Here is a 72,089-nt window from a genome sequence, read left to right on the forward strand (position 1 = left end):
AACACGTCGTGTCAAATTTCATTCCAATCGGATAAGAATTGCGCACTCTAGAGGCTCAAGAAGTCAAGACCCAAGATCGGTTTATATGGCAGCTATATCAAAACATGAACCGATATGGCCCATTTACAATACCAACCGACCTACACTAATAAGAAGTATTTGTGCAAAATTTCAAGCGTCTAGCTTTACTCCTTCGGACGTTAGCGTGCTTTCGACAGACAGACGGACGGACGGACGGACGGACGGACGGACGGACAGACGGACGGACATGGCTAGATCGACATAAAATTTCACGACGATCAAGAATATATATACTTTATGGGGTCTCAGACGAATATTTCGAGTAGTTACAAACAGAATGACGAAATTAGTATACCCCCCATCTTATGGTGGAGGGTATAACAAGGCAGCAGGAGCCGACGGGTTAACCTCTGAACTATTTAAGACCGGAGGCGACACGCTGATAAGGCTAGAAGAACGCATACCCGATGATTGGAACCTCAGAATACTATGTCCCGTACACAAGAAAGGAGACAAGACGAAGTGTGCCAACTACAGAGGAATAAGTCTCCTCCCCATCGCATACAAGATACTCTCGAGCATATTATGTGAAAGATTGAAACCTAAATGAAATGAGATAATTGGGCCCTATCAATGCGGTAAATCCACCTTAGACCAGATATTCAATCTGCGCCAAATCCTGAAAAAGACCCGAGAAGGACAAATCGACACCTACCATCTCTTTGTTGACTACAAAGCCGCCTTTGATACTCCCTTACGTTCAGAGGTATTTCAAGCCATGTCTGAGTTTTGTATCCCTGCAAAATTAATAAGACTCTGCAGGGTGACACTTCCTGATACGATTAGGAAAGAATCTCTCCTAACCATTTAATACCAAACAAGGTTTCCGATAAGGAGACAGCCTATTGTGTGATCTCTTTAATATTCTGCTGGAGGAGATTATACGAGATGCAGATGTGAATAGATATGGCACACTAATCACAAAAGAATACATGCTACTCGCCTATGTCGACGACATCGATATCATAGGCCAGTCACCGGAAGTAGTAACTGCTGCCTTTGAAAGATTCGAAAGAGAGTCAGTGAAAATGGGTCTGGCAGTAAATGGAGATAAGACGAAATGGATGGTTTCAACTCCCAAAAAAGCCTTGCACAACCGTGCAGATAAAGAAAATGGAGAAAGTTGGGAACCACAACTTTGAGATAGTCAGTAACTTTATGTACCTCGGCTCCGCCTTAACCGAAATGAATGACACCAGTTTTGAGACTAAGCAAAGAATAATACTGGCAAACAGATGCTACTTTGGACTAAGTAAGCAGTTTAGAAACAAGGCCACCTCTCGACAGACGAAGATTACTCTATACAAGACAGTGATACTACCCGTGCTGTTATATGGTTCTGAATCATGGGTACTTGTGAAAGCAGATGAGGCAGTGCTTGGAGTATTTGAGAGAAAGATTCTTCGTAAAATATATGGACCAGTTTGCGTTAATGGAGAATATAGGCGACGTATGAACCACGAGCTGTATGAGCTGTATGGCGACGAAAGCATAGTTACACGCATCTAAATAGAACGGTTGCGTTGGCTAGTTCATGTTGTCAGATTGGATGAAGAAGTTCCAGCAAAGAAGTCTTTTGAAGGCAAACACGGTGGTACACGCAAACCGGGAAGACCAAAAGCCCGATGGAAAGACCAAGTGATGGGAGACACCTCAAAACTTGGTGTCAGATATTTCAGAATAAGCACAGAAGATCGAGACGCTTTGAACGCTGCCCTACGTTCGGCTAGTGGAACAAACCGGGAAGACCAAAAGCCCGATGGAAAGACCAAGTGGTGGCAGACACCTCGAAACTTGGTGTGAGAGATTTTAGAACGAGCGCAGAAGATCGAGGCGCTGTTCTACGTTCGGCTAGTGGAACAAATATTCCGTCATAGCCAATTAAAGCAAAGCAAGTATAAGAGGTCCGAATATACTTCACAAACTAAGGATCAGAAAAAGCTCAAGAATTCAATTTGAAACGATATGGCAAATTACTGTCCCTAACCGAAAAAGAATTATTTATCTAAAGCTTCTAGAAAATGGCCTCGTTTGTTTGAAAGCTGCTGTGATAGGTCGGACGACAAACTAAATGACAAGATTAGTATAACTGCCACGGTGAGGATGATAGGTATAAGACTGCATAAAATTTTTCTTATTTGAGAACTGGAAATCGTTAATTTAATCAGACTATTTCAGTTCCATTTGGCCACCTCTGCTTTCCTTTGATATCTTCATCAAATAGGCACTCTCAAACACAGCCATAAATCATCCCATATGCAAAGTATGGGCGCTACTCGCTTATAGCCAGGGTTAACATTCTGCAATAATAAATGCAAGAAATAATAAAACTACCAAATGACCTATTTCTCAAAATAAGAGCTGTAACAAAAAGTAATATCTCTAAAGCAAAGACATAAGCAAAATGATGAATGATTTTTATTTTATTTCAACTTTGTTTTTTGCTGTCTACTTAGAATTTTGCAAAACTTTCTTACATAGGCAGCAAGAAGTGAGCCGTAGAAGGGCGAGTTGGTGTGAATGTTTATCAACAGCCTGGGAAAAAGGTCATTTTATGGTGGTCGTGGTGGTAGTGGTCCATTTGTTCACAGCAAAATGGAAAATTTTTCATTGTTCCAAGGCAAACAAAACGGATGCATTTCAATTTGTTAAACAATTTCATTTGTAGTTTGCATAGGTTTGTCGGTTTTTTTTCATTTAGTTTTGTTTTAAAAACTTTTGATAGTGTTAAATAAATTCATGAGAAAAATTTATAATTGAATTTTTGAGAGATGGATACAAGGCAGTGTTGGCGTAGAGCAGTGCATGATGTTAACAATACGGAGATATGTTTGGTTATATTGTTTACACTTTACCATGTGTGTGTGTGTGTTTGCGTTATTAGTCATATGTGGGAGTATACATTACAGGGGTGAATGATGAAAGGGGCTTGAAACATTGAAACTTAAAATTTTTTCAACGATTATGCTATCAGGTTAGGTAAGGTTGGAAGAGGGTGCGGATATTAATCTGCAACATGCCGACACGGACATACATCTAAGCCAGTAATTGGCTTTTTGTGCGATCTAAAACCTTACAAGACCCTGAACTGAATATTGGAGATCATAGCAGAAGTCATTGTGTAAAATTTGTGCCAAATCTAGTAAGAATGGCACACTTTAGGGTCTAAAGAAGTAAAATAAGGAGATTGGTTTATAGGGGAGCTGTATTAGGCTATAAACCGATTCATACCATATTCGACACGCACGTTAAAGGTCATGGGAGAAGCCGTTGTGCAAAATTTCAGCCAAATCGGAAAGTACTTGCGCCCTTTAGAGGCTCAAGAAGTCAATATCCCAGATCGGACTACATGGCAGCTGTATCAGGTTATGGATCGATTTGAACTATTCTTAGCACAGTTGTTGAAAGTTATAACAAAACACCTCATGCAAAATTTCGGCTAATAAATGCGCCCTCTAGTGGCTCAAGAAGTCAAAACCCCAGATCGGTTTATATGGCAGCTATATCAGGTTATAGACCGATTTAAACTATTCTTAACACAGTTGTTGAAAGTCATAACAAAATTGCTCCCTCTAGAAGCTCAGGAAGTCAAAACACCAGATCGGTTTATATGGCCGCTATATCAGGTTATGGACCGATTTGAACTATTCTTAGCACAGTTGTTGAAGTTATAACAAAACACCTCATGCAAAATTTCAGCCAAATCGGATAATAATTGCGTTCTCTAGTGGCTCAAGTAGTCAATTCCCCAGATCGGTTAATATGGCAGCTATATCAGTTTATAAACCGATTTGAGCCATACTTGGCAAAGTTGTTGGATATCATAACAAAATACGTCGTGCAAAATTTAATTTAAATCGGATAAGAATTGCGCCCTTTAGTGGCTCAAGAATTCAAGACCCAAGATTGATTTATATGGCAGCCATATCAGGTTTTGGACCGATTTGAACTATTCTTAGCACAGTTGTTGAAAGTTATAACAAAACACCTCATGCAAAATTTCAGCCAAATCGGATAATAATTGCGTTCTATAGTGGCTCAAGTAGTCAAGACCCCAGATCGGTTTATATGGCAACTATTTCAGGTTATAGACCGATTTCAACCTTATTCAGCACAGTTATGGGAAGTCATAATAAAACACCTCATGCAAAATTTCATCCAAATCGTGAATGAATTGTGCCCTCTGGCTGCTCAAGAAGTCAAGATCGCAGGTTGGTTTATATGGCAGCTATATAAAAACGTGGGCCGATATAGCCAATTTACAATCCGAACCGACCTACACTAATAGGAAATATTTGTGCAAATTTCAAGCGGCTAGCTTTACTCCTTCGAAAGTTAGCGTGCTTTCGACAGACAGACGGACGGACGGATGAACAGACGGACATGCCTAGTTCGACTTAAAATATCATGGCAATCAAGAATATATGTACTTTATGGGGTCTTAGACGAAGATTTCGAGGAGTTACCAACAGAATGACAAAGTTAGTATACCACCATCCTATGGTGGAGGGTATAAAAAGTAACCTCGAAAAAGAAAATTTTAAGTTAGGGATTCCGTGCTACTTACAAAATCCTTAATTGTTTGCCATGCCACGCCCCTAAGTTGGTTCATGTCTGGTATTGTGTCTCCACCTAAGTGCTGATATCTGTGAAACGCAAAAGCCGGGCAATGACAAAGGAAATGCTCCATCGTCTCATCATCTTCCCCGCATACCCCACACATGCTATCACTTGCCGCACCGATTTTACATAAGTGAGCTCATAGTCCTATGTGTCCCGTTATGATACCAAAAGCTATACTGACCTCCTTCTTGCTTCCTTTCAGTAATAGCCTCTTCTGCTCGAGATTATATCCCCCCCATAGAATTTTCTTCGTCCTACCGACCGTTTCGCTGTTCCACAATGTTGCATATGCACTCTACGCCCACTGCCCTATCTGGGACTGCGTCGACCCGAAAGGCTTCGGATTAACCAAGTTTATTGACGGCAGTCCTCTGGCCTTCACTGCCAAATCGTCTGCCTTTCATTTCCCCTTACTCCGAAATGGTCCGGCACCCAAATAATATTGCCGGGCATCATCCTCAGAGAAGGTGTTAATCAAATTTTTACAATGCAAGACTGTTAGTGACCTTACCGTCCTGGTTGTTTTTGCCCTTATGGCAATTTTACTGTCGGTTAAGATGTTCACACTCGACGTTCTTGCGTTAGCACCACACCACTACACGCACTGCGTGATCGATCGGATCTCCCCCTGCAGGACCGTATTATGGTCAGGCAGTCAAAAACAGATCTAAGTCCCTGGATTCTCAATGTAAACCCCCAGGCCCACTTTATTGTCTAGCTTTGATCCATCCGTGAAACATGATCTTTCAGATGGCGATACTAGGGTTCCGTCAATCCATCCAAGACTGTGCCGATGGCAGCAGTGCCTTGCACTCGACTTCAAGGTTCATCTCAGGTATCCGATCGGAAACCTCTTCCCTTCCTTCCAGGTTTCCTATCATCGTCTTGATTTTACCGCAATGGTATGAGCTGCCCCTTTCCTCAATCCATTTTCCTATCGCCTTAAGACTTATAGCCGCAGTGGCTGCCACACGGAGGCCGCCGTAGCGCAGAGGTTAGTATGTCCGCCTCTGACGCTGAAAGCCTGGGTTTAAATCCTGTCGAGACTATCAGAAAAAAAATTTCAGTGGTGGTTTTCCCCTCCTAATGCCGGCAACATTTGTGAGTTACTATCCCATGTAAAACTTCTCTCCAAAGGGGCGTCGCACAGTGCCACGCCGTTCGGAATCGGTTATAAAAAGTAGGCCCCTTATCATTGAGCTTAAAACTTAAATCGGACTGCACTCATTGATATGCCCCTGTTCCGTAGTGGAATGTTCATAGGCAAATTTTGCATTTTGGCTGCCTTACACTAAATCTGTATGTCAATGGGTTGGACATCTAGAATAGTCTCCAGTGCCCTAGTGTTCGTGGTCCTAATCGCTCCGCCAATGCCAAGGCAACATGTTCTCTGAACATGTTGTATGGTTCTTATGTTGGACTTTTTCTGCATAGCAGCCCACCAAACTACTGAGGCGTAAATAAGTATTGGTCTAATCACGCTCATGTAAAGGCAGTGGACTATCCTCGAATTCAGGCCCCATTTATAGCCTACGGCCCATCTACATAGTGCCCGACGTCTATGAGCTTTCTCAGTACGCTCCTGAATGTGACACTTCCAATTCAATTTCCTGTCCAAGATAACACCTAATTATTTGACCTTGTCAGGGTAATCGTCTTATTGAGGAAACGTGGTGCGTTAAATTGGCCCACCTTCGTCATCCTCGTGAACAGGCATATTTCAGTCTTCTCTGGGTTAACATTGAGACCTCTGAAGGTAGCCTAGTCATATGCCATATACAAGACCCTTTCGGCTCTTCTGCATAGCTTGTTCGGATCCTTACCCCCTAGAAGTATTATAACATCGTCTGTGTAGTTCAAATCCCTCCTCAGTCAGTATCCGCAATAGGCCATTTATGGTTGTCACCCATAGGAGTGGCAATAAAATGCCCTCCTGTCTCGTGTCCTGGGCCACTTTCTCCCTTATATTTATGCCATGGGAAACACAATCTACATGTTCCTTAGCATATGATTTATCCAGTCTCTAAGAACCGGGTCCACACGGTACTGGTCTAAGGATTGGATCAGTGTGTCGGTACGCAAATTGTTAAAATCCCCTTCAATGTAAATGCATACCGCCAGGGTGTACGTTTAGGCATCGAAGGATTCTTCTATTTTAAGCACAATCTCGTGTAGGACAGTCTCCACCGACCTTCCCTTGACATAGGCATGTGCATGTGCAGTACCTGTCATATTGGTATGTTTTTCCCTTTCAATGGTATTCTAGTTTTGAAGAAGTTTGATTGACTTTAAAACAAAATTTTCTCTATATTGGGCTTTTTAAGAAAAATTAACTTTTGCTAGAACTTTATGTCGAATTGTTTGTGGGACATGTCCCACCTGCTCAAAGAAAGTTTCGCCCGGATAAAAATAGAAAAGTACTGTCATTTGATACATTTAATAGGTAAATAGTACAATTTAAGTGACCTTTATTTTAACACAAAGTGACCATTAAGTCTAATTGATGTGTGCTCATTATTGTATTTAGTTGGGTGGTTCTTGTGAAAGGAATAAGTCCGCGGTGACGTATGATGCATATCAAGTAATTATTCAAATTGTTCATATGTGCCATGGTACATTGACTTCTAATGCATGAATTAAGGTGAAATCAAAACAAGTGAGGCGTAATCAGCCATTATAATACCGCAACCATGAATGGATTGTACCAAGTTCTTGCGACTATGACTTGGAGTGGAGTATATAAATAAATAAAAAAGTTAAATTCCAATGAAATCAGATTCGAATAGGGGTTTCTTAGTATTTAAGAAGCTAAATCGAACTCCATACAAAGATTAAATCGAAAGATTGTTTAAATACTTGGGAATTTCATACAAAAATTGTTGGGGTCTTTTAGTGTTAAATACATGTTTTAACACAGAAACACTCAATCACCCTTATGAGTTTTTTGTTCAGCCTAGATTTCACATCATTTTGCAAAATTGTTTTCTGTGGATCCCAAAAAATCATAATTTTTACAATTTAAAATTAATTTTCCCATTAAAGTTCCGTACGTTTTAGTGTAAATAAATCACATTTGTTTGCAAAGGTCAACCACTAATCGCTTTATTACTAATGCTACGGTTAATGCCCAAAGTGGGGGACCTTTGATATAAACATATGCCTATTACCATAAGCAAAATGTGTTCGTTTAAAGCATGCAATTATTAAAATTATGCTAATATATGCTTACGCTACAAATATTTATTTGCTGATTCAAATGCACAACAATAACAAGGGCTCTCATTCATTTGCATCTAAAATGATTCAAAATTTAAATCCAAAATTTGGATAACTGAAATTCAGTCTGGCTGAATAGGGTTTTCTATAGGAAAACCGAAAATTAGCTAGTTTTTCTATAAAAAAGATTTATTCATCCCGGCTGAATAAGGTTTTCTTTAGGAAAACAGAAATTCAGCCTAGCTGAATAAGGTTTTCTTTAGGAAAACTGAAATTCAGCCCAGCTGAATAAGGTTTTCTTTAGGAAAACTGAAATTCAGCCTAGCTGAATAAGGTTTTCTTTAGGAAAACCTGGTTGAATTTCAGTTATCCAAATTTTGGATTTAAATTTTGAATCATTTTAGATGCAAATGAATGAGAGCACTTGATATTGTTGTGCATTTGAATCAGCAAATAAATATTTGTAGCGTAAGAAAAGGTCCCCCTATAGAAAACCTTATTCAGCCAGGCTGAATTTCAGTTTTCCTATAGAAAACCTTATTCAGCCAGGCTGAATTTCAGTTTTCCTATAGAAAACCTTATTCAGCCAGGCTGAATTTCAGTTTTCCTATAGAAAACCTTATTCAGCCAGGCTGAATTTCAGTTTTCCTATAGAAAACCTTATTCAGCCAGGCTGAATTTCAGTTTTCCCATAGAAAACCTTATTCAGCCAGGCTGAATTTCAGTTTTCCTATAGAAAACCTTATTCAGCCAGGCTGAATTTCAGTTTTCCTATAGAAAACCTTATTCAGCCAGGCTGAATTTCAGTTTTCCTATAGAAAACCTTATTCAGCCAGGCTGAATTTCAGTTTTCCTATAGAAAACCTTATTCAGCCAGGCTGAATTTCAGTTTTCCTATAGAAAACCTTATTCAGCCAGGCTGAATTTCAGTTTTCCTATAGAAAACCTTATTCAGCCAGGCTGAATTTCAGTTTTCCTATAGAAAACCTTATTCAGCCAGGCTGAATTTCAGTTTTCCTATAGAAAACCTTATTCAGCCAGGCTGAATTTCAGTTTTCCTATAGAAAACCTTATTCAGCCAGGCTGAATTTCAGTTTTCCTATAGAAAACCTTATTCAGCCAGGCTGAATTTCAGTTTTCCTATAGAAAACCTTATTCAGCCAGGCTGAATTTCAGTTTTCCTATAGAAAACCTTATTCAGCCAGGCTGAATTTCAGTTTTCCTATAGAAAACCTTATTCAGCCAGGCTGAATTTCAGTTTTCCTATAGAAAACCTTATTCAGCCAGGCTGAATTTCAGTTTTCCCATTGAAAACCTTATTCAGCAAGGCTGAATTTCAGTTTTCCTATAGAAAACCTTATTCAGCCAGGCTGAATTTCAGTTTTCCTATAGAAAACCTTATTCAGCCAGGCTGAATTTCAGTTTTCCTATAGAAAACCTTATTCAGCCAGGCTGAATTTCAGTTTTCCTATAGAAAACCTTATTCAGCCAGGCTGAATTTCAGTTTTCCTATAGAAAACCTTATTCAGCCAGGCTGAATTTCAGTTTTCCTATAGAAAACCTTATTCAATCCGATTTTGCTGAAATTTTTCACCTGGCGTTTTATTATGACTTCCAATTTTTGCGCAGGATTTAGTTTTAATTGATTCATAACCTGATATAGCTACCATATAAACCGATCTACCGATTTGACTTCTTCAGACTCTAGAGGGCGCCATTGTTAATCGCCTTGGCTGCAATATTGCACAGCGATTGTCAGCTGTATTACTTGATATAGGCCCCGTATATGCCTATATCTCGATTTGATACTTTAAATACCTAAAAAAGATAATTCTTATCTAAATATATAAAAAACCAGTATGGAAAAACAAAAGTCGGACGTTGTCGACTATATAATACCCTACACCTACCTACCCTAGTGCATGTAGTACATTTTATATGTTGAACCTATCTCGAAATCTAGTCAGACTTTAATTTGGATACCAATAGAAATAGCAATTTAGAACCTTGTAAGATTTTCCTACCATTTTCCACCATAGGTTTGTATTTCCACGTCTTTTAAAGGCCGTATCGGATAAAAGATTATATGGGATTTATATCGAAACCTGTGCCAATTTAAATGACACATATTGAGACATGAAATAGAACATCTCACACCCTATATTGTAGAGATGTGACCAAAATTATGGATTTTACTGCCTTAAAAGTCTATGTATATATATATATATATATATATATATATATATATATATATATATATATATCTAAATTAGGACTGATTTTAATGAAATTTTGCGCACGTATTGGAGCGTAAATTTAAACGTTTCATGCAAAATCGGACCAAAATTGTGGCTTCTACAGCCTTAAAAGGCCAAATCGGATGAAAGATATGTATGGAAGGTATATCTAAATCTGTAACGATTTTTATGAAATTTGCACACACATTGAGACTTCACAAAAACGACTCTACGCCAAATGTGGTGAAGATCGTACCAAAATTGTGGCTTCTACAGCCTTAATAGTTTAAATAGGATGAAAGATATATATGGGAGCTATATCCAAATCTGAACCGATTTTGATTAAATTTTGCAAATATGTTGAAATCAGTAACAAAACAATCCGTGCCAAATTTTGTGCAGATCGGTTGAAAATTGTCCTTACTACTGCCATTTAAGTGCAAATCGGGCGATTCATATACATGGGAGCTATATCTAAATCTGAACCGATTTTTATGAAATTTTGCACACAAATTAGGACGTCAATTAAAACACCTCGTGCAAAATATTTTAAAGATCGGACTAAAACTGTGGCTTCTTCAGCTTTGAAAGTCCATATCGGATGAAAGACATATATGAGAGCTATATCAAAATCTGAAATGATTTTTATGAAATTTTGCACACATATGTAGACCTCAAATAAAATAACCACTGCCAAATTTTGTAAAGATCGGATGAAAATTGTGCCTTCTACAGCCTTAAAAAGCCATATCGGATGAAAGATATATATGGGAGCTATATCTAAATCTGAACCGATATTTTTCAAAATCAATAGCGTTTGTCCTTGGGCTCCACCATAGGATGGGGGTATACTAATTTCGTCATTCTGTTTGAAACACCCCGAAATATGCGTCTAAGACCCCATAAAGTGTATATATTCATGATCGTCGTGACATTTTAAGTAGATCTAACCATGTCCGTCCGTCCGTCTGTCAGTCCGTCCGTCGTCTGTCCATCCGTCCATACGTCCATCCGTCTGTCTGTTTGTCCGTCCGTCTGTCTGTCGAAAGCACGCAAACTTTTGAAGGAGTAAAGCTAGCCGCTTGAAATTTTTCACAAATACTTCTTATTAGTGTAGGTCGGTTGGTATTGTAAATTGTCCAAATCGATCCATGTTTTGATATAGCTGCCGATCTTGGATCTTGACTTTTTGAGCCTCTAGAGGGCGCAATTCTCGTCCGTTTTGACTGAAATGTAGTGTTTTGATATCACTTCCAATAACTGTGCTAAGTATGGTTCAAATCGGTTAATAACCTGATATAGCTGCCATACAAACCGATCTTGGGTGTTGACTTTTTGAGCTTTTAGAAGGTGCAATTCGTATCCGATTTGGCTGTAATTTTGCACGTTGTGTTTTGGTATCACTTCCAACATTTGTGCGAAGAATGGTCCAAATCGTTTCACGAGGTGTTTTGGTATCACTTCCAAAATGTTGTGCGAAAACTTAGCATGAGGTGTTTTGATATGACTTTCTAAAACTGTGATATGTATGGCTTAAATCGGTACACAACTTGAGACAGCTGCCATATAAACTGATCTGGTATCTTGACTTCTTGAGCCTCTAAAGAGCGCAATTCTCTTCCGATTTGGCGAAAATTTTGAGCAACAGCTTTTCCCATGGCCTTCAACATAGGTGTGGGATATGGTCTGAATCGATCTATAGCTTGATACAGCTCCTATATAAACCGATCTCCCGATTTTCTTCTTGAGCCCCAAATCGGACTATAACTTGTAATAGCTCCTCTTCCTCCTCCGTCCTCCGTCCTCCGTCCTTATTCATTATTTTTTGTTTTTGCCTAGATACTGCGCAAAGAACTCGACAGATGCGATCCATGGTGGAGGGTATATATTGTAAGATTTGGCCCGGCCGAACTTGGCACGCTCTTGCTTGCTACTTGCTGCTGTAGAGAAGCCGTGCATAAAACTTTGCTCATGCATTTAATGATGGAGGGTACTTAAGATTCGGGCCGACCGAAATTCAGAAATTTTTAATTGATTTTTCTTTTTTTTTTTTGAATTTGTCACCCGTTTGTAGTAGGACTGTAAATTAATTAAATTAATTAGCATAAAAAAATCAATATATGTATTTATATTCCTAAATGTCCAACAGTTGTTTAGACTTAAAGTGTATTATGGAATTTCCCGATGAGAAAACAGCATCGACAGAGTGGCAGTTATGTTGGCAACAATAACACAAATAACAACCACAAATTTTTATTTTCAGGACTGTTGCATGTAAAAAAATCACACAATCACAGAAACTCTTTAAATAAACTAAACAATTTACATACTCAAAATCCCACTCAAATGGCAGTGTATCTGTGTGTGTGTGTTTAACACAAATGTCATTTCGGGCCCTAAATACAATAGCCCAGCCATTTAGACGGAATCATAGTAGCAGTCGTAACCAAGTACTACATTTGTCCAACAAAACCTAACACTTAAAAAACAAGTCCAAAGTAACTGCCATAGGATTGTAAAATTACAGAAATTGTGCATGAAATAGCAAACAAAGGAAAAAACAGTGAGTGTTTATTGTTGTGTGTGTGTGTGTGTGTGTGTTGGAAAAACACATCGGATTATTTGAGCTGAGAAATGGAGGCAATTTTAAATATGTTTAAAAACTTCAAACAGCAAAAACAAATACACTGTACTCATAACAAAGAAAGATACTCATGTATGAGCAAAGGGTTATCATAAATGTGCTTCAATTGGAAATGTGGTTTGCATAAATTTGAAGTGTAAAATTAAAATATGCCTGATGTTCCAATAAAGGCCATAGAAAAAATGGTTGGAGTCAGTGTTTTAGGCAACAGTGGTGGAAATGCGGAATCCTGACCATTGTCCAGTTTCTGCAGATAAATCTCTACCATTTTAAGGCCGCTTCGGCGACACTCAAGGTCCTTCTGATAGCAGAAGGATCTAAAGTGGTTCTTATCCAGGAACCATGGGTATGTGGAGGAATGTTTGGTGGACTAAGAATTCTGGGTTTTTAACTACTAAAGGTTACGGGGAATGGGAGACACAGAGCCTGTATTCTTGCAAATAGTGGTGTAAATGTTTTTCTTCTTCTTAGCACAGAATATTCAATAGATACCAGCCTTGAAATTAATAAACCTCATTACTGGCTGGATTCCCTATATATGACACTTGATTAAAGGATGCCGCCTTAGAGCCTTATGTTGTTAGTTGAAGCCGCTTCTGCAGGGAAAATAGCCTCGTTATGGATAGTAATGCTATTGCTCCTCGCCAGATATTGGTTAGTTCGAATACCAACGAAAAGGGTGAGCCTCTAATTGAAATCTGGCTATTTGTACCTTTATTACCAGAAACAGGCAGGAGAATCTAGACTTTTGTATCAGGGAATATCAGCGAAATCATATGTGACCACACTTCTTCTGATCATCGTTACTTTTGCCAAAGCCTTGGAGAAAATACAACAGAAGAAAGACGAATTGGAATAAATAACGGGCCAAATTCTATCCGACATAATGACCAAGCGGATGACGAAGGACTTCAAGTACTCGCTTATGTCAGTATGTCTTAGAGCCAAATCCAGGGTCACACAGTGACCGCCATGGTGGATCCCAGAAGTAGTTGGTCTTAGAAAGGGCTACATTAAACGCTTCAACAGGGTGAAAGCCATAAGGGCACCACACGATTGGGATGTCTATAAGACTGAGTTAAGAACATACAAGGGTGAGCTAAAAAAGGCTTCTGGGTTAAGATCGTGAAATCAAAATCTATTACTCTAAAATGCATTCAGAATACATGGACAATATCTAGAGAGGAAACACTGGAAATATTCGTCGACGCACATTTCCCGGGAAACTCAGTAACGCCAGAAGTGGTTGTCACTGATATGCTTGTGAAGGTTGTTGGGGCAATTGAGTTTGAGCCGATAATCCTATGGGCAATAAAAAGTTTTGGACTCCTTTATGTAAACAGGCCCTGGTGATGTGTCAGTCCGATAGACTGGAACCTTGGCTAAAGGATATATTCTCTGCTTACATCAGCGTGTCGTATAAATGTACATGTGAGATGAAGATACACAAAGCTATTTCCGAAAGCAAGAAAACAGTACCACACGAAGGAGAAAGATATTCGTCCTATAAGTCTGCCATCTAAGGAAGGAGAAACATCTTCGCCCTATAAGTCTGCCAACTATTATGCTGAAGACTCTTGAAAGGTTCATAGAAACATATTTTAGGGCAAAGATTCCTGAAGATCGCCTGTCTCGGCAACTGCATGCATAAAGTAGGTAAATGTCCACTAAAACAGTCCTTCAGGACCTAGTCTCCCGCTGTCAAGGAATATACGTAGCGCAGAGGTTAGCATGGCCACCTATCCTGGCGAGACCATCAGAAAAAATTTTTCAGCGATGGTTTTCGCCTCCTAATGCTGGCAACATTTGTGATGTGCTATGCCATGTAAAACTTCTCTCCAAAGAGATGTCGCACTGTGGCACGCCATTCGGACTCGGCTATAAAAAGGAGGCCCCTTATCATTGAGCTTAAACTTGAATCGGACTGCACTCATTGATATGTGAGAAGTTTGCCCCTGTTCCTTAGGGGAATGGTCATGGGTAAAAATTTGCAATTTGCAAAACCAACGTCAATCATGAAGGAGATGGAGTTTCTAGCAGGGATTCAGAGCAGAGCGGGAGCGAAATTTTTGAACTTGGATATATTTAGATATAGCTGTCATATGGACCGATCTGCAGATCTGGAATCTTAAGCCATAAAATCCTTACTAATTGCTTGATTTCCTTGAAGTTTTGTGACTTATATAAACTTCTCGGTACTTGAACCGAATACGAGTATGTTCCAAATAGGGCCATAGATATAGTCGGTTTTCAATAAAATGGGATAATAAATATCCATAGTGGGGGTTATACAAAGTTCAGCATGGACGAACGTAATGCGTTTTTACTTGTTTTTTAAAATTTGGTTAAAGAATTGCTTTCGGTATGTGCTGAAGAAGTAAAGTCGTATGATTTGCTTATATAGGAGGAATAGATCTTACTTAGCCTGTATGCTGGAGGTTATAGGAGTAAACACTGTGTAAAATTTCGGTCAAATCAAATAATAAGTGCGCTCTCTAGACGCTTAAGGAGTAAAATCGGGAGATCGGATACAGTGGATGTTGGAGGTGTTTGGAAAATCCAAAATTTCACCCAAATTGCACCCTCTAGGGGCTCAAGAAGAAAATCGGGTGATCGGTTTATATGGGGGGCTAAAAATCGTTAATGGAACGATTGTGATTTCGCTATACCAAATTTGTTGGAAGTCAAAAATTTGCAAAATTTAAGCCAAATCGAATAAAAATTGCTGCCTCTAAAGGCCCAAGAAATCAATTCAGGAGATCGATTTATATGAGGTTTTTATAAGGATATAGCCCGATATAGGCGGCGATCAAGAATACATAAAGGGTGATTTTTTTGAGGTTAGGATTTTCATGCATTAGTATTTGACAGATCACGTGGGATTTCAGACATGGTGTCAAAGAGAAAGATGCTCAGTATGCTTTGACATTTCATCATGAATAGACTTACTAACGAGCAACGCTTGCAAATCATTGAATTTTATTACCAAAATCAGTGTTCGGTTCGAAATGTGTTCATTCACCGTAACGTTGCGTCCAACAGCATCTTTGAAAAAATACGGTCCAATGATTCCACCAGCGTACAAACCACACCAAACAGTGCATTTTTCGGGATGCATGGGCAGTTCTTGAACGGCTTCTGGTTGCTCTTCACTCCAAATGCGGCAATTTTGCTTATTTACGTAGCCATTCAACCAGAAATGAGCCTCATCGCTGAACGGTGAATGAACACATTTCGAACCGAACACTGATTTTGGTAATAAAATTCAATGATTTGCAAGCGTTGCTCGTTAGTAAGTCTATTCATGATGAAATGTCAAAGCATACTGAGCATCTTTCTCTTTGACACCATGTCTGAAATTCCACGTGATCTGTCAAATACTAATGCATGAAAATCCTAACCTCAAAAAAATCACCCTTTATAATCGGAGTTGAATATTGCTTTGATGTTGTAAGCTGTCTTCGTATCAGCTGTAGAAACAAGTTATAGACGTCCGAAAATTTATCCTCAAATTCAACATTTTGGAAAGGGCCAGAAAGGCAACTTTTGCCATTTACGCCTGCAAGAGAGCCATTGGCGGAAGTTCAGGGTTTAAACCGCGTGTCATATACTGAGTGCATGATCCAGCTGCCAAACCTATAATGTTATATGGTGTTGTAGTGTTGTGGATAGCGCTTGCGCTTCCAAAGTCCACCTAGTGTTCAATACACAGCCAGATCTATAGGAATTCTTGATTGTACATCACAACTGCAATGAGGACGACGATGATTCCAAGCTAGACGACCAGGGGGTCGTCTAGGGGTGTAGTCTGTAGAACTAGAACTGGTCCGACCACTGTAATGTTTTTTTATGCAGAGTGTGTTGCTGTTAAAGAGGTTATGGAATAATGGCATAAATATCTTCTTAGACAGCCAGTTAGCTATTAGATCTCTGGGGAATGCATTTGTGAACTCAAAATCGCCCCGGGCTGACGTAGATCTCTCAACAAGATGACTGAACAGTTCAAAATTCACCTGTTCTTGGTGCCGAGCCACAGAGATATGCTTCCAGCGATACGTAAAACGACGAATAAAACATCTGCTGCGTGTGTGTTCCGCACAGGCAGTCAGAAGGAGTTCCTTTTTATACCCTCCACCATAGGATGGGGGTATACTAATTTCGTCATTCTGTTGGTAACACCTCGAAATATGCGTCTGAGACCCCATAAATTGTATATATTATTGATCGTCATATCATTTTAAGTCGATCTAGCCCTGTCCGTCCGTCTTTCCGTCCGTCCGTCTGTCGGTCGAAAGCACGCTAACTTTTGAAGGAGTAGAGCTAGCCGATTGAAATTTTGCACAAATACTTCTTATTAGTGTAGGTCTGTTGGGAGTATAAATGGATTATATCGGTCCACGTTTTGATATAGCTGCCATATAAACCGATCTGGGATCTTGACTTCTTCAACCGCTAGAGGGCACAATTCTTATCCGATTTGACTGAAATTTTCCATGAGGTGTTTTATTACGACTTCCAACAACTGTGCTGAGTATGATTGAAATCGGTCCATAACCTGATATAGCTGCCATATAAACCGATCTGGGGTCTTGACTTCTTGAGCCTCTACAGGGAGCAATTCCTATCCGATGTGGCTAATATATTGCATGAAGTGCTTTGTTATGACTTCCAATAGCTGTATTAGGAATGGTTCAAATCGGTCCATAACCTGATGTAGCTGCCATATAAACCGATCTTGGGTCGTGACTTCTTGAGGTTTTAGAGGGCATAATTCTTATCCGATTTGACTGAAATTTAGCATGAGGTGTTTTATAACGACTTCCAATAACTGTATTAAGAATGGTTCAATCCGTCCATAACCTGATGTAGCTGCCATATAAACCTATCTGGGGTCTTGACTTCTTGAGCTTTTAGAGGGCACAATTATTATCCGATTTGACTGAAATTTTGCGTGAAGTGTTTTATTACGACTTCCAACAACTGTATTAAGAATGGTTCAAATCGGTCTATAACCTGATATAGCTGCCATATAAACCGATCTCGGGTCTTGACTTCTTGAGCCACTAGAAGACGCAATTATTATCCGATTTGTTTGAAATTTTGTATGAGATGTTCTGTTATGACTTTCAACAACTGTGCTAAGAAAAGTTGAAATCGGTTCATAAACTGATATAGCTGCCATATAAACCGATCTGGGATCTTGACTTCTTGAGCCACTAGAGGGCGCAATTTTTATCCGATTTAGCTGCAATTTTGTACAACGGCTTCTCTCATGACCTTTAACACACATGTAGAAAATAACACATATCGGTTTATGCCCTTATGCAGCTCCCCTAAAAACCGATCTCCCTTTTTTGACCTCTTCAGCCCTTAAAGTGCGCATTACTTACTAGATTTGGCTGAAATTTTACACAAAGACTTCTACTGTGGCCTCCAATATTAAGTTCAATTATGGTCCGAATTGAACCATAACTTGATATTGGTCCAATAACATAGCAATTCTTTTCTTTTAGCCTTTGTTTGCCTAAAAAGAGATACCGTTGCAAGAGCTCGACAAATGCGATCCATGGTGGAGGGTATATAAGATTCGTCCCGGCCGAACTTTGCACGCTTTTACTTGTTAGGTTCTCATTTCTTTGAAGAGAGAATATTGTTGAGAGGAGAATAATCGGCCTATGGCGGAAATGGTAACCTTTGCGCTATGGTGGCCTAAAAAGTTTGCCGGTAGAAGCTTATTAATCCTTCAAAATCTAGAAAGGAATAGGACGCGCCATTTGGTGGTGTATGCATATAGGCGAATCTGTAAATGTCATCATTCATCTGGGGACGTAGATGTTGGTAGCACTTGAGGCTAAGAAGCTGAATTTTTGCACAAATATCCCCTGAAATAGATGCTGAAAATAGTTAAGATCTGACCCTATTTTGATATATCTGCCATATAGACCTATATCCTGATTTAGTGTCTAAAATGTGTTTAATTTGCCTGATATCGACAAAATGTGGAAAAGTGAGTTGTTTTGGACCCCTCGTCATTTTTGGCCGATATATCTTCCAATATTTCAGTCTTAGGTTCTGGAAGAGGAACATTTTCATCCAAATTGCACAACATCTGGATAAGATATATATCCAAGGTGGTTTCATTGGTTTTTTTTCTCACATTTGTTGGTGTCGTTCCTCTGTTTTGTTTTTCTTCCAAACTTCTTGGATAACCCGCTGAACATATTTTCCACATGCATATGCATTGCCTGACAAAATATTCGCATGGTTGGCTGCGGGCCATGTGCGCTGTGCGTACTTAGCATGTAAATGACATTGAATTTAACATCGTAATGGAAATGCTTAAGGGCTTTCTTCCGATCTTCCGCGCTTAAAAGAAGCCACTATGCGAAAAGCGTTTAAGTACTAAAGTTGAAATTTCAGAAGTCTCAAAGCCTTGAGACCACAGCATGAAACCAGGCGGTGGTAGTAACATTCATGTCATCACCAAGCAGCAGCGATGGCAGTGAGCGAGAAAATGCAGACTAGGCTGGTGGAAGGGGGTAGAACGTAAGAAAAATCTTCATACAAATTTGGTTTTCATGCTTGATATTATTATTGTTATTGTAGTTGTTATTTTATATTACTTTATGAATGTTGTGTTTCCTTGTTGTTTTCTCTGTGTGTGCTTATACAGGAATCTACTTAACATGAGACTCGTATTTGACGCAGCATTTACTCTCCTCTCATATTCTTTGCTTTCCACAATTTCCACAAATTGTTGGCTTTCACTTGTAGTGACTACAACAGCATCTGCTCTAGCTTTTATGCCAATATATGTCACTTCCATCTTGCATATGGGACATTTTTGGTTAAAGCCCTCAACTAAATGAAACGCTCAAGATAATTATGATGATTCTGATGTTGACTGTGACGACGTTGATGATCATGTTGTTTTTTTTCTCCCCCAAAGATGATGTTGTAAAACTTTCTATGTCGTTCATGCAAAACTTTATGCCACGTCTTTGTCCTTTGCTCTCCTCAAAAGCATCGAGACCAAATAGTTTATGGCCTTTTGTTATGTTTGCCAACAGTTTTAGTATCGCTTGCAGAAATTCCATTAAAAGGACTTATGCAAAGCTTAGAGGGACTTTGCTACAAAATGACAATACACAACTTGATAGAATGCTTTTTCAGAAAAGTTTCTCAGGAGAGGTGCATATAGGATATCGACCTACCACATTGGAAATGAATTCTTGAGATTGTTTTCTGGCGAATGGCACATATTGTTTGAGGGATTGAATTTCTCCTTTGCAAAATTTTGTAGCATGGGAAGTCATTATTTTTGTGAAGGCTACTATTCTTAATAAGAGTAACGTTTTTAAAGACATTGAGAAACCTTGTTTTTGTTAAATAGTGCTTTTGGCTTGAAAGCAATTATTGGTCTTTTGTGAACTATGAAGTCTACCTCTGTGTAAATTGTTAATTCGGACCACAAAATTGCTTTAGATTTGTATTTTCTAGCAATATTCAATTAGGGCCGTAATATGGTTCATGGTTGTTAATGATCATTAGATATAAGCGTGCTTTATGGCTTATAATTGACAACAAAAAAAAAAAAAAAAAAACAGTAAGGAAAGGCTAAAGTCGGGCGGAGTCGACTATATAATCCCCTACACCACCCATTCTACATATCACTTTTAATAAATAGAGCCTTTGTCATAATCTATTCAGACTTTAAGTTTGAACACCTATTGAAATATCGAAAGGAACCTTGTAATTATACCCTACACCACTACTGTGGTACAGGGTATTATAACTTAGTGCATTTTTTTGTAACACCCAGAAGGAAGAGAGATAGACCCATTCATAAGTTTACCGATCGACTCAGAATCACTTTGGGAGGAAGGATCTTTTTTGGACCCTCGACATCATATAAATCGGTACAGATTTAGATATAGCTCCCATATATATGTTTGTCCGATCTTAAGAAATATTGCAGTAAAGTGCTCATATTTTAATTGATCGAAATTTTGCAGAATTGATTTTTTTATGACTCTCAATAATTCTTGTGAATTTCATGGTAATCGATTCAGATTAAATATTGCTGCCATATATGTATATCGCCCGATTTTCACTTCTAGAGCAACTGCAATCGCATTTATTGACCAATTTTGCCAAAATTGTGCACAACGACTTCCTCGATTCTTCCAAAATATCTAAGAAGTTTGGTCAAAATAGGTACAGATTTAGATGTGACTCCCATATATGTATATACTAGCCGATCCGGGCCCGCTCCGCTGCGCCTTCTTTAACTCTCTAATATCTTTTTAGGGTGGAGACAGTTCGCTCTGAATGCAGATATCAAATTCGCGCCATTATAGCCTATGACGCTGAACGCGTTCGAATCCTGGCGAGAACATCGGACAAAGCGGGGGTTATCCCTTCTTAATATTGGCGACATTTGCGAGGTACAATGTCAAGCATGGTCATTAAAAAAGTTTTTCCCAAAGAGGTGTCGCTCTGCGGGACGCCGTTCGGACTCTGCTTTAAAAAAGGTCCCTTATCATTAAGTTTAAACTTGAATCGGAATCGGGCGGCCACCGGCACTTTGAACTTGGACCCAAATTTTAATACCATATTCGTTTTCTGGTCTCCAATACCTTATTTTTGATACCCTTATTGTGCCATTCGGCCCACTTTCGGAAATGGGTAGCGTTTTTTGGGTAAGGGGGAGGGTCCGCCTCCAACTGATATCAACAAATTATATAGCCTATGATTCCTTCCGGACAAACGTACACAATCTATGAAAATTTTAAGAAAATCGTTTCAGCAAATCTTATATATAAAAATCAATTTGTGTTTGTTTGTAAATTTGTTTGTTTGTTTGTTTGTATGTTTGTGTATTGCTTATAGACTCAGAAACGACTGAACCGATTTTCTTGAAATTTTTACAGATGATGCATAATGACCCCATGGTGAAAATAGGGTACTAAATTTCTTGAAATCTGAAGGGGGGGGGGCGGACCCTCCCCTTACCCTAATTTTCAGAAACGCCAGATCTCGGAGATGGGTGGTGCGATTTAAGCGAAATTTTATGTGCTCTCATATAGTACCCTAAAAATAAAAATTTGGTATCCAAATTTCGGATGGTATACGTATGGGGGCCGCCCCATCCTAAAACCTGCCAAACATATATTTTGACCAATCACGACAATATGGGACTCAAATGAAAGGTATTTAGGATGAGAAAACGTATCTGATATCCAATTGTCGGACCAAGTGCTAGGGGGACCACACCAAGCCCCAAAACACCCCTAAATTGGACATATTTACCGACCATGGCAATATGGGACTCAAATGAAAGGTATTTGCGAGTAGAATACAAATCTGATATCCAAATGTGGGAACACGTTTCTGGGAGGGTGGACCCCTTCCCCAAAACACCCCTCAAACTGGACTTATTTACTGTCCATGTGAATATGGGGCTTAAATAAAAGGTATTTGAATGTAGAATACGAATCTGATATCCAAATATGGCACCAAGTAGTTGGGGGCCGCCTCTCATCAAAACAAACAAATTTTCGACCATAGCAATATGGGGCTCAAATGAAAGGTCTTTGGGAATAAAGCACGACTTTGATATCAATATTCGGGAAAAGTGTCTACGGGGCCACGCCATCCCCACAACACCACCCAAAAAGTAAGTATTTTCTGACTATTGCAATATGAGGCTCAATTAAGAGGGTTTTTAGAGTGGAACACGAATCCGATATATATTTTCAAGGCCAACTCACTGAGTGGCCGCCCATGCCCCAAGCCGGTCATGTTTGCCGACTATGGAAATATGGTGCTCAAATTAAAGGAATGTTGGAGTAGACCACGTATCTGATATCAACATTAGGGATTAACTGTCTAGGGGACGTCCCACCACCATAACAATCCCCAAATAGGACGTATTTGCTCACCAAGAGAATTTGGGTCTTAAAGAGAGTGGGACTAAATATTCATAGTTTTTAGGGCCAATACCCCAATCCGGACATATTTGCTGACTATTGCAATAAGGAGTTTAAATGAGATTAGAAACCGAATTTGATACCCAATTTTGAGGCCAATGGCAACATGGGGTTCAAATAAATAATGTATAGATATATGAGAATAGAGCACGTTGCTGATATATTTTCCGGGCTTAGTGTTTGGGGAACCAACCCAATCCCCAAAACATCCCTAAATCGGGCATATTTACCTTCCATGTCAATGTGGGCTTAAATGAAAGGTATTGGGGGTAGAGCAAGAATTGATACCCACTTCCGGGACCAACTTTCTGGGGGTCTACCCTTTACCCAAAATACTCCACAAACAGCAATTTTTTACTGACCGTCGCAATATGGTGCTCAAATAAAAGTATTTGGGAGTAGAATACGAATTTGATATCCAAATGTAGGACCATGTATTGGGTTGCCCAAAAAGTAATTGCGGATTTTTCATATAGTCGGCGTTGACAAATTTTTTCACAGCTTGTGACTCTGTAATTGCATTCCTTCTTCTGTCAGTTATCAGCTGTTACTTTTAGCTTGCTTTAGAAAAAAAAGTGTAAAAAAAGTATATTTGATTAAAGTTCATTCTAAGTTTTATTAAAAATGCATTTACTTTCTTTTAAAAAATCCGCAATTACTTTTTGGGCAACCCAATATTTAGGGCATCACCCCTTCCCCAAAAAACCGCCCAAAGGGAAATAATTTTTCGACCATGCCAATATGTGGTTCAAATGAAAGGTATTTGAGATTAGAAAACGAGTTTGATAACCAATTTTGGCGTTATATTGCCAATGGCAATATGGGGTTTTAATAAATGGTACTTGAGACAAGAGCACGACGCTGATATTTTTTCAGGGCCAAGTGTCTGGGGGAACACCTCACACCAAAAAGACCCCTAAATTAGATATCATGAGAATATCTTGCTGATATGAAGTAAAGTTCGGACCGGCCGAACTTTACGCCTTTTTACTTTTTATATTTAAAAATATGAAATATATACGTTTTTCAAAACCTATTTATATTTTTTTCTAATTTCAGGTAAGCTTCCAATGGCAACTAAATAAATAAAGAGTAATGTATTTTAAGGTTGGTGATATTTTCAATGATTTTTATGAACTTTTTAAATTGTCCTATTCTGGCTCCTTCGTTTGTATTCGACCACATACTAAGGCTGCAAGGAAACCTCAAAACTTATCACACCTAAAATTGCTTGGGCAATTCTAAAAAAAAGTCTTTTCATTTTGAATGTCGTAATTTAAAGTAATTTTCTCTTTTTTTTGGTGGCCAAGAAATGTTCGTAACACATAACATTTATTTTGGTAGCCTTACTCAGGAAATGTTGGCGGAAATAATTCTAGTTATTCATGCCATTTTTTGAGAGCACTTCTGTTTCTTGGGTTCTTTGATGGCCATCACAAAGAATATTTCATATCTGACAATGTTGTTCTTGTTGTTGGTTGGGGTATTTTGTCTCAAGGAAAATAAGGACCAAAAGCTAAAGTTTTACTTATTTAGTGTATCCTTGTTTGTGGGTGAAGCCATGGAGTGAGAAGTCGAAAATGATGAAAACGATAATTGTCTTGATTATTTATGTCGTGCTGGTTGGAAGTGGAAAACGCAAAAAACTTGTTAAGGGAAAATATCTTTCGAAAAGGCGTGAGAAAAAAGTCTACCCCACACAGGCACACACGCATGTGGAAAAATAAAAAAAAAAAAATATTTGCCAAGCGTGACAAATGTGTGTGGAAGTGTAGGTTTCGTTTCTTTTTTTAGCCAAATGTTTTCTCAGCAGCCACAAGTCTCTTCTTGTTTTCTTTTCCGATCCTTGAAACGGAGTTTGTGCATAGCCATTGTTGGCCTTGGCTTAAATCTCTGGGAAACGATAATATCCAGCAATACCATATCTGCCAATGCTCTGTTTATCTAAGCCCACTACGACTTAGACAGACCATCATCCAAGTCCTTAAGCATTCTTATGGCATAATGGCTGCCTGGTTGTTATTGTTGTTGCTGGCGGTGGTCTCTTAAAGCACTTGCTCCTCTGTAATATTACATTTTGATTTAACGATAATCATCTTTAATACATAAATTGCCCTTAACAAGACATGCAATGCACATAATAAAATAAAAAGCATTTGCTGCTCTTTGAGGCGGAGGAGGAGAGAAATTTAAATTCCCCATGCCTGCCATGAAAATCAAAACCCGTGTTTGATGACAGATTAATAGCTGCAAATAAAGCTTGTTTAGTTAAATTTTCCATTTTTTTCCAACACAACGCCAAGGCAGACGGCTGCTTGAAACGTTTATAGGGGATATTAAAGTTAAGGCTCATAAAAGTTGATGTTTATTTAAGGTTTCAGGTGTAAATGCAAATGCTTAAGTCTTAAATGTGCAGAGGAAAAGTTTTATTTTTTTTAGAGGGGCTCATAAAAGTGGTAATATCCTTGAGTTTAGGATTCTTTTAATTCTTGGTCACACAAAGGTGACCAGCTTAAAAACAAGTAGGAGCGTGCTAAGTTCGGCCGGGCCGAATCTTATATACCCTCCACCATGGATCGCATCTGTCGAGTTCTTTGCGCAGTATCTCTTTCTAGGCAAAGAAAGAATAAAGAATATGAACGGAGGAGGAGGAGGAGCTATATCAAGTTATAGTCCGACTCGGGGCTCAAGAAGCAAAATCGGGAGATCGGTTTATATGAGAGCTGTGTCAAGCTATAGATCGATTTAAACCATATTGTACACGTATGTTGAAGGCCATCGGAGAAGCCGTTGTACAAAATCTGTGCCAAATCGGACGAGAATTGCGCTCTCTAGAGTCTCAACAACTCAAGATCCCAGATCGGTTTATATGGCTGCTATATCAGGGTATGGACAGATTTGGACCATATCTTGCATAAATGTTGGAACTGATACCAAAAGACCACGTACAAAATTACAGTCAAATCGGAAAGGAATTGCGCCTTCTAAAAGCTCAAGAAATCAAAGCCCAAGATCGGTTTATATGGCAGCTGTATCAGGTTATGCACCGACGTGAACCATACTTCCCACAGTTGTTAGAAGTGATATCAAAACACCACGTGCAAAATTTCAGTCAAATCGGGCGAGAAATACGCCCTCTAGAGGCTCAAGAAGTTAAGACCCAAGATCGGTTTATATGGCAGCTATATCAAAACATGTACCGATTTGAACCATACTTCGGTTTATATGGCCATACCAAGATCGGTTTATATGGCAGCTATATCAAAACCTGGACCGATTTGGCCCATTTACAATCCCAACCGACCTACACCAACAATAAGTATTTCTGCAAAATTACAAGCGGCTAGCTCTACTGCTTCAAAAGTTAGCGTGCTTTCGACAGACAGACGGACGGACATGGCTAGTTCGACTTAAAATGTCACGACGATCAAGAATATATCTACTTAATGGGGTCTTAGACGCATATTTCGAGGTTGTAGTGGATGTCTACTAGATATTTCATTTTTCATAACCCTGATCACAGACAAATTAACAGGCATGAATTTTGCAAGGAAGCGAACATATATTTATTCCAGATCGTGTCTTTATTTCACAAATTAATTTCATTTTTTTTTTCTATAATTTTCTTTAATAATCTTTAATAACTTCATTTATTTTTGGTTGAGAGTTTGTTCCCTTTAGTTCCTTACATTTGATATCAAAACGAAGCTGCTGGGAGAGTTGACAGTCCATTGTTTTGATTTTTATTTACTTTGCCATCAAATTCTATGTGGTTACTTAGTACGTATGTACTTGGCAGATGTAGCCTGCACCCTCTCTTTTGGTACTTTTTTTTTTTCGCTCACATAAGGATTTAATTTTTTTTTATATGATATATGTTAGTGGACGATGGTATATCCCATGATCCCAGGGATCCAAATAATCGGTTTAGATATGGTTCGAAGTATTTTAAGGACATTTCTGGATGGTCAGATTTCTGACAGTGTTGAGATGGCACCCACGAAAAATCCCATGCTTGAAGGGTTCATGACGTCGTATTTTTGTATACCTCACATTTTGACGTTTCATTCAATCAAATTCATTTTCGAACTTTCTAATCTGAGAGAGCGAAGTGTCTTAGATGACATAGCATCTATAAACTTCCTTTTTCTGCCATCTTCCATCGAGTGCACATCGTTTCACATTTCAATAAGTGATTAGAAAAATTGTAATTTATCATTAAAATCAATGTGCCTTTCTGTAAAAGTGCGAAGACACTGCCTTGCCTATTTTTATTTTGCGACCGGACGAATTTATTATTTAATTGGGGTAAGAATTTTATTGAGAAAGATTATCAATAAATGTGAGTCTAAAACTTAGCCTTTATTAGGTTGAGTACGTGGCATATTGGGAATTGTGTGAAACACATGTGGACAAAGCCCAACCAGCAACTCAACCCCATTTCTTGGAGAGTCTGGGAAACCAAACGCTTTTAGTGCCCAAAATCCATCATCTTAAGTTTGAGACTGCATCATTTGAAACTCTGAACTTCATTATTTGGTGCACCTCACTCTGTCAATTGGAACACCACACTTAATCAATTGAGACGCCCCGCTCCAGCACATGGAGTACCATCAGTCTGTCGTTTAAAGTCCACATACCATGATTTGAAACACTGGTCATCATTATCAGAGCAGCCCATTTGACGACAGATTATGCCCTATTGAAGACATTGCCCATAACGTGCCACCCACCGTCACTTTGGCAGCGTTTTGTGCCCCAAGCTTGTATATGAATTTGTGAAGACTTGGCGGTGCCACTCATTGTGATTCTTGCGGCTAGAAGCCATGCAATTCTTTTTCCACACATGGTGTGCACACTAAAGGTTCCTTACAAGGAATAATTTGGAGAAGATTTATTTAAAGCCACATGAGTTACATCCCCTGGTAACCTATGAAACTCAGCCAGAATCACCTTAAGTAATTTAATTGGAGCCTAACTTTTGTGGTTAAAATTTGAAGGCTTAATTTGATGCCCTAAAATCACTTTAGTCTTCTCATGAGATGACATTGGCTAAGGCGCCTTGATTACACACCCGGAAGAAGAGAAAAAAAACACACCCAATTAAACGGATATGTATCAATAATTTCTGTTTTAAAATATATTTTTTTCTTTTAATAATAAGCTAATTAATTTTACAGAGAATAATTTAATATCCACGTAATTTAAGTAAATTATGCATTTCGGCATCACAGCAAGTTCAGTTTCTATCACTTTATCATCAACACCCTTTATTTAAAACAGCAACAGCAACATCGTACCCATGTGGAGGCCTTCAACATGTTCATCGATTTGTTGGTAAGTTTGTAATTGTGATCTTGAACTTGAACTTGAAATTTTTAATTATCATTAGTGAACATTTGTAAGTATGTACGTACACGTATGTGCTTTCATTCATACTTGCTTTGATGCTCTTCTTATTTGCTCTCTGTATGATAGCTTACTTTGTGGATTCTAATTTTTTTTTGGGGAGAGCACAAGTGACCAATGAATTTGTTGTTTTCTTACAATGACTCCAATGAGAATTGCAAATGTTGTTTTTCCTCCTACACTTTAGCTCCCTTGTGGTCTCTCCATTGCATTAGAATGCCCAAATATTTTCATTGATCTATTGCTATTCAAATTATTCTTAAAGTAGATACATATGTCTTTTTAACCCCTTCTGGGATGTTAAATTTGAATTTTTAAACAAACATTTTTTTTTATTATTAAGTAATGTTCAAAGTTAATACTTTTCAATTGTTCGATGAGCATCAGTTTAATTTGTTAAAAAGATAAAAAAAAAAAAAAAAAAAAAAAAACTAACAGAATTACTTCATTCTTATTAGATGTTAGGTCTTTATTTTTATTTCTATAAATTTAATAAATATCAATTATAATGTGCTGAATTGAAAGATACATGTTTCCTTTTGAAGAGATGAGCCCATAAAAAGTGAGTGATAATGTTAGGGGTTCTGCTACAGAATTTTAAGCCCGCAGAACAATGGATGGTGAGGGTTTTGAGGCTGATTTTTTTTCCAATTACACCCGGGAAAAAATACCATAGATAAACAGATATAAGAGTACCATTTTGTTTACCCTTTTGAATTCAAATATGATTAGAGTGGGGCCGATACTTTAATTTTTTTTTTGTCTCTAATCATAATAGGCCCGTCGTAGTTTTGTTTGTTGCATAAATAAAAAGGGAGTCTAAAATAATATTTATTGTAATGGGAAAGTGATTCTGAGAGGAAAGGACCCGAACCCCCCACCCGACTGTTGCTAGCAGAAAAAAAGGCTCCCGCAGTCCTACTTCTCTCTTTATTCTTGGATGTTGAAATTTGATAGACCCTACATCTTCCTTCCATTTTTGGTCCGGTACATTACAGATATTTGGCGCCCAACGTGGGGCCCGAAAGATGACGCTGTCTTTTTGGCTCTAATATTAATTTTAGATTTTTTAGATTTCATCTGAAAACGAGGGTTTGAAATTTTATTGGGTATATGATTTTTCTTGTCTGAATAGTTTTCAAAATTTTTCTGGACTTTTGGCAATTTGATTGTTATTTCGAATAAGCCAACCGATTAGTTTTTGTTAGCCCTTTCAGTCGGACTTTGAATACATCCAATGAATTTTCTTACTCTGGTTTGCCTCGTATGACATTTTTATTGAAACTGCTTAGGACTTAGTTATCATTTCCAGTAGGACATTTAGGACTTCGCTCAATTTGCTTTTTGTTGCATTTTAGTGACCAGTGTCCTTCGGAGAAGAGCTTCTTAGTAGAACAACTGCTCTTAAATGGTGTGTCCTCCACGGCTTCCTTTTTAATTTCATATGATGCTCCATAGCCCTGTATTTTACCTAGTACTCTTTTGATAATTGCCTTTTTAGATCTCACTGTTTGGTGCTCATCTTTGATAAGGAAACATTTTTTTGAATTTATGAAGTTGTTTGACAATTTCGAAATATAGAACCCGTTTGTACATTCTCATCGCATTGGCCGAGGGCTAAGGAATCGCATTATACATTGTCTTTATTTTTTTTTTTTGGACTCATTGTTAGTTTCTATAGAAGGGAATATCCGACATGTCGTTAGAGAGAACTCCACCGGTACAGATCCCTGGGGCGTCTTCTATGGCACCAGTTACTGTTGAGCCTTCTGCCTGCCAAATCTGCCATGTTACAATGACAGAGGGGCAGGATTGCCTGATAATCAGTGAATGTTCACACCCATTCCATCGATCATGTATCGAGAACCACTTAGCTACCTCAGCTGATTGCCCGGTCTGCAAGAGACCATGCCAGCTGGATGAGTTAAGGTCTTTAGTCATTGTACAGAAGGTTTTACCCGCTATGAAGCCCTTGGGTAATAGGGGCAAGTCTAGGGGTGCAATTACGAAGCAATACCATACCCGTAGTAATCGGAATATTTTCGTTGATCTTCCATCCTCGCAGCTAGACGTTAGTTCCAATGACCAGGCTTATGGCTTGGCTACACCTGATCGTAATGCCAACCGGGCAGATGGTCATTCTGCAGCCATGGCTGTTCCGGCGCCAGTGGTTTCCATTGATTATGGCGAAATAAATCGCATGATTGAATTAAATTTGACTCGACTACTTCAGAGGATGCCTGTTTTTAGCGCTCCTCAACCACAGCATCCCAATCAATTTCAGACTAATGGTCAAGGGACGAATGCTACTCAGGATCTTAGGTCGAATGTGAATCCTGTTCGAAATCATACTTCTTCATCGGAGAGGCATAATGCCTCTAATGTGGACATGACCCGTCAGCCATCTACTCATCGTAGTGCAGACGCGAATTTCTTCGACTTGTCACCGAATAGACTCACCAGTTCGAGTACCAGTCAGATGGCATCGGATAAGGTTACTTCCATTATCCAAAGTTGGAATTTAAAGTTCGACGGCAGCCCGTCCGGACTTAACGTCGACGAATTTTTGTACCGCGTTCGGTCCCTCACGAACGATAACTTCAATGGCGACTTTTCAGCCATTTGCAGAAACTTGAATATATTATTGACTGGTAAGGCCAAAGAGTGGTACTGGCGGTACCACAAACAGGTTACTTCTCTCAATTGGAATGATTTTAGAGAGGCAATTCGTTGCCAGTATAAGGATTCGAAGACTTCCTATGATATTAGGGAAGAAATCCGTAATCGGAGGCAGAAACCAAATGAGACGTTCGACTCATTCTTCGAGGCTATTGCCGCAATTATGGATAGACTTTCGACACCGATGACTGAGGAGGAACTTATCGACATTTTGCCACGAAATCTCCGTCCAGAAGTGCGACAAGATCTTTTATACGTCAGGATTAATTCCATATCGCACTTGCGACAATTGGTCCGGACTAGGGAGAACTTCCTTAACGACGAATACGTGAAGAGAAACCTGGCCACACGAGTTCCCATGATTGGTAATGCTCCACGCAGATATGTTGCCGAGGTTGGGGACCCAGAAGTCTTTGATGGTTCTGAGGACGATGTTCTCAATATTGATGCGGTTCGCAAGCCGAATGTCAAATCCCAGTGTTGGAACTGTGACGACTTTGGACATCACTGGCAGGATTGTTTGTGTGAGAGAACTATTTTTTGTTACGGTTGCGGAGCAAAGAATATGTATAAACCTAACTGTCCCGACTGCAAAGCTAGAAGACCTGTTCATTCAAAAAACTCGAAGTCAATGGGTCCACATGTCGATTAGTTGAAGACGTGGATCCAAACCACCAGATAGACCCGGATAAGACGGAAGTATTGGTGTCTAAACCAATACAGATTTTGGAAAGACCTGAATCATATATTAGACCTGATAGGAATAACCCGATTTTGTACCCAAGACTACCGTACCATTTGCGTTGGGCTTATTACCTCCAGAGGAGAAATGAAATTTTCGCTGTATCTCCTGAACGGAACAAGGCTCCAAAGCGATCGACAGCTCGTCTTAGATTTTACCATAGAACTCGTAAATTTTGTAGAAAACTTCTTGTATCAGCCATAGTTTCGAACCCATCCGATATGCGATATTATGCCAAGATTTCCTTTTTGGATTATACAGAATACGGCCTTTTGGATACAGGGGCGAGCATAAGTTGCATAGGATCGGATTTGGCCAAGACAGACTTTTCTAAACATCCCAATTTCGTTAAGTGTAGGTCGCATGTGAAGACTGCAGATGGCTCTATTCAGAATGTTAAGGGACTGCTTGATGTTGATGTGTCTTTTAAGGAGACCTCGAGACGACTTAGACTCTTCATTATCCCGTCCATTTCACAAAGACTCATATTAGGAATCGACTTTTGGAGGACTTTTGGATTGATTCCCGATATTATTGGTTCCGTTGACTTACTTACTTCTGAGAGTCTTCCTAAAACCCCTTCGGTCTTCGGTCCGTCCGAGCAGAGTTGCAAGATAGTGCACCAACTTGAGCAATCATGCGAGGACATGTTCCCACTGGATGACAGCCAGCTTAGACAGCTGAAATCGGTGATCGATCTCTTCCCGAACTTCGAGACTCAGGGCCTTGGGAGGACCGGCTTAATCAAGCATTCGATTGATGTGGGCGATGCTACTCCCATTAAGCAACGCTTCTACCCCGTTTCCCCTGCAGTCGAGAAACTGATGTTCGGTGAAATCGACAGGATGCTTGAATTGGGGGTTATTGAACCATCCACCTCAGCTTGGAGCTCCCCAATGAGGTTGGTGGTGAAGCCACATAAAGTAAGATTATGCTTAGATGCAAGGAGATTGAATTCGGTTACTAAAAAGGATGCCTATCCTTTACCAAATATCGACGGAATCTTCTCACGACTGCCGAAGGCTAATCTTATATCCAAATTGGATTTGAAAGATGCCTTCTGGCAGATTAGCCTGGACGAGAAATCGAGACATCTGACGGCATTTACAGTGCCTGGGAGGCCGCTGTACCAGTTTGTGGTAATGCCTTTCGGGCTCTGTAATGCCCCCCAGACGATGTGCAGGCTAATGGACGAGATCATCCCTCCGGATTTGCGCCATTGCGTGTTTGGCTATCTGGATGATCTCGTCATCGTTTCAGAAGATTTCCGGTCGCATCTTGAGGTTTTGGTGAGGATTTCTATGCAGTTCCGGAAAGCTAATCTTACTTTGAATGTCTCCAAGAGCAAATTTTGTGTCACGAAGGTGAACTATTTGGGCTATATCATCGGGAACGGTGGCATCACTACTGACCCGGAGAAAGTGACGGCGATCACAAATTGGCCTGCGCCGAAAAACCTTAGGCAAGTCCGGGGATTTTTGGGATTAACCGGATGGTACCGTAGGTTTGTGAACAATTTTTCAGCGGAGACCTTTCATATCACGGAAGTGTTAAAGTGCAAGAAGAAGTTTCAATGGACCCCAGAGGCTCAAAGAGCATTCGAACGGGTGAAGCTCATTCTTACAACTGCGCCTATTTTGTCAAATCCTGACTTTTCAAAAAAATTCTTCTTGCACTGCGACGCGAGCGACCATGGGATTGGAGCGGTGTTAGTCCAATTGGATGCCGATGGCCAGGAGAAACCGATAGCATTTATGAGCAAAAAGCTTACCACGGCTCAGCGAAATTATAGCGTTACTGAACGCGAATGTCTCGCAGCCGTGGAAGCTATTCGCAAGTTTCGATGCTATCTGGAGCTCCAGGAGTTTGAGGTGGTCACCGACCACTCCAGTCTCCTCTGGTTAATGCGCCAACCGGATCTTAGTGGCAGACTGGCTCGTTGGGTGTTCAAGCTCCAACCTTATAAATTCACGATCAGCCATAGGAAGGGTAAGGAACATGTGGTTCCCGATGCGCTGTCGAGAATTCCGCATGAGGACATTTCAGCGATGGAGATTGTTCAGCCGGAGATTGATTTGAATTCCCCATTCTTTGACGACGACGATTATATTGAATTGAAGGCTAAGGTTCTTGCAAATGAGTCGAAACTTCCTGATTTGAAGGTAATGGATAGATTCGTGTATAAGAGGACAGAACATTATTCTGGTGATAGTGACCAGGAGAATCGAGCATGGAGGCTATGGGTTCCGTATAGATTAAGGAGAGATGTTATTTCAAGAGCGCATGAGAGTGCCGTGACGTCACACGGAGGAATGGCTAAGACCGTTAATTTGTTGAAGAGACATTTCTTTTGGCCTGATATGGTACGGAATGTTCGCGACTTTGTTAGAGACTGTGAGGTTTGTAAAACCACAAAGGCACCTAATATGATTTTGAGACCTCCAATGGGGAAACAGACCGTCTCTATAAGGCCATTTCAACGCTTTTATATAGACCTTCTTGGACCGTATCCTAGAAGCAAATCTGGCCATATAGGTCTTTTGATCGTGCTAGACCATATGAGTAAATTCCACTGGTTGTGCCCCCTGAGGAAATTTACTTCTGCAGCTATCCAGGATTTTCTATTGAGACACATCTTTCATGTCTATGGCGTGCCAGAAACGATAGTTAGTGATAACGGCAGCCAATTTAAGGCGAATGACCTTAACGCCTTTTTCACAAACTATGGAATCAATCACATATACACGGCTCTATATTCTCCCCAGGCTAACGCCTCGGAACGTGTTAATCGTTCACTAATAGCAGGGATCCGAGCTTTCCTGAAAGATGATCACCGCCAATGGGATGAAAATCTCAGTTCCATAAGTTGTGCGCTGCGCAACTCGATTCACCAGACTATAAATTGCTCACCTTACCATGCGCTATTTGGCTTCGACATGGTTACTCATGCCTCGACCTACGGTCTTCTTAGAAATTTCCAACTTCTTAATGAACCGACGATGGACCTAGGCCGAGATGACCAGCTACAGCTCCTGAGGATAAATTTGCGGAAACACATTAAGGATGCGTTTGATAAGAACCGGCACCAGTACGATTTGCGGACAAGGCCTCAGTCCTTTAGTGTTGGACAGGAGGTATTTAGACGCAATTTTGCGCAGAGTAATTTTGAAAAAGGCTTTAATTCGAAACTTGCCCCTGTCTTCATCAAAGCCAGGGTTCGCGAGAAGCTAGGCAGTAATTATTATCTCTTAGAGGACCTTGAGGGGAAGGTAATTGGTACGTTTCATGGCAAGGACATAAGAGCTTAGACATCCTTTTTTCCATTTAATTTTTATCCTAATTCCACGGAATGAATAAAAATTACCTGGTTTTGTAGTGGATGTCTACTAGATATTTCATTTTTCATAACCCTGATCACAGACAAATTAACAGGCATGAATTTTGCAAGGAAGCGAACATATATTTATTCCAGATCGTGTCTTTATTTCACAAATTAATTTCATTTTTTTTTTCTATAATTTTCTTTAATAATCTTTAATAACTTCATTTATTTTTGGTTGAGAGTTTGTTCCCTTTAGTTCCTTACATTTGATATCAAAACGAAGCTGCTGGGAGAGTTGACAGTCCATTGTGTTATCGTTCAAACCTTTTATTTTGCCTTTTCAAAGTATGTCCAATTGCCACTTTTAGATTTCAGTTCACAGATTTATTGATGAGTAAGTATAACCAATGGGTACGTGCAATAGAGTATAAAAGATGCCTTATTAATTAGATTTAATCACTGGACAATAGTAGCTTTAAGAATTATTTAAGAATTATGAACATTTGGGTAAGTATATTATTCCACAGCGTAAATAGCTTCTTGCTTTTTGTTATTTATTTTTGGGTTACAAGGTAAGTATGTAGGTAGGTATATTTATATGTAGGTAAGTATATAGGTAGGTAAATAACACATGGGGTAAGTGCAATTCTAGATTAGTTTTTTCTTTTCCAGGTATTTATGTATAAATTCATTTAGTTAAGAGGTAAGTATTTTGTGTTCTTTTCTTTATTCACATGTATTTGTCTTTAACTTTTGTTTCAGGTTTCTATGTACTCTTTTTTTTGACACCACTGTATGTTTAGATTGTTTTTTGTATACACATTTGACTTGACTTCTCTACTTTTTATAAAATGTACAAAATTTCTTTTTTCTTCACTTGTCACGGTTTTTTCTTCACTTGTCACGGTGTGGTCGAGTTAAAGGGCGCAAACATAATAATCATAATGACGTAGCCGTCGTCACTGCAGCCTATTCAACAGGCATATTGGCTGCATTCAGCAAAAAAACAATAACAAACTCTTGTATGCAAAAACCAATAGCTAGCGGCGGCTACACACTCATATGTACGTATGTAGGTGACATATGTGTGTATGATCGCAAACCGCTAGCTACGGCGAATTGGAATTTTTGGACTTTTGTTTTGCTATACAGTGAGTGTCAATGAGTTTAGCCCTTGGCTAAACATTCTGGCCCGCCCGTGACAAGTGTTACATCTTTTTTTTTTTATAAGTTCTAGATTAGTGTCTATGCATATTTCTAATAGGGCCCACGAAGACATAGCCGAGTGTTGTCTGGAAGGCGTTGACATCTCCGATTCCGGCAAAAACATGACCATCTCTCTGAAGTCTCGGGTAAACGTCAGCGCCCAACTCTAAATCTATCGAAGTATTGGCTCTAGGGTCTGTATCTGCAAGGGTGTCCGGTGCTAGATCACGGGTCGGGTCCTCCAATAGAGGTTCTGAGTAGGGTCGAAATGGTAACGCATCTGTGATAAGGGCATTCACCTTAAGTGCCCAATTGCTATTTGGTCTGCGGTGCATTAACCGGAAGGTTGTGAACCTGTGGCCCTGGTATGTGAATGATCGTAAGCCAAGTCGCCGGAATGTAGAATAGGCCAGCCGAGACATTGTAGCCGCTTGGTTGATCAATGCTCGCACTGTGGCCCAAGTATCCACCCCGTCTTCTGCTACTCGTACCATGGCAGTTGGCACGAAAACAAGATCCCACCTAAAGGGTGGGGATGCTGTTGGTGCGGGTCTAGCGTTATTGGCGAGTGCAAAACCATCTGCGGGCCTCTCCATGTTTTCGAGCTGCGGTGCCCCATGCAGCAGGGTGTGATGTCGTACCTCACAGCGACGGCAGCCTGCAACAGACTGGCAATCGGGAGCGAGATGACTACGAGCCAAGCAATTGCGGCAATACCCGCGACGCTCCACCGTCTCATACCGCTGGTATGGGGTCTGGTCCCGGAATCGGCGGCATGTACTTAACGCGTGATCGTCTTGGCAGAGACCGCAAGAGTACTGCCAGGTTGTGGGTCTTCCGCGCCGATCTACATGCTCGCGATCGTGATCGCGATTCCGAGACTGATTTCGTTGGGGCCGGGGTTCCGCTCTTCGGTCATTTCGATCCCGTCCCTCTCTGCCTTGTTGGCGCTCGTCTTCGGGCCAGGGCAAATATGCTGCCATTCCTGAAAATAAAAGATTTGGAGGAGTACTTTGTTTTTGGTTAGAGGCGCAACAGCCTAGTCAGGCGGAAAAAAGTTTGACCAGTTTAGTTATGGGTCTACTCAATGTACCGTGAGGGGTTCTAATGTCGACGACACGTGTATTTTGGTCGGTTCCAGGATGAGTTTTTTCAACGCGCCCCATTACCCACTCAGTGGGAGGGAACCTGTCGTCCCTGATAACGACTAAGTCATTTTCTTTAAGATTGTCTTGTTGGTACTTCCATTTTGTTCTACGGTGAAGTTCTTTGAGATACTCGGACTTCCAGCGCATACAAAAATATTGAGAAACGATCTTGAGTCGTTTCCATCTATTTACAAGGGTCAAATCTTGGTCAGAGACATTGGGTTCAGCCAGCGCAAGAATAGGTGTGCCGATAAGAAAATGACCAGGAGTAAGTGGAGACAAGTCGTTTGGGTCGTCACTCGCTACGCTCAAGGGTCTTGAATTCAAACAAGATTCTATGCGCGCTAATATTGTACAAAGTTCCTCAAATGTGAAGTTCATCTTTGGGATGAATTTACGAAGATGGGTCTTGAGAGACTTGACGCCCGCCTCCCACAGGCCGCCCATATGAGGGGCGCCCGGAGGTATGAATTTCCAGACAAAGTTTTGATAAGCATTTTGCTGTGAGACTTGATTCCGAAGACTCTTAAAAAGTTCGAGGCGATCCTTTCTCAGAATTTCTGAGGCCCCTACAAAATTCTTCCCGTTGTCAGAATATAGGCAAGCAGGACAACCTCTTCGACCGATGAATCGCGAAAAGGCAGCTAGAAAAGATTGTGAGGATAAATCTGTTGTTGCTTCTAAGTGAACGGCTTTTGTTGCGAAGCACACAAAAATGCAGATGTATCCCTTCGTAATGACACAAGCACGGCCGGAATAACTTTTAATATTGAAGGGTCCGGCAAAGTCTACTCCAGTATTCGTAAAGGGTCTAGAAAGGAATGTGCGCTCAGGTGGCAAGGCTGCCATAATCTGAGATTGAGTGTGTTCCTTGTATAAGATGCAAGTTTTGCAATTATGGATAACCTTTTTCACCAACGGTTTTAGTCTGAATATCCAGAATTCAGATCGTAATACCCTGGTCATGAGTTGGTTACCACCGTGAATAGTTATCTTGTGAGCGAATTCTACTAGGAGCTGCGTAAGTCTTGCCTCGTATGGCAAAATAATCGGGTGTCTCTCGTCGTAAGTCAGCACAGGAGACTGAACTAAGCGGCCGTTGGCTCGCATGACTCCCTTGGAGTCTAAAAACGGATTCAATGTTAGCAAACTGCTACTGGGAGAAATTCTAACATTGTTCTGTAGATCACGGTATTCAGGGGCAAAGTAACTCCCTTGGGTCAGTATAATTAAGCGTCGTTTGACATCTTGAATCTCTTCTGCAGTAACTTCAATTGATGTAACCCTTAGATGAGAACGACCTGCACCAGTGTTACGCCAATAACGCAGAACATAGCTTATAACCCTATACGCCCTCGACAGGGATGAGAATCTCACCAAAGGATCCTCGAAAGTTGAGGTGGCAAAAACTTTCAATGCTTTTGCTTCAAGATTTGTGTCTGAAGGGTCTTGGAAAGTCGGCCATCTATCTTTGGGAAATTTTAACCATTGTGGACCATGCCACCATAAACAGTGTTCCTTTAAATCTGAAGGTGTGCATCCTCTACTAGCAATGTCCGCAGGGTTGCTCTCCGAGTCTACGTGGCGCCAGTTTTCATTGCCCACGTTCTCTAAAATTTCTGACACTCGGTTTCCAACGAAGGTACTCCATGCACAGGCCGGTTTTTTTAGCCATGATAAAACAATTGTGGAATCCGTCCAAAACTGGGTCTTAAAATTCGAAATCTGAAGATTGGTTGTGGTTGCTGAAGCTAATTTTGATAGAAGCACTGCTCCACAGAGTTCGAGTCTCGGCAAGGAAATCTTTTTTATCGGGGCAACACGGGTCTTGGCCGCTAATAGGAAAGTATCGGTTTGGTGGTTGTCATGTTCCACCCTAATATACAATGCTGCACCATATGCACTTTCGGAGGCATCACAGAAACCGTGTACTTCAACTTGCGAGCCAGGCGTGAAATGTATCCACCGTGGAACTTTAACCGATTCTATAGCCTTTGTGTGTTTTACAAAGTTTTGCCAGTTTATCAAGGTTATTGGCTTAAGCGCGTCATCCCAGTCGATGTTATCCAGCCATACTTGCTGCATGACTAGCTTTGCCACGACAACTATTGGGGCCAACCACCCGCAAGGGTCAAACAATTTCGCTATGGCCGATAAAACTTCTCTTTTCGTGTATGACTGTCTGATTTCGAGTAACGGTTGGGTGAAAGTGAAAAAATCCCCCGAAATATTCCACCGGATGCCAAGAGTCTTGGTCGAGGAGTCTTCAGAAAGCTCTAGCCAATTTACTGGAAGAAGTTGTTCTGCCGGTAAATCTTGAATAATTTTGTGATCATTTGATGTCCATTTCATAAGTTGAAATCCAGCAGAGTCCAAGGCCGAAATTAACTCTTTTCGGGATTTGATGGCTTCTTCAACTGTATGAGCTCCGGCAAGAACATCATCAACATATAGATTCTCTCGAATGATCTTTGACGCAAGGGGGTATGTGTCCGTCACGTCTTCCGCAAGTTGAAGAAGTGTCCGGATTGCAAGGAAAGGCGCGCAATTCACTCCAAATGTGACGGTCAAGAGTTCGAAATCCTCGACTGGGTCTTTTGAAGATTTTCTAAAGAGAATTCGTTGGAACTGAGTCTGGCTAGGGTCAAGAAGAATCTGCCTGTACATTTTTGTCACGTCCGCATTAAATACGTATTTAAAGAAACGCCACTTCAAAATTTGTAATACGAGATCCTGTTGAAGAATGGGTCCCGAAAACAAGCTATCATTGAGGCTCTTCTTGTTTGACGACGGACTTGAAGCGTTGAAGACTACCCTAAGCTTGGTAGTGAGCCGGTCTGGCTTAATGACGGCGTGATGCGGCAAATAGTAATTAGGAGCTTTTGTTATCTCCTGTGCCGAAATTTTCCTCATATGTCCCAATTTCAGATATTCGAGAATGGCATTATCGTACTGCTCCTTGATTTCCGGGGTTTTTTGAAGCTTTCTTTCCATTCTGTAGAATTGTGCCATTGCGATATTCCTCGAGTTTCCCAACTCTTCACAATTTTTAAAAGGGAGGGTCACAATATATCTTCCCTTAGAGTTACGCCTTACAGTGTCTTTAAAGCTTTGTTCGCAAAACATGTCTTCTTCAGACCTCAAAATCTTTTTGGGGGTCTCCTCCACCTCCCAAAATCGCGTAAGGACTTTCTCTATTGATACTGTACTATGTAAAGAAACTCGGCTGTTGTCCGTTGCTTCATGTGCGATGGGTCCTCCCACTATCCATCCAAAAACAGTGTTTTGAGCCAAGAGTGAGCTGATTGTCCTCATAGGGGATCCAATTTCAAAGATAAGGGGTCCTATGTCCATTCCAATCAATAGGTCCACTGGCTGGCTAATGTAGAACTTCGGGTCTGCCAATTCAAGGTTGGCAACATCACGAAGTTGTGCTAGGTCTAAGTTGTGCGGTGGTAAGTTAGAAGGTAGGGTCTTTAAAACGGGTGCCCAAACCTCTAATTCAAATCTAGGGTCTAAACGAGTACGCAAGGTGAAAAGACAAGCCTTATTTGAAGTCTCAGCTACAATTTGGCTAAGTCCCGTAACGTGTACTAAGTTCCGTTTAGTTGGAAGACTCAACTTGTTCTTGAGTTTTTCCGTAATGAAAGTGGACTGCGATCCAGAGTCAATAATCGCCCTGGCATCGAATAGCTGTCCTCTAGATTCTATTTGCACTATAGCAGTAAAAAGTAAGGTTCCCCCCGGATGATGCTCCCAAATTCGATTATCCTGAAGGGTCAAAGTTGTAATGTTATTCTGTTGTGTGTCTGGTGTGGACTGTATACGAGTTGTAAGAGCTGCAGCACTAGAACTAGGTTGTACTGCATCTCTAGCTGAGTCTTGATTACGAGGTTGGGTCTCTTGTCCCTTATGTAGCATTGTATGATGTCGCAAGTTGCATTCGCGGCATGTAAACTTGCTTTTGCATTCCTTAACCCCATGGTTCGATGAAAGACAATTGTAACACAAATGCGAAATCTTCACAATGTGAATTCTATCATTAATGTTCTTTTTGATAAACTTTGGGCAATCTCGAATAAAATGTGTCGCCTTACAAATTTGGCAACTTTGACCATTTTGGTTTCGAGTCATTGAGGATTGACTCTGGTTATAATTATTCTTTACCCCAGATGATTTGATATTTTGTAAAGTGTTGGTGTGAAAACTATTTACGTATTTATCCTTTCTGAAATTTTCTTGCCTATTACTGTGCTTGCTATACGTTGATTTAATGTTGCTCACAGATTCGAGTGTCTTAAACTTATGGGACAGGAATTTGTTAAATTCCTCCCATTTTGGGAGAATCTTACAATCCTCCAGAGAATTTTCAAATTCCCCCAAAAAGGGTCTTGGCAATTTTGCAGAGCATAAGTAAATTAACATTGGGTCCCACTGTTCAACTTCTACTCCCAGTGTTTCCAGGGTCTGTATGCAACTATTCACTGTCCGTTGCAGTTTTTGAACTGAATAAGAACAATCTACCGTGACGTCCGGCAAATTAAACAATACTTTCAATTGTTCATTGACTTGCATCCTTTTGTTTTCATATCGGTTAGTTAAACTTGACCAAGCTAGTTTAAAGCCATCGTTCGTCAGAGGCACGTTGCTTATGATCTCTCTCGCTTCCCCTGTAGTCTTTTGGGTAAGATGAAAAAGTTTTTCGACATTGCTTAATTTGGAATTTTTTATATAAATGGCGGTGAAGAGGTCCCTAAAAGTTGGCCAAGCTGTGTATCCTCCCTTAAATGTGTCTGTATCACACGGTGGGAGTCTTGAAACTGGCGCAAAATCTACATCTTCGGGTCTGGCTTGTTGCATCGATTCTCCTTCTATTTTCTCCTGGGTCGCTTGATCCTTCAATGCGTTAATATCCGAATTCAACGAACCTACAACACGCATGTAGCTTAGTCGAGCATCTTTGTAATGAGATCGAAGCTTGTTCTTATCTATGGCGGTCTCTTCCGCCGCGGTGATATGATCGCGACAGTCTAAGTACGATTTCTTGACGTTGTCCCACAATGAATCTAACTCCACCCTTAGAGCCTCAAGACTATGTATATTATCATCAGATTTTGCAGCTGCAAATGTGTTGTCGAAATCTACCAAATCGTTGACGCTATTCGCAAACCTGTCACTCTTAAACTTTGCCTTCTCCATTTTGTTTAAAATCTCTTCCTTCAAACTTTATTTTTATCCAAACCAAAGAATGAGAAGACAAAACAAAATGTTAATCACAGTCGGTGTATGACCACTATTCAGAAATTTACTTTTTGAAGGGTCAGATCCCGATTTCTAGGCGCAAAAATTGGAAAAATTTATTCAATTTTCGTCTTGGTGGGTTAGAAGTAGGCTTTGGAAAACGTATCAGGTATTCTACTTCACAATGTACAAAAACAGAAGATGTAAAACCAGAGTGTCAGCAATCACATCAAACAATCAGAAGAATGATTTCGGTAGAAAGGGTCACATAAACACCTATTCCAAAAATTCCGCACAGGAAACGAAAAAGGTTCCTCAGATTTGCAATTCGCAACAAAACCACAACAAAAACCGACGCCTTTGTGCTTTGGTACTTGGTACCCTGTGGGGACGTGATACAATAAAAATGTTTAACTTGGGTCACTTTGGAGAATAACAGACGTAGCAAATAATCGTAGGGTATCAAGGAAGGATCAGTTTGCATTGTATGTTCGGTAGCAAATTTCCTAAAAAATTTTTTTCCAAAATCCGCCAAATCCAAAACGGTTTATTAAGCTTTCCGACAAAACGTTGTGTGATCTTTCAAAAAAAATTTTTTGTAAAACAAAATTCAATCGTGTAACGTTTGTCCACGATAAAAACAAATGTTCTCTTTAACAAACGACAACGATGGGAAGTCCGTCCCAAAAAAAGTTCACGAAAAACAATTGATTTAAGGTAAATTCTTTTTGTTCATATGAAAACACGCAAGAGTCAAAAACAAGGGTCAAGGATGTTTACCGCAAAAAATTTTGTAAACGGGTCAAACAAATTTCCAATTTCATAAGATTGCACGGGTCAAACATACAAAATATATAGGGTCAAGCAAAAAGCACGAACAATTCCATCCTTACAGCAGCAGGTGGAGATTCTTCTAGCAGCACCCAGTATATTTCGTTGGCTTGTCGCGCCAAAAAACGAAAAAACAAGCTTGTACTCACTTTGGTATATAGAGATTTGGGTGTTTGTGTGTATGTGTGTCCGTCTGCTTTTCCCTTTGGATGCGTGGCTGAATTAGCAGACCGTTGTAACGGTATAACCCCAGATTTTTCGAGAACCTTCCTAGTTCACGAAATTGAAGAAAATGTTGTTGTTTTTAGTCTGTGTGTGTGTTTTTGTCACGAACGCGCGCAGCACCGTTTAAAAATTTTGTTTCCAAAGTTTTAGTTTTATTAAAAAATTTCACACCAAAAAAATCAATTGATCTTGGCAAACCTCACAATGTTCTTGGTTAAAAAAAAAATTCTTTGTCTTTCTTTTTTTTGTAAGTACACCAACACTCACAAACCACTTTTGCATTTATAACTTTTCTTTTTTTCCTCAGATTTTCTTTGCTTTATTCTCACAGGTTTTTGGTAGGTACAAAGCACATTTTTTTTTTTATTAACAAAATTTTGTTTTTTCAATTTTCTATCACGGTATTTTATTTCACAAAACACAATTCGGTTCGAATGGACCAAAATGTTATCGTTCAAACCTTTTATTTTGCCTTTTCAAAGTATGTCCAATTGCCACTTTTAGATTTCAGTTCACAGATTTATTGATGAGTAAGTATAACCAATGGGTACGTGCAATAGAGTATAAAAGATGCCTTATTAATTAGATTTAATCACTGGACAATAGTAGCTTTAAGAATTATTTAAGAATTATGAACATTTGGGTAAGTATATTATTCCACAGCGTAAATAGCTTCTTGCTTTTTGTTATTTATTTTTGGGTTACAAGGTAAGTATGTAGGTAGGTATATTTATATGTAGGTAAGTATATAGGTAGGTAAATAACACATGGGGTAAGTGCAATTCTAGATTAGTTTTTTCTTTTCCAGGTATTTATGTATAAATTCATTTAGTTAAGAGGTAAGTATTTTGTGTTCTTTTCTTTATTCACATGTATTTGTCTTTAACTTTTGTTTCAGGTTTCTATGTACTCTTTTTTTTGACACCACTGTATGTTTAGATTGTTTTTTGTATACACATTTGACTTGACTTCTCTACTTTTTATAAAATGTACAAAATTTCTTTTTTCTTCACTTGTCACGGTTTTTTCTTCACTTGTCACGGTGTGGTCGAGTTAAAGGGCGCAAACATAATAATCATAATGACGTAGCCGTCGTCACTGCAGCCTATTCAACAGGCATATTGGCTGCATTCAGCAAAAAAACAATAACAAACTCTTGTATGCAAAAACCAATAGCTAGCGGCGGCTACACACTCATATGTACGTATGTAGGTGACATATGTGTGTATGATCGCAAACCGCTAGCTACGGCGAATTGGAATTTTTGGACTTTTGTTTTGCTATACAGTGAGTGTCAATGAGTTTAGCCCTTGGCTAAACACATTGTTTTGATTTTTATTTACTTTGCCATCAAATTCTATGTGGTTACTTAGTACGTATGTACTTGGCAGATGTAGCCTGCACCCTCTCTTTTGGTACTTTTTTTTTTTTCGCTCACATAAGGATTTAATTTTTTTTTATATGATATATGTTAGTGGACGATGGTATATCCCATGATCCCAGGGATCCAAATAATCGGTTTAGATATGGTTCGAAGTATTTTAAGGACATTTCTGGATGGTCAGATTTCTGACAGTGTTGAGATGGCACCCACGAAAAATCCCATGCTTGAAGGGTTCATGACGTCGTATTTTTGTATACCTCACATTTTGACGTTTCATTCAATCAAATTCATTTTCGAACTTTCTAATCTGAGAGAGCGAAGTGTCTTAGATGACATAGCATCTATAAACTTCCTTTTTCTGCCATCTTCCATCGAGTGCACATCGTTTCACATTTCAATAAGTGATTAGAAAAATTGTAATTTATCATTAAAATCAATGTGCCTTTCTGTAAAAGTGCGAAGACACTGCCTTGCCTATTTTTATTTTGCGACCGGACGAATTTATTATTTAATTGGGGTAAGAATTTTATTGAGAAAGATTATCAATAAATGTGAGTCTAAAACTTAGCCTTTATTAGGTTGAGTACGTGGCATATTGGGAATTGTGTGAAACACATGTGGACAAAGCCCAACCAGCAACTCAACCCCATTTCTTGGAGAGTCTGGGAAACCAAACGCTTTTTGTGCCCAAACTCCATCATCTTAAGTTTGAGACTGCATCATTTGAAACTCTGAACTTCATTATTTGGTGCACCTCACTCTGTCAATTGGAACACCACACTTAATCAATTGAGACGCCCCGCTCCAGCACATGGAGTACCATCAGTCTGTCGTTTAAAGTCCACATACCATGATTTGAAACACTGGTCATCATTATCAGAGCAGCCCATTTGACGACAGATTATGCCCTATTGAAGACATTGCCCATAACGTGCCACCCACCGTCACTTTGGCAGCGTTTTGTGCCCCAAGCTTGTATATGAATTTGTGAAGACTTGGCGGTGCCACTCATTGTGATTCTTGCGGCTAGAAGCCATGCAATTCTTTTTCCACACATGGTGTGCACACTAAAGGTTCCTTACAAGGAATAATTTGGAGAAGATTTATTTAAAGCCACATGAGTTACATCCCCTGGTAACCTATGAAACTCAGCCAGAATCACCTTAAGTAATTTAATTGGAGCCTAACTTTTGTGGTTAAAATTTGAAGGCTTAATTTGATGCCCTAAAATCACTTTAGTCTTCTCATGAGATGACATTGGCTAAGGCGCCTTGATTACACACCCGGAAGAAGAGAAAAAAAACACACCCAATTAAACGGATATGTATCAATAATTTCTGTTTTAAAATATATTTTTTTCTTTTAATAATAAGCTAATTAATTTTACAGAGAATAATTTAATATCCACGTAATTTAAGTAAATTATGCATTTCGGCATCACAGCAAGTTCAGTTTCTATCACTTTATCATCAACACCCTTTATTTAAAACAGCAACAGCAACATCGTACCCATGTGGAGGCCTTCAACATGTTCATCGATTTGTTGGTAAGTTTGTAATTGTGATCTTGAACTTGAACTTGAAATTTTTAATTATCATTAGTGAACATTTGTAAGTATGTACGTACACGTATGTGCTTTCATTCATACTTGCTTTGATGCTCTTCTTATTTGCTCTCTGTATGATAGCTTACTTTGTGGATTCTAATTTTTTTTTGGGGAGAGCACAAGTGACCAATGAATTTGTTGTTTTCTTACAATGACTCCAATGAGAATTGCAAATGTTGTTTTTCCTCCTACACTTTAGCTCCCTTGTGGTCTCTCCATTGCATTAGAATGCCCAAATATTTTCATTGATCTATTGCTATTCAAATTATTCTTAAAGTAGATACATATGTCTTTTTAACCCCTTCTGGGATGTTAAATTTGAATTTTTAAACAAACATTTTTTTTTATTATTAAGTAATGTTCAAAGTTAATACTTTTCAATTGTTCGATGAGCATCAGTTTAATTTGTTAAAAAGATAAAAAAAAAAAAAAAAAAAAAAAAAACTAACAGAATTACTTCATTCTTATTAGATGTTAGGTCTTTATTTTTATTTCTATAAATTTAATAAATATCAATTATAATGTGCTGAATTGAAAGATACATGTTTCCTTTTGAAGAGATGAGCCCATAAAAAGTGAGTGATAATGTTAGGGGTTCTGCTACAGAATTTTAAGCCCGCAGAACAATGGATGGTGAGGGTTTTGAGGCTGATTTTTTTTCCAATTACACCCGGGAAAAAATACCATAGATAAACAGATATAAGAGTACCATTTTGTTTACCCTTTTGAATTCAAATATGATTAGAGTGGGGCCGATACTTTAATTTTTTTTTTTGTCTCTAATCATAATAGGCCCGTCGTAGTTTTGTTTGTTGCATAAATAAAAAGGGAGTCTAAAATAATATTTATTGTAATGGGAAAGTGATTCTGAGAGGAAAGGACCCGAACCCCCCACCCGACTGTTGCTAGCAGAAAAAAAGGCTCCCGCAGTCCTACTTCTCTCTTTATTCTTGGATGTTGAAATTTGATAGACCCTACATCTTCCTTCCATTTTTGGTCCGGTACATTACAAGGTGTTACAAACAGAATGACGAAATTAGTATACCCCCATCCTATGGTGGAGGGTATATAAATGGGGAACAAATTTAACATTTTTTGTTTTGCCAAGAAAAGTTTTTTTATAGCCTACACCAATACTGTGGTACAGGGTATTATAACTTAGTGCATTTGTTTGTAACAACCAAAAGGAAGAGAGATAGACCCATTGATAATTATGCCGATCGACGCAGAATCACTTTCTGATTTGATTTAGCTATGTCCGTCTGTCTGTCCTTCTGTCCGTCTGTCCATATTAATTTGTGTACAAACTACAGGTCACAATTTTTTTCCGATCGTTTTGAAATTAGGTATGGACATGTTTTTCGGACTAGAGACGATGCCTATTGAAATTGGAAAAAATCGGTTCAGATTTTGATATAGCTGCCATGTATATGTTCATCCGATTTGCAGTAACACAGTAATAAAATGGTCATTTGTTAACCGATTCTTATGATATTTGGCAGGAAAGTTTTCTTATGACTCTGAATATTATTGGTGAATTTCATAGAAATCGGTTCTGATTTGGATATAGCTCCTATATATATATTCGTCCGATTTGCAGTAATATTGCAATAAAATTGTCATTTGTTAACCGCTACTCTCGAACTTTGGCAATAAGAATTTTCTTATGACTCTCGATGTTACTGGTGATTTGGATTTGAATGTTACTGGTGATTTGGAGTTCAGATTTGGATATAGCTCCCAAATATATGTTCATCCCATTTGCAGTAATGCAGCAATAATATGGTCATTTGTTAACCGCTACTCACGAACTTCGGCAGGAAGAATTTTCTTATGATTCTCAATATTATTGGCGAATTTCATAGAAATCAGTTCAGATTTGGATATAGTTCCCCTATATATGTTCATCCTATTTGCAGTAATACATCAATTTGGATATAGCTCCCATATATATATCGCCCGATTTTCACTCCTAGACCCACTGTAAGCGCGCTTATTGACCAATTTTTCCAAAATTGTGTACAACGCTTTCCTCGATGGCTTCCACAATATCCATAAATTTTGGTCGAAAGCGGTTCAGATTTAGAAATAGCTCCCATGTATATGTTCGTCAGATTTTGGGTAATTCGTTGTCATTTGTCAACCGTAGTTATTACGTAACCTAATAACCTATCTGAATACATCCACCGAGGTCCATCAAAATTGGTTCAGAATTGTATATAGCCCTCCTTTTGTATTTATAGGGTAGGTGTAGGATATTATAAAGTCGTCACCGCCCAACTTTTGGTTTGCCCTACTGGTTTCAATTTAGTTGAGGTTCGGTTAGGTTGAAAAGAAGGTGTGGATATTAATCTACCCCATGCAATTAAGGAGAAACACCTAAGCCGGTAATTAGCTTATTGTGCGCTCTAAATACTAGCTAAGCTGGAACAAAATCCTTAATTGGTTTTCCATATCACGCCCCTATGTTGGTTGATGTCTGGTATTGTGTCCCCACCTAAGAGCCGGTGTCTGTTAGCCGCGAAAGCCGTCTCATCATCTTCCGCAATGCCCTACACATGCTTTCACTTGCCGCATCGATTTTGCATTAGTGAGCTCGTATGTCACTTTATGACACCAAAAGCTATACTGACCTCCTTCTTACTTCCTTTCAGTAATAGCCTCGTCTTCTCACCATTTGGATCCCCCCAAGGATTTTCGCCATCCTACCGAGTGCGCGTTCGTCGCCCACGCCCATAACTCGGATTGCATCGACCCGAAAAGATTCGGATTAACCAAGTTTATTGACGACAGTCCTCTGGCCTTCACCGCCAAATCATCTGGAGGCCACCGTAGCGCAGAGGTTAGCATGTCCGCATATGACGCTGAACGCCTGGGTTCGAATCCTGGCAGGAACATGAGAAAAGTTTTCATCGGTGATTATCCCCTTCTAATGCTGGCTATAATTCTGAGGTTCTTTGCCATGTTAAAACTTCTCTCCAAAGAGATGTCGCTCTGCGGCACCACGTTTGGACTCTGCTATAAAAAGGACAGCACTCATTGATTTGGGAGAAGTTTGCCCCAGTTCTTTAATGGAATGTTCATGGGCAAATTTGCATTACTCCGTTATGGCCCGGCACCCAAACGATGCGGATTGTGCCATTCTGATAGAAGGGGTTAATCTCCTTCGTACATTCCAAGACTGTTCGTGATTTAACCGTCCTGGCTGTTATTGCCCTTATGGCCATTTTACTGGCAGCAACTCACAACTGTTCACACTCGACGTTCTCGCGTTAGCACTACACTACCTCACGCATTCCGTAATCGCTCGGATCTCCGCCTGCAGGACTGTATTATGGTCAGACAGTCTAAAATAGATCTCAGTGACTGAGTTCTCAATGTAGACGCCCTAGACCCACTCTGTTCTCTTCGTGTAACATGATCTTCCAGATGGCTATACTAGGGTTCCGTCAATCCAAGACTGTGCCACTGGCAGCAGTGCCTCGCACTCGACTACAAGTGTCTTCTAAGGTATCCGATCGGAAGCCTCTTCCATTCTTTCCAGGTTTCTTATCGTCGTCTTGATTATACCACAATGGTATGATCTGCTCCTATCATCTGTCCTTTCTCCCATCGCCTTAAGTTTCAAAGCCGCAATGGCTGCCGTACACTTATTCTGTATGTGAATGGGTCGGATATCTAGAAAAGTCTCCAGTGCCCTAGTGGACGTGGTCCTCATTGCTCCGCTTATGCCAAGATAACATGTTCTCTAAACCTATTGTGTGGTACTTATGCTGAACTTTTTCTCCATAGCAGTCGACCAAACTACTGAGGCGTAAGTAAGTATTGGTCTAATCACGCTCCTGTTGAGCTAGTGGACTATCCTAGGATTCAGGCCCCATTTCGAGCATACGGCCCGTCTACATAGTGACCAACATCTGTCAGTACGCTCCTGAATGTGACACTCCCAATTCAGTTTCTTGTCCACACCTGAGTATTTGACCTTGTCAGATATCGAAATCGTCTTATTGAGGAAACATGGTACATCAAATTAGCCCACCTTGGTCTTTCTCTTGAACACACACATTTCAGTCTTCTCTGGTCTAACATTGACACCCCTAGGTCTAGCCCAGTAGTGTGGCATTTGCAAGACGTTTCCGACCCTTCTTGGAGATGGGTACAAGCCTGATATTGTGATCTCATAAATTCGAAGTTTAGTTATATATAGCCGCCATATAGACCGATCTTCAAACTTAAAGTCTTGAGGCAATAAATTGGTCATTTTTCATCCGATTTCGACTGTGAGTTCAGTTAGACTCCTCTCCATTTCTGTGAAGTGTGGTCCAGATCGGATTATATTTGGATATAGCTGCTCTATAGACCGATCGCCCGATCTACCGATATAAAGTGTAAAGACCATAAAAGATCCATTTATTACCCGAATGCGATGAAATTTGGTGTAGTGAGTTCTGGTAGACCCCTACTCATTGCTGTCAAATGTGGTTCAGATTGGACCATATTTGCCATATGGACCGATCTCCCGATATAGTGTATTGAGCCTTTAAAAGGAGCATTTTTTATCGTCCTGAATTTGCGAAATATGGTTCTTGTCTTGGATGATCTTCTCTATCAGAGCGTGTGTAGCCGTTGCGCTCCGGTGAAGGTTTATCTGAATGACCTTAATCATTGGTCCTCCCGTAAACGGGTTTCTTGTTGGCTATTCTGCACTGCGTCTACGATCAATTCACAGCCTGATGTTCTAATATGCAGATCTTTGCCTATCCTAGTTTATCCTTGCCATACCTAGTTTTTTTAGAAGACCTCCGACTTCTCTACAATGATTTTGCCATGCTTTTCTCGCTGCCCCATTCTTTAATGAAGATCGTCGCCTCCTGGAGCTGGGGGATGTCCATCTTCTTTACTAAATCGAGCTTTGGTATACTTCAAACGTGCCTTTTGAGCCCAATCATTCATCAATTTGTCTATATTAATAATAATTATACGCTCCTTGGTACTTCATAAGGCCCAAGGGTGCGTATGATAAATTTTTATGTTCAAAATTTTTCCCACTTAAATTAAGCCTGTTTTTGACTTTCCTCCTAGCTTGACACTGATTTTAATGGAACTCATTTCTTGCTATATTAACTCCTCATTATAATGACAGTTAATTTGTGACAATAAACTTGTCAACATAAATTTCAATATTTTCCGGAAGGCTTAACATGATGCAAAGAAAAAGTCTGAACAATTTGTAGGCCAATCTTTTGTCATTCATTAGAGGCTTCTAGGAAAAACCAAAGACGAAGGAGCATAAAGCGAACCACAACTTAATAAAAATAATAAAAAAAGATCATAGCTTTGGGGTAAGCAGCATCATGCATTTGAAGATGTTTATGTACACCGTGGTACCACCGTCCCCCAGACATGCGGATTTCCCAGCCAAAGGCGTTAAATGAATTATAAACTTTTTGCTCTTCATTTTATAAGGCATGTGATGACAAAGCTGCAGCTGATTTTTAAATAAAAGCACAGCCAGGGGGAAAGTTGAGAAGTATAGAGCGCAAAATAAAAACGGAAAAAATGGAAACGTTGGCAGTAAACAACATTTATAATCAACCGCAGCCGCTTAATCATGCAGCCCACAGGAAGAGTTCATCATTATATCTGGTGCTGCCACGTTTGAATCTGTGTTGGTGTTGGCCGTATGCGGGCTTTGCCAAAGCAAAACGAGGAAATGAAGCATTTTCTTTTCGTTTATTTTTTTTTTTTTTTTTTTTTCTTATATTTTTTTTGTACATGATAAGTGAGTTGCATAATTTGCTACATCATGAAAAGAGCCTGCTGCTTTCCTATGTCTTACACATCATCATTCATCTCCCAAAGGATAACATTGCTTTAATTCCCTGCTTCAATTATTTATGTCTATGTTGTTGAAGCTGCCTTTCCACGGCGCTGAGTCCTTATGACAGCATCCTTGCCAGAGTGCGACTCTTGTGCCTTGTAATGTTATAATCTAGGAAATTGTACTTATGTTGTATGTAATTAACTAAAAACTCTTTTTCATCATCCTTATCCTTATCCATATTCACAATCACAGGCACCTCAGCAACATCATTGTCACGCCGCCCACTGTCGTCATCCTTGTAATGCATCCCTCGTTTTTTAGAGTTTATCTGCTGAGCGCTGTTTTTCCGGGAAATGCTTTATATGTATTTTGAACGATAACGCTTTGCCTGGCTGTTTTTGTGGTTAAAGTTTTTGTTGTTAATTTTGTTTCCAGCCAGGATTTTACACAAAAGAGACAAAAATTTAACTTTGTTGGCAGTATATTCCTCCAGGAGCATATGTTAATGTTTGGGATGAAAAGAGCTTTTTTTCCAAATTGTCTGTTTAGCTAAAAAGATGTTGCCTTTTTTATTTGAAAAACATTTCTCCCGATTAAAGTTTGGAAAATTAAGATTTTAAGCAGTTTTAGCAAGCGTGCTAAGTTCGTCCGGGCCGAATCTTGCGAACCCACCACCATGGATTCTGCTGAAAATTTAAACAAAACAAATTAAGTTGAAGTGCACAATTTTATTCAACATACCAAACTTCTGTCAAACCAGCAAAATTAAAGTTTTTAGGAAGCGAACAAGCGAGGCCACCGTAGCGCAGAGGTTAGCATGTCCGCCTATGACGCTAAAAGCCTGGGTTCGTATCCTGGCGAGACCATCAGAAAAAATTTTTCAGCGGTGGTTTTCCCCTCCTAATGCTGGCAACAATTGTAAGGTGCAATGCTATGTAAAACTTCTCTTCAAAGAGGTGTCGCACTGCGGCACGCCGTCCGGACTCGGCTATAAAAAGGAGCTTAAAACTTGAATCGGACTGCACTCATTGATATGTGAGAAGTTTGCCCCTGTTCCTTAGTGGAATTGTCATGGGCAAAATTTGCATTTACAAGCAAGGTCGAGAGACCAGCTTACATGGGAGCAATATCAGGTTATAGACTATATGGGCCGTGTTTGGCACAGTTATTGAAAGTCGTTACAGAACACCGCCTGCTCAATTTCAGCCAAATCGGACAAAACTTGCGGCTTGTAAGGGCTCTAGAAATCATATCCGGAGATTTGTTTATATGGGAGCTACAATATATCAGGTTATAGACCAATTTCGACCGTACTCGGCTCAATTCCTGGAAGTCATAACAGAACACGGACAAAAATTGCGGCTTGTAAGGGCTCAAGAAGTCAAAACGGTAGATCGGTTTATATGGGAGCTATTTGAGGTTATAAACCGATTCGGACCGCACTTGTTACAGTTCTTGGAAGTCATAGCAGAACACCACGTGCAATATTTCAGCCAAAGCGGACAAAAATTGCGGCTTGTAAGGGCTCAAGAAGTCAAATTTGTTTTTGTGGGAGCTATATCTAAATATGGACCGATATGGCCCATTTGTCGAGACGATCAAGACTATATATACTTAATGGGGTCTTAGACGAATACTTCGAGGTGTTACAACGAAATGACTAGCTTAGTATACCTTCATTCTATGGTGGTGGGATAAAAAGTAATTCAAAGAACCTAAAGAATGCGATCCATGGTGGAGTGTATAGATTCGGCCCAGGCGAACTTAGCACGGTTTTACTTGTTTTTATACCCACCACCATAGGATGTGGGTATATTAATCTAGTCATTCCGTTTGTAACTACTCGAAGTATTCGTCTAAGACGCCATAAAGTATATATATTCTTAATCGTCTCGACGTTCTTAGGCGATCTATCCATGTCCGTCCCACCGTCTGTCAAAATCACGATAGCGGTCGAACATGAAAAGCTAGCCGCTTCAAATTTTGCACAGATACCTAATGTTGATGTTGGTGATTGGGTATTGCAAATGGGCCATATCGGTTCACATTTAGATTTAGCTCCCATATAAACCGATCTCCCGATTTGAGTTCTTGAAACCCTAGAAGCTGCAATTTCTGTCCAATTTGGCTGAAATTTTTGCAATTTTATCCAGATTTGGATGAAATTGTATATATAATGTTCTATTTTGACTTCCAACAACTCTGCTAAGTACGGTCCAAATCAGTCAATAACCGGATATAGCTCCATATAAATCGATCTCCGGATTTGACTTCTTGAGTCCATACACGCCGTAATTTTTATCCGATTTGGATGAAATTATGCATGCGGTTTTCTGTTAAGACTTCCAACAACTGTTCCAAATACGGTCTATAACCTGATATAGCTCCCATATTAAGCGGTCTCTCGATCATCGTTGTTCGGTTCCTTGAAGCTTTAATTTTTTCGGGTTTGACAGAAGTTTGATATGTAGAATAAAAACATGCCCTTCAACTAAATTTAATTTGGATATATTTTTTGCGGAATCCAATGATGTATGTGATGTGATGATGTGTATTTCCAAGAATCGTCTCCGCCGAACTTAGCACGCTTTTACCTGTTTTTTTATACCCACCACCGTAGGATATGGGTTTATTCATTTTGTCATTCCGTTTGCAACACATCGAAATAAAAGTCTAAGACCATCTAGCCATGTCCGTCCATCTGCCCATGTGTTTGTTGAAATCACGCTACAGTCTTTAAAAATGAAGATATTGTGCTGAAATAATGCACTTTTTTGGCCATAGGCAGATTAGGTTTGAAAATGGGCTATATCGGATTATATCTGGATATAGCCTCCATGTAGACCGATCCGCCGATTTAGAATCTTAGGCCCATAAAAGCCACATTTATTATCCGATTTTGCTGAAATTGGGGACACTGAGATGTGTTAGGCCCTTCGATATCTTTCTTCAATTAGGCCCAGATCGGCCCAGATTTGGATATAGATGCCATATAGACCGATACTCCGATTTAGGGTCATATGCCCATAGAAGCCTCATTTATTATCTGATTTTTCTAAAAATTTGAGATAGTGAGTTGTGTTAGGCCCTCCGTTATCCTTCATCAATTTGGCCTAAATCGGTCCAGATTTGGATATAGCAGCCATATAGACCGATTTCTCGATTTAAGGTCTTGCTCCCATAAAAGGCGCATTTATTGTCCGATGTCGTCAAAATTTATGATAGTGAGTTGTGTTAGGTTCTCCGAAGTCCTTCTGCAATGTGGCTCAGATCGGTCCAGAATGAATTTAGCTGTCATATAGACCGATCTCTCGATTTAAGGTCTTCCTCCCATAAAAGGCGCATTTGTTGTCCGATGTCGCCGAAATTTGGGACAGTGAGTTAAGTTAAGCCCCACGACATACTTCTGTAATATGACACAGATCGGCTTAGATTTGGATATAGCTGCCATATAGACCGATCTCTCGATTTAAGGTTTTAGGCCCAGTTTTAGATCCTGCAGGCGTGCGTGGAGTGGTGTGGTGCTAACGCGAGGACGTCGAGTGTGAACATCTTTAAGAAGTCGTGAGAAGTCGAGGCTAATACTGAAAGGAAGCAAGAAGGAGGTCAGCATAGCTATATAGGACTACGAGCTCACTTATGTAAAATCGGTGCGGCAAGTGATAGCATGTGCAGGGCATGCGGGGAAGATTACGAGACGTTGGAGCATTTCCTTTGTCATTGTGCGGCTTTCGCGTCCAAAAGATAACGGAAATTAGGTGGACACACAATATCAGACATGAACCAAATTAGGGGAGTGGCATTGAAAACAATTAAGGATTTTGTAAGTAGCATGGAATTCCTAACTTAAAATTTTCGTTTTAGAGGTTACTTTATAGTTTTTAGAGTGCGCAACAAGCGGATTACTGACTTAGATGTATGTCCATGGTGGCATGGGGCGGATTAATATCTGCACCCTCTTTTTAACCTAACCTAACCTATATCATAACTGGTTCAGATCGGTCTATATTTGGATATATCTACCAAAAAGACCACTATTTTGTACTACAAAATTGAACAATGACTTGTATTTATTAGACCTCTTAATATCCGTGTCGAATTTGGGCCAAATCCGACCACATTCGATTATGACGAAAGGTGGTTTACATATATATCCGAGGTGTTGGGTATCCAAAGTTCAGCTCGGCCTTTTTACTTGTTTTTTTTCTTAACTTTTTGACAACTCAATAAAATCTCCATGTTAATATAAAAACTTTTAATAATGAGTAATCATTGTGTACTTTACGCTCCACAGTCTCTTAAAAAACTTCACAAGCAATTTGTCTCTATAAACCACGCATAGCTCCCCTTCAAAATTGGTTGCATTGAAATCCTTTTAAGTACTTGTTGGGAGTATCCTGAGATCCTTATTCCACCATCCTTCGAACTTCCTCTTTTAGGCTTCCTCGCCGCACAAGCCGGCTTGTAGGCGGATTTAACCCATAGTTCCATGATTTGAACAAGTCTGAAATATCCACAATATACCTGAAATCACTGGACCCTAATGTAACCTTATTCCAATTTGTGGCTCTTTTTCTCGTGCTAACGCCCACTTTAATAACTTGTTTAAAGTTTCCCTTTTAATGGCAATTTAAGTTTGCTATCAATTACTTTTAAAATAAATTTTTTCTGGATATTCCGGGAAAGACTAATTGGAAAAAAGGAAAACTTGTTTGCGTTATAATAATCTCTCCTCATAACTGTTTTAATTTACCCCAAAGTATTCATTGGAAATTGTGCTGCTATTGAATTAAATCATCATAAATTAAATTCGAATTAATTTAATCTCTCGTTTTTTCTCCATTCTCTTTCATTTTTTATTCATGGAATTACTTGTTGCTCATTAAATCTTGTTGAAATTCGAAGATAAACAGTTCATAATGTCTTTTTTTTATACCCTCCACCATAGGATGGGGGTATACTAATTTTGTCATTCTGTTTGTAACTCCACGAAATAATCGTCTAAGATCCCATAAAGTACATATATTCTTGATCGACATGAGATTTTAAATCGATCTAGCCATGTCCGTCCGTCTGTCTGTCGAAAGCACGCTAAACCGATATGGGATCTTGACCTCTTGAGTCTCTAGAGGGCGCAAGTACTAACCGATTTGGCTGAAATTTAGCAAGACGTGTTTTGTTATGACTTCCAATAACTGTGCTAAGTATGGTTCAAATCGGTCCATAACTTGGTGTATCTGCCATATAAACCGATCTGGGATCTTGACTTCTTGAGCCTCTAGAGGGCGCAAGTACTATCCGATTTGGCTGAAATTTAGCAAGACGTGTTTTGTTATGACTTCCAATAACTATGCTAAGTATGGTTCAAATCGGTCCATAACCTGATATAGCTGTCATATAAACGGATCTGGGATCTTGACTTCTTTAGCCTCTAGAGGGCGCAATTACTATCCGATTTGGTTGAAATTTTATGACGTGTTTTGTTATGACTTTCAACAACTGTGCCAAGTATGGTTTAAACCAACCCATAACCTGATATAGCTGTCAAATAAACGGATCTGGATCTTGACTTCTTGAGCCTCTAGAGGGCGCAATTACTTTTCGATTTGGTTGAAATTTATCATGCGTGTTTTGTTATGACTTTCAACAACTGTGCTAAGTATGGTTTAAATCAACCCATAACTTGATATAGCTGTCATATAAACGGATCTGGGATCTTGACTTCTTTAGCGTAATTCTTATCCGATTTAGCTGAAATTTGGCATGACGTGTTTCGTTATGTCTTCCAACAACTGTGCTAAGTATGGGTTAAATTGGTCCATAACCTGATATAGCTGTCATATAAACGGATCTGGGATCTTGACTTTTTGAGTCTCTAGAGGGCGCCATTATTATCCGTTTTGGCTGAAATTTTGTAAAACGTCTTCTCCCATGACCTTCAACATACATGTCAAATATGGTCTGAAGCGGTCCGTAGCCTGAAACAACACAACAGAGACACCGCAAAAGAACTCGACAAATTTGATCTATGGTGGAGGGTATATAAGATTCGGCCCGGCCGAACTTAGCACGCTTTTACTTGTATAAACTATTCTTTAATGTGCCGTAGACCAGCGATACATTCAAAGATGGTTCTCATACCATGGCAGCTCATCTCGTCTTTGTGAAACTAAATAGTTTGAATACCAGCAAAAGTTATAAAAGGCCAAAATGGCGTTGGGTGAAAGGTTTTGCTTTATTTAAGAAAACTAAAATTGTGTTTCTATGAGGAATTATCTTTTTTTTCTGCAGAGCATCTCTTGAGCTTCTAAGAGTTCTTTTAAATATTTAGCAACAATTCAAACTTTAATGATAAGATAGCAGTTAGATGAGGATTGTGAAGATGAGGGGAGATGGTAAGTTTTCTCCTAGCCATCCTGCTCCTCATCGCCTCCTCATTCGTTATTTATGTATATCTTATTTCGAAACTATTTTCCGCCCCGCTATAAGCCATTGCAGGCTACTACTGCTGGTAGTTTTACTTTATTTTTTTTTTGCAAATCATGGTTTCTGGTTTCCTTTTATCCTGACACATTGAATGAATAAGTCCTTTTTGTATTGGAACTATGTGGAATGTGGGTTAGTTTATGATGGTTTTATTTTTTCAAAATGGGAAAAATCGTTCTGAATAGAAATGGGGTTGGTTGGCCGGAGGAAGATGGGGAAGTGCATTTTCACCTTTTTAATAAACATAGCATCGAGCGGAAATAGGAATTTACTGCAGGTGTAAGGTTTCTTAACCCCTATGACATGGAATTTATTCTAGCTATGTATCGAGATTTAAATTATGCGCAATGGTTTGAGGAAAAAATTTAATTTCAAATGTATTTTATTACTTACTTAAGGTTGGACTGACGGTGTAAGTAAATGTCATGAGTGAATTTTAATAACGAAGCATGGTTATGAAAAGAAATATTGAATTTTATATTATTACTAGCTGACCCGGGCCCGCTCCGCTGCGCCTTCTTACTTTATATGGAACAAAAAGTTTCCTTGGAATATTTTTTTCGACAATTTAAGAGCTTTTAGTGAAATACCACGCTACGAAAATAGTAAATCGCTTGACTAACAGTCTGAATCCCATATCTTTATTGGTCTACGAATTTAAGTTTGGATGTAAGGTGAACTCCATTCTTAAAAAACTTTATTTCAGTCCGATATTCTCATGATGTCCGATTTAGGGGTGTTTTGGGGGATGCGATCGTCCCCCAGAGACTTGTCCTTGAAAAAATATCAAGGCCAAGTGACTGGCCTACATGATGAGGCGTCCCCCAAACGAATTGCCTCAAAATAGGTTATCACATTCGTTTTCTGATCTCAAATACCTTTCATTTGAGCCACATATTGGCTTGGTCGAAAAATTTTTTCCCTTTGGGGGTGTTTTGGGAAGTGGGTGATGCCCTAAATACATGCTCCTTCATTTGGATATCAAATTCGTATTCTACTCCCAAATACCTTCATCTGAGCCCCATATTGCGATGGTCACTAAAAAATTGCTGTTTGTGGGGTATTTAGTGAAAGGGGTAGACCCCTAGAAAATTGGTCCCGAAAATGGGTATCAATTCTTGGTATACCCCCCAATACCTTTCATTTGAGCTCCACATTGACATGGTCGGTAAATATGGCCGATTTAGGGGTGTTTTGGGGATTGGGGTGGTCCTCCAAACACTATGCCCGGAAAATATATCAGCAACGTGCTCTATTCTCATTTATCTATATATATTTGAATTCCATATTTTGGGAAAGGGGGTTACCCGCAGAAAATTGTTTCCGAAAGTGGGTGTCAATTCTTGCTCTACCCTCCAATACATTTCATTTGAGCTCCACATTGACATGGACGGTAAATATGCCCGATTTAGGGGTGTTTTAGAGAGTGGGGTGGTCCCCCAAACACTAAGCCCGGAAAATATATCAGCAACGTGGTCTATTCTCATATATTTATGTATCATTTATTTGAACCCCATATTGCCAGTGACCTCAAAATTCGATATCAAATTCGTTTTCTAATCTCATTTAAACTCCTTATTGCAAAAGTCAGCAAATATGTCCGGTTTGGGGTATTGTCCCTAAAAACTATGAATATTTAGTTGCACTCTCTTTAAGACCCAAATTGTCTTGGTGAGCAAATACGTCCTATTTGGGGGTTGTTATGGTGGTGGGACGTTCCCTAGACAGTTGGTCCCTAATTTTGATATCAGATACGTGGTCTACTCCCAAATACCTTACATTTGAGCCCCATTTTTCCATAGTCCGCAAACATTACCGGGGGGTGTATTGGGGGACGGGCGGCGACTCAGTGACTTGGATTTGAAAATATATTTCAGGTACGTGTTCTACTCTAGAATACCTCTTTTTGAGATTCATATTGCAATGGTCTGCAAATACTTCCTTTTTGGGTGGTCTTATGAGGATGGGATGGCCCCATAGACACTTTTCCCGATTATGGATATCAGATTCGTGCTTTACTTTCAAAGACCTTTCATTTGAGCCCCATATTGCTATGGTCGAAAATTTGTCCTCTTTGAGGGATGTTCTCGGGGATGGGCCCCCCAAATACTAGGTCACACATCTGGATATCAGTTTCGTATTCTACACTCAAATACCTTTTATTTAAGACCGATATTGCGATGATCAGTAAATAAGTCCTGGTTGGGGGGTTTTGGGGAATGGGTGGACTCCCAGAACCGTGGGAGTATTCTACTCGCAAAGACCTTTCATTTAAGTCCCATATTGCCATGATCAGTAAATAAGTCCTGTTTGGGGGTTGTTTTGGGGAAGGGGTGGATCCCCAGAAACTTGGTCCCACATATGGATATCAGATTCGTATTCTACTCCCAAATAACTTTCATTTGAGTCCCATATTGCCATGGTTGGTAAATATGTCCGATTTAGGGGTGTTTTGGGGGTTGGGGTTGTCCCCCAAGCACTTGGTATGACGATTGGATATTAGATACGTTTTCTAATCATAAATACCTTTCATTTGAGTCCCATATTGTCGTGATTAGTGTATATATGTGTGATGGGTTTTGGGGTGGGGCGCCCCTCCTAAGTACCCCATCCGAAATTTGGATATCAAATTTTTGTTTGTAGGTTACTATAAGAAAGCATACCAAATTTCGGTTAAATTGCACCACTCATCTCCGAGATCTGGTGTTTCTGAAAATTAGGGTAAGGGGGAGGGTCCGCCCCCCCCTTCATATATCAAATAATGTAGTACCCTATTTTCAACACACAAACAAACAAACACAAATTGATATATATAAGAAGAAGAAGATACTATCTGGACAGGGCTCGCTCCGCTGCGCCTTCTATCACTTTTTTTTTATCTGAGCCCTATACAGGCGCGGTCAGAAAATAAGTCCTGTTTTGGGGTGCTGGTACGGCCTTTTGTATTCTACTCCCAAATACCTTTTATTTGAGCATTATATTGCTGTGGTCGGTAAATATATGTTCGGTATGAGGGTATTTTTGGGGGTGATGTGGACGCTCAAACATCAGATTCGGTGCTCTAGTCTCAAATATCTTTCATATAAGCCCCATATTGTCATGTATTTCCATTTGGCGGGTCTTGGAGGCGCGCCGCCCCGCTAAATTTCCCACTCTAAATTAAGGATACCACATTTCAGTGTTTGAGTTACTACAAACAAATTAAATTTCGCTTAAATCGGCGTATCTCCGGGATATGGTGTTTTTGAAAATAGCGTAAGGGGAGGGTCCGCCCATTAAAGTTTTGATATAAGATTTACTTCACTTTCTTGGTTTCGGTGGTGGATTGAAGTATCTAAACCATTTGCCCCGAAAGTGGATATCAGATTCATACTCTACTCCCAAAAACCACATTTGAGCTACACATTCCTATAGTAGGTTTATATATTTGGTTTCTTTTATTTGAGCCCCAACTGACATTAGTTTAGGGGGAGTTTATGGGTTGAGACGACACTCAAACACTTGGCCTCAAGATCAAGTATCAAATTCGTTTTTTACTATCAAAAACCTTTTATTTGATCAAAACCTTATTGCCTTATTAGGCAAACATGGCCGGTTTGAAGGGAGTTTATTGGGCGGAACCTGAAATAATATCAGCATCGTGTTAGAGGACGATTTTGTTTAAGACCTCATATAAACCGATCTTGGGTCTTGACTTCTTGAGCCTCTAGAGGGAGCAATTCTTATCCGATTTGACAGAAATTTTGTACGTAGGATTTTGTTATGATATCCAATAACTGTGTCAAGTGTGGTTCAAGTCGGTCCATAGCTTGATATAGCTGCCATATACACCGATCTTGGGTCTTGATTTCTTGCGCCTCTAGAGTGCGCAATTCTTATCCGATTGGAATGAAATTTTGCACGACGTGTTTTGTTATAATATACAACAACTGTGCTAAGTATGATTCGAATCGGTCCATAACCTGATAAAGCTGCCATATAAACCGATCTTGGGTCTTGACTTCTTGAGCCTCAAGAGGGCGCAATTATTATCCGATTTGCCTGAAATTTTGTACGAAGGATCCTCTCATGACCATCAACATACGTGTTTATTATGGTCTGAATCGGTCTATAGCCCGATACAGCTCCCATATAAATCTATCTCTCTATTCTACTTCTGAGCCCCAAAGGTCGAAATTCTTATTCAAATTGGCTGACATTTTACACAGGTCTCCAACATATAATTTAATTGTGGTCCAAACCGGACCATATCTTGATATCGCTCTAATAGCAGAGCAAATCTTTTCTTATATCGTTTTTTGCCTAAGAAGAGATGCCGGGAAAAGAACTCGACAAATGCGATCCATAGTGGAGGGTATATAAGATTCAGCCCGGCCGAACTTGGCACGCTTTTACTTGCTTTTAATTTCTTTTTTATAACCTACACCACCACTGTTGTACAGGGTATTATAACTTTGTGCAATTGTTTGCAACGCTTAGAAGGAGAAGAGCTAGACCCATTGATAAGTACACCGATCGGCTTAGAATCACTTCCTGGTTCGATTTAGCTATGTCCGTCTGTCTGTCCATGTATTCTTGTGATCAAGTTACAGGTCGCATTTGTCGGCCGCTTGCCATGAAATATTGCACAAGTCTCCTTTTTGATACAAGGACGAATGCTATTGATTTTGAACGAAATCGGCTCCGATTTAGATATAGCTTCCATATATATCTTTCATCCGATATGGCTTTTTAAGGCTGTAGAAGCGACAATTTTCGTCCGATCTTTACAAAATTTGGCATGAGGTGCTTCATTTGACATCTTCATAGGTGTGCAAAATTTCATAAAGATCGGATCAGATTTAGATATAGCCCCCATATATAAATTTCATCCGATATGAAATTTTGTGGCTGGGGATGCCTCAATTTTGGTCCTATCTTTACCAAATTTGGCACGGGGTGCTTTATTTGATATCTTCAAATGTGCGCAAAATTTCGTCATAATCGGTTCAGATTTAAACATAGCTCCCATATATAACTTTCATCCGATATGCAATTGTATGGCTATAGCAGCCGCAATTTTGGTCCGATCTTTACAAAATTTGACATGGGGTGTTTTATTCAACGTCCTCATATGTGTGCAAAAATCGGTTCAGATTTACATGTAGCTCCCATATATATTTTTCATCGGATATGGCCTTTTAAGGCTGTAGAATCCGCAATTTTGATCCGATCTTTACCAAATTTGGCGCAGTACGTACGTACGTACGTCCTCCACGTGGTGTAGGGTATTATATAGTCGGCTCCGACCGAATTTTGCCTTGCCTTACTGGTAAATCGGTTATCAAAAAATTCAGTACCCCTTATTCACCGGGGGCTCAAACTCTACTATGTAAAAAATTCATGAAAATGAAAGCGCAACAATTTCATTTCTTCTTCTTCTTCTTAAACCTTTTTAAGGGCCATTTTTTTCTGATTTGGCTGAAATTTTACATGTGGTGTTCCATTATGATTTTCAACAACTGTATCAAGTACGGGCCGACTCTTGTGACTTTCAGCAATTATGCTAAGTACGGTCCGAATTGGTCTATAACCTGATGTAGCTGCCATATAAACCGATCTCCTCCCGTTTTGACTTCTTGAGCCTCTGGAAGCCGCAATTTTTGTCCAATTTGGCTGAAATTTTGCACATAGTGTTACGTTATGACTTTCAAAAACTATATCAAATACTGTCTAAATCGGTCTATAACGTGATAAAGCTCCGATCCGATAAACCGATCTTTCGATTTGACTTCTTGAGTCCTTACAAGCCGCAGTTTTTGTCCGATTTGGTTGAAATTTTGAATGTAGTGTTTTGTTTTGTCTTCCAACAACTGTGCCTAGTACGGTCTCCCGATTTGACTTCTTGAGCCCTTACAAGCCACTTGCCCTATACCCAGATCCCTCTGGACAAATTCCACCATAGTCGCGGAGTTTCTGGCCACAAATCAGAAAATAAATGCGGCATTTACAGATTTTGAAATTTGACTTTTATTAGACACAACGACATCCAAACCGACTACGGTTCAGATCGGACATTATTTCATGATAGCTGTCATGTACACCGATATGCCAAGTTAGGGGCTAAGGCCCATAACAGGCGCACTTATTACCCGACTTCGCTGAAATTTGGAACAGTGTTTAAAAACCCATCTGAAAATATCCGCCGAGGTTCATCAAATTGGTTCAGAATTGCAAAATTGCAAATTGTGCCCATGAACATTCCACTAAGGAACAGGAGCAAACTTCTCACATATCAATGAGTGCAGTCCGATTCAAGTTTAAGCTCAATGAGAGGCCGAGTCCGATCGGCGTGCCGCAGTGCGGCAAATCTTTGGAGAGAAGCCTTGTACCTCACAAATGTTGCCAACATTAGCGGGGAAAAACTACTGCTGAAAATTTTTTCTGATGATCTCGCCAGGAATAGAATCCAGGCGTTTATCGTCATAGGCGGACATGCTAACCTCTGCGCTACGGTGGTTCAGAATTAGGTGTATGGTATTATGCAATCGGCACAGCCAGACTTATGCTTTCCCTTGCTGGTTGGATATGGCTGTCGCATACATATACCGATTTCCCGACTTAAGTATCTAAGGCCCAAAAAAGGAGAACTTTTTAACCGAAAGGTGGTTACTATATATACATCCTAAGTGGTGAGTATCCAAAGTTCGGCCCGGCCTAACTTAATGCCTTTTTGGTTCCTCTTAAGTGTTGCCATAATTTAATTTAGTTATGTCCAAAGGAAAATGCATCAATAAACCCTGTGACAGCAACTAAAGTCAATAAAACACACAAACATCTTTATTTGTGACTGTATGCGATTGTATGACTGCGCTTGACAGTAACAAATATTTCAAAAAAAATTGAAGAAAACAAACAACTAAACTCACTTTGAAAGCATGTAAAATATGTCACAAAAAATGAGTACACCAAGAGCTACAACCATGCTCGTAAATGGCCAAAAATATTGCATTCGCAACGATAGACTGGGACTGGGACCCCATACGACAAAGTACTGCTCATCCACTTAAAAAAATCCATGCCAATAAGCCAACAAACATACAACATTCTAGAGAATTTTATTACAGCGGTCAAAAAAAGTATTCATCATTCAATGTTTTTTTTTTAATAAGTCTACAAAAGACAATTGGAATAAAAACATATTAAACTAATTATGCAGTAGTGCTTGTGTGATATATACGGGGTGGCTGATGAATATTGCTACAATGATGAATATTGCTACATTTTTTTTTCGGTGTATGGAATACATTTTTCTTTTATTCATGTTAAATTAAATTATTAAATTAATTATTAAATTATTATTAATTAAATTAATTAATTAATTAATTAAATTAATTATTAAATTATTATTATTAAATAGAAAAAAAGTTATTACATTTTTTTTTGGTAGCGGCTTTCATCAGCCACCCTGTATGTACACAATTTCATTGTTTTTAAAGAAAAAAATAGTATTTATTGGAACAAAAAGGGCCATTTTACAGCTGAACACAAAAAATTAAACAAAAAAAGTATTCATCATTGCAAAAAAACAAACAAATAAATAACATAATTTAAAAAAATTAATACTTTGTTATTCGACCACCGCGTCTTATAACTTCTTTTAAACGGTTTGACATCGATTGGACTAATTTAACGGTTATATTTTGGTCTATATTAGTCCATTCCTCCATTATCACCTGTTGCATTTGACTCTTGCTCGAAAAATTGCGCGTTCTCAATTTGCGTTCGAGATGTTCCCAAAGATGTTCAATTGGGTTCAAGTCGGGACTTTGAGGAGGAGTTTTAATGACTTTGGGGCAGTTATACAGCATCCACATCTTGGTATTTAAAGCAGAATGTTTGGGGTCATTATCTTGATAATATTGAAAGTTATTACCAAGCCCAAATTTTACAGCACTATCTTTTAAATTCCTCTTTAAAATGTCAATGTAATACTTATGATCCATTACTCCATTAATAATTTCAAGATTTCCCGCTCCTGAAGCCGCCATACACCCCCAAACCATTAAACCACCTCCACCATGTTTTACAGTAGCAACTGTGTTTCGTTCTTCAAGCTCTGTATTTGGTTTTCTGTACACTATGACCTTTCCATCGCACCCAAAAAGATTAAACTTGCTCTCGTCTGCAAAAATGACTGTTTTCCAAAATGATTCGGGCTGTTTTACATACATTTTTGCGAAGTTTAGCCTTTTCACTCGGTTTATTTTATTTATAAAGGGCTTCTTACGTGCAGTTCTTCCTCTGTAACTATGCCTTTTGAGTGTATTTCGAATTGTTTGTGTAGTAACTTCCTTCCCTAAATATTCCATAGTGTTTTTACGAAGAATGGTCGCATTTGTCTTCGGAGTTTTCTGAACTGGCCGCACTAGCCAACGCACATCTCCAACTGAAAGTGCTTTTGGTCGACCAGATCTTGGTTTATTGTCAACAGTTTTCGTTTCTGTCCACTTTCTGATGATGGATTGTATAGTAGATCGTGATCTATTTAATATTTCACTGATGGTTTTTTGAGTTAAACCATTCCTGTGGTGTTTTATTATCAAAACTTTTACCTCATCAGAAACCTCGTTTGCTTACGACCCATTTTGACAAAAACTATATTTTCAATGAAATTAAATATTTGCTTTCAAGGGCAAAGCCTCCTTTACTAAATAAAACAGAAAAGGGGGATTCCCAAATAATATTTGAATTTGACTTTGATGATAGCACATCAATGATGAATACTTTTTTTGTTCTGTTTTTGGTGTTATTATATAAAATTGCATTTTTTGCGCTAATTAAATTTATTTTTTGAATTTATTTTAAAACATATTACGAAAAATAAACTATTGCATAAAACTGCATTATTTGTTTACTTTAAATTTTCTTTTTCTTTCTTACCCAAAATAAGTGAATTTATTATCAATTTTGCTAATGATGAATACTTTTTTTGACCGCTGTATATCAAAATGTCAGTGCTGGCAAATGTGAGTTTCCATTTTCCATAAATGTATTTCAATATACGTAGATTTCCTTCTCAAAAAAGAAAAAGAGAAATGGAACAAAATCCATCGATACTAAATGCAATCAGGACGTATATAACAGAAAAATAAAAACGCCAAACCAAAAAGACACAACAATAACCATCGACTTAACAACTCTATTTGGTATACCATAAACATATTTGAATATCCACAATGGGAAAATCATAAAAAAAGAACTACAGAAACAAGGAATAGTAAAGAAACCTCTGTATTTAAATGCCTCTCCCCCCATTTTCGAAAAGCCCAACAAAGGATTTAGTCCTTTCAAAGGATTCCGTTGTTTACCAAGGCAACCAATATTAAATAAATGCCCAAAATAACAGTGTAAAGGCAAACAAAGTCTAGCAGAAAACCAACTCTTATGTCGTGGCATGGCATTTGGTGGGGAAACAAAAAAGCCAAAAGATACCAAAGGATGGCAAACAAAAAATACCAAACAAACTTATATGGATGCCTTTACTATTCTTTTAAGTATTGGAATTCTTGTTGACTATTTCGAAAGGAATTTATGTCAACTATAGCACTAGAAATGTTAGGAAATAGGAAAGCAGATGTTTTTGTGGGATATAATTCTCTTTAATAAAATTAACAAAACTAGTCAAAAACGCCTTAAGTTCGACCATGCCGAGCTTTGCATACCCAGTCTCATATATGTATTTCTGCTTCGATAAAATTATGAACTCTCTACTGTATCCACATATGATGGTTTTAATCCTTGAGGAGCTTCAAACCATTTAGGTCACCCGGACCTGATGGAATATTTCTGGGGTTACTACAGAAAGAGGCAGACTATCTGGCAACTCATCTGGCCAACATTTTCACAGCGTGCCTAGGACTTGCATAAACTCCGAAAGTCTGGCAAGGGTGGTGTTTATACCCAAGCCGGCAAGGCAAGTTATGCGACACCAAGGGCCTACAGACCCATAAGCCTTACGTTCTTTCTGCTCAAAACCATGGAACGAATTGTGGGCACCAAGATAAAGAGTATGACTTCCAGCGAACTGCTCAAATACAAGCAGCATACCTATGTCAAGGGATGGTCGGTGGAGACTGCCCTGCACGAGGTTGTGCATAAAATAGAAGAATCCCTCAATGCCAAAACGTACACAATGGCAGTATGCATTAACATCGAAGGGGCTTTTAACAACGTGCGGACTGAGATACTGACCGGGTGGACCCGGTCTTTGGAGACTGGCTAAACCATATGCTAAGGAACAGGTGGATTTATTGGCATAAATATGAAGGAGAAAGTGGCAAAGGGCACGCCACAGGGGGCATTCCTATGGGTGACCACCATAAATGACCTATTACGGATGTTGACTAAGGAGGGATTTGAACCCGTCTGTTATGCAGACGATGTTATAATACTTCTAAGGGCTAAGAATACGAATGAGCTATGCAGAAGGGACGAAAGGGTCTTGGATATAGCATATGACTAGGCTAGACCCATAGGTCTCAATGTTTACCCAAAGAAGACTGAAATATGCCAGTTTACGAGGAAGACGAAGGTGGGAAAATTCAATGCACCACGTTTCCTCAATAAAGCGATTTCGATATCTGACAGGGTCAAATACTTAGGTGTGATCTTGGACAGTAAACTGAATTGGAAGTGTCACATTTAGGAGCGTACTGAGAAGGCTCACAGATGTTGGTCACTATGTAGACGGGCTATAGGCTCGAAATGGGGACTGTATCCGAGGATAGTCCACTGGCTCTACAGGAGCATGATTAGACCAATACTTACTTATGTCTCAGTAGTTTGGTGAAGTGATATGGAGAAAAAGTGCGACATAAGGACCATGCAACAGGTTCAGAGAACATGTTGTCTTGGCATAGGCGGACCGATGAGGACCACGCCCACTAGAGCACTGGAGACAATTCCAGATATCCGACCCATTGACATACAGATTATATGTGAGGCAGCCACTGCGGCTATGAGACTTAAGGCGATGGGAGAACGGATTGAAGATGGGAACTGCTCATACCATTGCTGTATAATCGAGGCGACGATAGGAAATCTGGAAGGAAGGGAAGAGGTTTCCGATCGGATACCTGAGATGAACCCTGAAGTCGAGTGCGAGGCACTGCTGCCATCGGCACAGTCTTGGATTAACGGAACCCTAGTATTCCCATCTGGAATATCATGTTACACGGATGGATCAAAGCTAGAGGACAGAGTGGGGCTGGGTATTAACATTGAGAACCCAGAGACTGAGATCTGTTTTAGACTGCCTGACCATAATACGGTCCTGCAGGCGGAGATCCGGGCGATCACTGAATGCGTGAAGTGGTGTTGAACTAACGCGAGGATGTCGAATATGAACATCTTTACGACTGTAAAATTGCCATAAGGGCAATAACACCCTGGACGGAAAGGTCAGGAACAGTCTTGCAGTGTAAGAAGGAGATTAACGCCTTCTCTGAGGATGGGAAAATCCACATCGTTTGGGCGCCGGGCCATAACGGAGTAAGGGGAAATGAAAGAGCAGACGATTTGGCGATGAAGGCCAGAGGATCGACGCTGTCCGAGTTAAGGAAGTGGGCAAGTAATGCGCTTGCAACATTGTGGAACAGCGAAACGGTCGGTAGGATGGCGAAAATCCTATGGGGGGATACAGATCGTAAGAAGACGAGGCTATTACTGAAAGGAAGCAAGAAGGGGGTCAGTAGAGCTATTGGTATCATAACATGAAACATAGGACTACGAGCTTACTTATATAAAATCAGTGCGGCGAATGATATCATGTGTAGGGCATGCGGGGAAGATGATGAGACGTTGGATCATTTCCTTTGTTATGGCCCGGCTTACGCGTCCAACAGATAACGGTACTTAGGTGGAGACACAATATCAGACATGAACCAACTTAGGGGAGTGGTATTGAAAACAATTAAGGATTTTGTAAGTAGCACGGAATTCCTAACTTAAAATTTTTCTTTAAGAGGTTACTTTAAAGTTTTTAGATTAATATCTGCACCCTCTTTTCAACCTAACCTAACCTATGGTTTTAATCGGCACAATCATAACCTGTTACAGCTCTCATGATATTTTTGTTTACACCATTTTGTGGAGTGGACTTTTTGTTATTGCGCTCCGCAAGAAATTTCTGTAACTCCTAATAAGTTATTTTCGGAATAAAATTAAGTCACTCGACGATAGTTACGACATTGTTATCTATTAGACGGTAGATGATCTGTGTCTGTTTCCAGTGAAGTAGTAAATCTAGAGCCAGGGAGTTGGCTTAGAATTGGCTCCAAAGACCCAAAGGCAGCAGGTGTAGGTATTAGGCAGTTGCATGTTGTCTGCTACTGAGACCTCGATGGTAGAGTAGCTGCGCAAGGCTCCACTAGCCGACAGACGTCTGGTCAGTAGGGACTTTTAACGATGACACCTGATTCGAGTCCTAAGGACAAGGCCGAGCCCATTCTGTCTTCGCATGCTTATAGTTTGCCTAGGCCATCGGCCTTCCCTGGCAAACAAACACGCTCTTTAAGAGGTTGAAATAATAGACGACGCATCGCTCCCAGGTTTATTGAGAGGCCTGGTGCGAATGATCCTAATAGGGAAAGAGACTCCCTAAACCGCAGTCAGCTAAAAGTCACCTGGAGACACCCCATGCCTTAAAGAACTTGGACGAACAATAGAAAGATGGGTCCAAGAACCTTTGCTAATGTTGCTAGGGACAGTTTGATGATGACAGTTGTCGACAAGGGAGAAGAACAGGGCTGCATACCTAGGAATAATTGGAGTGGGATGGTCAATGAACTGTCACCTGTACACTCCGATATCCTTGTGGAATTTCCTGGGTCTCCACCAGTTTGTGACGATGAAGGCTGGGATCAGGGCCAATACAATCTAATTGCCTTCGGGATCAATGCTCAGTTGAAATGTATCATTGTGAGCTAAAAAAGATTGGTCAGACCTGGCCAGGTGCAGCACTAGATTTAGTGAAGAAAGAAGATATTCCTTCCCGACCAATGGCACACGCTGGGATACCAAGGAATTCCTCAGATCTTGAATCCATTCTTGGGGGACTTAGGGATTGTGATCCCAATCTTTTTACCACCGACTGGAAGATTGGTACATTGTTTGAGGCTGATGGCAATAGCAGACATACGGTATTCGTCCTA

At 39.6% G+C, this 72,089-nt stretch overlaps 1 protein-coding gene across 1 annotated transcript; it reads right to left on the reverse strand.

The window, feature by feature from the left end:
- Positions 1-36,183: 36,183 nt before the first annotated feature.
- Positions 36,184-42,498, reverse strand: LOC131997899 (uncharacterized). Its single transcript, XM_059369765.1, has 2 exons — positions 37,245-42,498; positions 36,184-37,136 (listed from the first exon to the last, which is right to left on the reverse strand). Exons 1-2 carry the CDS (start codon positions 42,496-42,498, stop codon positions 36,184-36,186), a joined length of 6,207 nt encoding a protein of 2,068 aa, XP_059225748.1.
- Between the last annotated feature and the right edge of the window lie 29,591 nt (positions 42,499-72,089).

Source organism: Stomoxys calcitrans, chromosome 5 (genome assembly GCF_963082655.1).
Source record: "Stomoxys calcitrans chromosome 5, idStoCalc2.1, whole genome shotgun sequence".
Classification (NCBI taxonomy): domain Eukaryota; kingdom Metazoa; phylum Arthropoda; class Insecta; order Diptera; family Muscidae; genus Stomoxys; species Stomoxys calcitrans.

Excerpts from the sequence above, each read along its gene's own strand:
- LOC131997899 (XM_059369765.1), bottom strand. The coding sequence starts at position 42,498 with ATGGAGAAGGCAAAGTTTAAGAGTGACAGGTTTGCGAATAGCGTCAAC. Across the intron at positions 37,137-37,244 it reads CGACATTAGAACCCCTCACG|GAATGGCAGCATATTTGCCC; the intron begins GTACATTGAGTA and ends TTTTATTTTCAG.